At 45.6% G+C, this 70606-nt stretch overlaps 5 protein-coding genes across 6 annotated transcripts in view; 4 read left to right on the top strand and 1 right to left on the bottom strand.

Annotated features, from left to right (window-relative positions):
- The window catches only part of bop1 (BOP1 ribosomal biogenesis factor), a 60303-nt gene extending 58038 nt beyond the window's left edge, over window positions 1-2265 (top strand). The window contains exons 15-16 of the mRNA XM_062529967.1: window positions 1-54; window positions 1061-2265. The exon at window positions 1-54 is cut by the window's left edge and continues 54 nt beyond it. Of these exons, the coding sequence (XP_062385951.1) occupies window positions 1-54; window positions 1061-1214 (208 nt within the window). The 3' untranslated portion in view covers window positions 1215-2265. The remainder of the gene's footprint in view (window positions 55-1060) is intronic.
- Window positions 2266-18166: 15901 nt separating this feature from the next.
- Window positions 18167-27679, top strand: LOC134073031 (testis-specific serine/threonine-protein kinase 5-like). 2 transcript variants are annotated; one of them, XM_062529963.1, is made up of 8 exons: window positions 18167-18499; window positions 18637-18744; window positions 19288-19490; window positions 20034-20089; window positions 20278-20410; window positions 21028-21143; window positions 26681-26863; window positions 27053-27679. In XM_062529963.1, exons 1-8 carry the CDS (start codon window positions 18299-18301, stop codon window positions 27538-27540), a joined length of 1488 nt encoding a protein of 495 aa, XP_062385947.1. In that variant the 5' UTR covers window positions 18167-18298; the 3' UTR covers window positions 27541-27679. The 2 variants fall into 2 exon arrangements, with proteins under 2 accessions (XP_062385947.1, XP_062385949.1); XM_062529965.1 differs by having other exon boundaries at window positions 18411-18499; window positions 18702-18744; window positions 27053-27677.
- On the bottom strand, window positions 27609-33451 carry hgh1 (HGH1 homolog (S. cerevisiae)). Its single transcript, XM_062529966.1, has 7 exons — window positions 33381-33451; window positions 31646-32245; window positions 31080-31180; window positions 30572-30670; window positions 29403-29494; window positions 29037-29159; window positions 27609-28012 (listed from the first exon to the last, which is right to left on the bottom strand). The coding sequence occupies exons 1-7, from the start codon at window positions 33428-33430 to the stop codon at window positions 27842-27844; spliced, it is 1236 nt and encodes a 411-aa protein (XP_062385950.1). The 5' UTR covers window positions 33431-33451; the 3' UTR covers window positions 27609-27841.
- Window positions 33452-33829: 378 nt separating this feature from the next.
- recql4 (RecQ helicase-like 4) lies at window positions 33830-48562 on the top strand. Its single transcript, XM_062529823.1, has 24 exons — window positions 33830-34107; window positions 34311-34344; window positions 34470-34570; window positions 34704-34850; window positions 35175-36508; window positions 36860-36959; window positions 37212-37377; window positions 37868-37993; window positions 39453-39614; window positions 39934-40026; window positions 40351-40487; window positions 40961-41044; window positions 41331-41519; window positions 42291-42473; window positions 43129-43324; window positions 43782-44059; window positions 44485-44622; window positions 45034-45424; window positions 45707-45836; window positions 46241-46401; window positions 47096-47285; window positions 47619-47787; window positions 48100-48208; window positions 48356-48562. The coding sequence occupies exons 1-24, from the start codon at window positions 34021-34023 to the stop codon at window positions 48475-48477; spliced, it is 4827 nt and encodes a 1608-aa protein (XP_062385807.1). The 5' UTR covers window positions 33830-34020; the 3' UTR covers window positions 48478-48562.
- Window positions 48563-59667: 11105 nt separating this feature from the next.
- Window positions 59668-70606, top strand: part of si:ch211-57n23.4 (immunoglobulin superfamily DCC subclass member 3) — a 32543-nt gene continuing 21604 nt past the window's right edge. Inside the window, exon 1 of the mRNA XM_062530174.1 lies at window positions 59668-60028. Coding sequence (XP_062386158.1) covers window positions 59668-60028 — 361 coding nt within the window. The remainder of the gene's footprint in view (window positions 60029-70606) is intronic.

The raw sequence follows: 70606 nt of genomic DNA, 5'->3' as shown, positions 1-70606 counted from the left end.
CGCATCGGCCTCGGACGACGGGAGCGTCATCGTCTGCCACGGCATGGTGTACAAGTGAGTACTTACGCCCTCACACCCTCCCTCCCTTCCTCCCTTCCTCCCTCCCTTCCTCCCTTCCTCGCCACCTTCTGTCGCATCTCTCTCCCTCTCCCTCGCTCACTCACTCTCTGTAATGTTATTGCTCCTTCCTACCGTGTCTTATCACATTTCCTCTGTAATAGTCTCTCTCTCTTTCTTTCTTTCTTTCTTCCCCCTCTCTCATTCTCTCTCTCTCTCGCTCTCTCTCCTTTCTCGTTCTCTCTCTCTCCTTCCCTCTTGCTCTCTCGCTCTCTCTCTCTCTGTATTGTGACTCACTGTAGTATTCACTTGTTTTCCCTCTTAATCGCGTTGTCGGGCATGTCTCCCTCCTCATTCAGCTCTCTCATTCTTCGCTCTTCCAAACTCTTTGCTTGCTTGCCTTGTGTTTTCTCTCTCTCTCTCTCTCTCTCTCTCTCTCTCTCGCTCTCTCTCTCTCTCTCTCTCTCTCTCTCTCCCTCTCTCTCTCTCTCGCTCTCTCTTTCTCTGTCCAACCCTCCAATTTTCAGTGTGTTTTGGGCAGCCGTCCAGTGCATATCCACAGGACAGACTATCATTCAGGCGGTCTGGTCAGGAATGCTCTTTGAGCATCGGTAATGATCCGTGCGTGGTCAAGAGCAACACAAATCTGGATCGAACCCCCCTCATCAGCTGGCCTTAATAGATCTCTTTATATTCAAACCGAGGATGTAATGTTATTTTTCCACTGCTCGCTTCTTTTTTTTTTCTTCTTCTCTCTGCCCAACTTTAACTGTTGATACTGCAAACCATATTTCCAACATTCTACGTTTTATTTCATCTATAACCTACGCGAAGCTGCGCAGTAAAAAAAGGGCTAAATAAAGCTGAAACCGCGTTGTTTTCAGGAAGTCGGAGCTTTCACTTTTTCGCTCACCACTCATGTTTTCTCTCTCTCTCTCCTTCTCTCTCTCTCTCGCTCTCTGTCACTCTCTCCGTGCGTTGTGTCTGTGTTTTTGTTCTACAGTGATCTGCTGCAGAACCCTCTCATCGTCCCGGTGAAGGTTCTGAAGGGGCACGCCATCACGCACGACCTGGGCGCCCTGGACGTGGCCTTCCACCCCACGCAGCCGTGGGTGTTCTCCTCGGGGGCCGACGGCACCGTCCGCCTCTTCACCTGAGCGTCTCCGTTCGGCGAGATCCCTCGCTGACCTGCAGTGACCTCTAGACGCCATCGCAACCCCCCCACCCCCCTTATGTCATCATGCCCGTGACCTGATCTCACCCAGCGCCGGACACCTCTCGGCCAATCGTGACTCGGGACCAGAAGCGCAGGAGGGAAATCATCGAGTCTATCACAGACTTACAGACACACACACACACACACACACACACACACACACACACACTTAACATCCACACTTACATCCACACCCACACAATATATTTTCCCAAGACATGAGACAGCTCCAAGCACAACCCGCTCAGTCATGCACGCGTTCGTTTTCTCTCTCTCTCTCTCTCTCTCTCTCTCTGTCTCTCTCTCTCTCTCCCTCTCTCCCTCCCTCTCTCGGCCTCACACACTGCAGGCTCTCTTCTGCCGAAACTGACACTGTAAAATAAACAGGTTGGATTTCAAACGCCAGGCCAGATCTGGAGCCGCCGGGAGCAGGGGAAAAAGAGCTCCACTTCCGCCCCCACCGCGCACCTCACAGCTGCCTCACGGGCCAATCAAGATCCACCGCTAATCCTCCGACAGCCAGACAGTTTGTTCAAAAACATCATGTGTTACACACACACACACACACACACACACACACAGACACACACACACACACATACACACTCACACACACACAGGCACGCACACACACGCACACACACATACACGCTCACTCACACACACTCATATTGCCAGACCATGCCAAAGTCAACAACATTTGAGAAGAAAGCGATTGTGAGCTTCACCAGACTGCTGTCCAGCAAAGTAAACCAGACATTTATGTTTCATGTCCCCTCTTGATGTTGAATGACACACACACACACACACGTACAGTACACACACACACACACGTTCACTCACTCTCTTAATTCCTTGGCGCTACTGGTATTCGTGACAAATCACACCAGGGCGACGTTATGTTTTTGTGTATGTAACCCCGTCAGAATTTGGAACCTCTACGTGCTATCTTTTGATGATGATTTTTTAATTAAATATGGTGTTTCATGAAATGTGTCTAGTTTGCTTTTTGTGTGCAGTACGCACCCCCGCCCCCCCCAACCACACACACACACACACACACACACACACACACATTCATTCACACATGCCAAATCCTCCCTCTTTCGCTCCTCCGCACCTTCTCTTGTGTTCTTACTAGGTCACCGAGGGTGATTTCAAAACTCGTGAAATATATGCAGCGAAGGGGAGGGGGGTGGTTTGGCGGCGGCTTGGGAATAGGTTTCCCTTTCCTCCGCCACGGCCGGGGCCCAGACGTGAGCGATCAGAAGCCCGTGTGTGTGCGCGGGGGATCGGGTTTCGCCCAAGGCCGTCCACCTGCGGCTCCCTCCCTTGCTCCCTCGCCTCTCTCCACTGCTCCGCTATGGCAGCGCCGGACTGACCGACCGATCGACCGACGGGCGGGCTGGCGGGTGGGTGGACGTGCGGAGGATCAGGAGCTCAGAGGCTCTCTTGAAAGACTGCAGAGTTTATTTGGGCCATTTTCAAGGCCCCTCGTAAGGCCTCTAGAGTGGATTTATAATCTGTCATGTGTTTTTTTTAAAGCAAAACAAAAAACAAAAGTCTGCATACTGACTGTCCACTGGAAATAAGTGTTTGACAGTCAGTGTGTGTGTGTGTGTGTGTTTGACTGTGTCTTTGTCTGTATCTGTGTGTGTATGTGTTTGTCTGTGTCTCTGTGTTAGTCTGTGTGTGTGTGTGTGTGTGAGAAAGAGCGAGAGACTGAGGGGAGGGAGTTGAGCAGTGGTTTTGATTGCATCACTGGGTTTGTGCATTTGCGTTAAAAGGTGTACTTAAACCTTCACAAACCTTGCCACAGCCATTAAGCTCTTAATCCCCCATACTCAGCCTTGCCATTTAAATCACTTTCATTTGCGTGTGCAGTTCGCCACAGCGTTTAAACCAAATTTATTGGCTTATCATCGGCTACGGAGTCCAATTTCTCGTGGCGTGCCCACATTGAACAGTATAGAACTCTGGTTACCAGTGCAATGCAGTGCTGTGCAGTCACGGCCATACTTTACCAGGGGTGCCTCTCAACTTCTCTCCTCGATCCTCCAGGCTCGTTCCCACTGATCTATAATTAACACTGGATCGACTATCCCATTGTTGCCGCCCCATCATTCTTTATGTAGATCAGTGAGGACAAAGACCGGGGAAGGAAGGGAGGATGTATAAAGGACTAAATGAGAGGCACCCCGGGAGAATGGTTAAGAGTGCTGGACAGCAGGGAGACAGCAGAACAGGAGTATGTGAGATACCTTGCAGATCAGTTATTTACATCATCTGATTATTTATACTGGGTGATTGATTTGAATCTGATCAGCAATCCCAATCTCCTGAAACATGATTGTTGTTCCTCAACTGCAAGTAACTTTTGGTAAAAGCATCTCCAAAATAAATAACTGCGAAATCAAATGCACAAAATGTATCAGGAAGGTTATTTTGATTTTTTTTAATCATTCAAACAAATATAAAAGCCAAAAGTCAATTTTCTAAATTATATGATCTTTTTCTAGTGTTCGTTCAGAGGAAGTTGTATTTCTTTTTCTGTAGTGAACCTCTTGCTGCTGTAATGGACAACTGGAACACTGGCAGCAGTAAAAGTGTTCTGAAGGCAGTCGTTTCCCCCCTGAAGATCAAATTTACTTGATGGGGACCAAAACATTAAACGCTACATTGACGGCGTCCTAATAAGTTGGGAAGTGCTTTGATATCGCATACATGCACAAGAGCGTTGAGAAAGCCACGGCCCATAAAGTATATAGCACTGTCTCCCTCTCTCCCTCCATGTCTAATCGCTTTCCTCTCCTGACGTTCCTCTAAAATGGAAACTTTTTTTGAAAAGAAATAATAAAGAGTCGGTTCGTTTTACCACATTTATCAATTAACACCGGCAGTAGTGAGGGAAACCGCTCAATCGATCGCAGCTGTCCAGCTGAGTCTTGATGTCCTGTAACCCCCCGCCACCCCCCCCCCCCCCCCCCCACCCCCAGACTTTCACTTCATGGCTTCTGACCATAGAGGAAATGGGTGTGCGTAAAAATTATTTTAATCAGTGGAAGTAGATAGGTCCCTTCAGATGATGTAAATGGCACCGCACACTTCCACCGGAAAAAAAAAAAACCTCACAGATTGGCAGAGGCGATGAGGCTATTTTTGGCACGCCAACAGAGCAGACCGAGGCGTGTGCCCATGTGGCTGGCTGGCTGGCTGGCTGGCTGGCTGGCAGGCTGGCAGGCGGGCGGGCGGACGGCGGTGGTGGTGGTGACGGTTGGCAGTGGCCGGTGGCGTGAAACCCGGTAAGAGGCAGACGGAGCGGAGAGAGAGAGGGCCCCCAGACGTGCTCGCCACGCTCCTGTTCGAAAAACCCGAAAATGGCACAGTCGAAATTCCGAAAAAGGCTCCCCGGCCCCCGCTCTGGCTTTTTCAGGGGGGTAGGTAGATGACATCATGGAGGCTGTGGGAGACTCGCTGACCTCCTAATGACTTCCTCCTTTCGGCTCCTCTGGACGGCGAGCCGTTGCGGCAGCAGGCAGACTTCGCCAGGGGCAGCGTCTGGTGAGGCCTTCACAGATCAGCGACCCTACTGTAGAATAAATACAGCTTTATGCAGCCGCTTAGACACGGGAAGATGGGTATAGAATGTGGCTTTCTTTGTGTGTGTGTGTGTGTGTATGTGTGTGAGACTACCTATGGCCAGTAAAGGCCTTCAGTCTGTGGCAGTGAGTGCCTATAGTAGGCTTTGGATGTCTTTCAAGCCCTGTGTGAGTGTGTGTATGTGTGTGTGTGAGAGAGAGAGAGAGAGTCTGTGAGTGAGTTAGTGAGTGAGTGAGAGGCTCAGTGTGTACCTGTGGTTTTCCTGTCAGTGAAACCCAGTAACACTCCCATTGCATCACTCTGAATAGTTTTAGAAGAAATGGATGCAGTCCTGGCAGACGTCGAGTGTTTCCATTGCTTTTTCTAACCCTTTTTCCTCCTCTCTCTCTCTCTTTCTTTCTTTCACTCGCACTCTTTCGCTCTCTCTTCCCGCAGGGAGAACGGTCAAAACAAACAGCAAATATGCGGTGCGGAGAAACTGGGCACTGGGACGACCACATTCCACAATAAGTGGAAAAAATTAGAGCCCCATTTCTCCCCGTGCGCTGTGCTCCAGAAAGCTCCCCGAGTCCTCGCTTCCATAAGCTAATTTGGGACTGCCGCTCGGAGGCAGGGGGTTTCATTTGGGCTAATGCTCTTATTGTCAGCAGGTCTGTTGTCGGGATACCCGCCGCCACCCCCGGAGTCGTAAGGCAAGCCTTACCCACAAGGCCGAGGGAAGAGAGGGCCACCGCTAGGCATCCCAGCCTCATCCTGATTGGCAGCCGCCGGAGTCATTCGTACGTCTCGACGACGACAAAGAATACGTTTATTTTTGAGCATCTGTGTAATGACGGTCAGGGTCGATCGCTTTTATATTTTTAGAGTCGACGGCATCCAGACATTGCTCAGGGGGACGTGCTATGTGACCGGGGAGAATTACGAGCGCCGAGGAGAAAGGGAGACGCTTCGGGTCCAAGGGCTTTTATTGCCAAAAGACGGATGGGATTTTTTTTTTTTTTACATTGAGTCATTCCAAACAGTAGCAGCCAAACACATTATTGACATTGTGAGGGCACATTAATATTTTCCTTGCAACTCATGTTTGAGCAAGTCTTTTTTTTTTTTTTCTTCAAGTTTATCTACTTAATCAAGACCACAGTTTGCAGATGAGGTTTTCTGTTTGGAATCTGAAAGATTGTAATTCCAAGGCCATTATGGTTTCGAATGATTTTAGCTCTGAGGCCGAAATAAAAGCAGGGTTTATTGAGGTATTAGACAGTTATGCGTTAAGTGCAAATGTTTAGCAAACCTAACGGCAGTCTCAGTGAAAAAATATTCCCTCGTCACAAGCCACAAACTGCCTTTGCTTTTTTTCGACTCTCAGGATATCCTAGTTTGGACACTACCAAGCGAATCCCTCATCCGTAGGCTTCTGTTGCTGGAGGTTTCAGTGGGAGGCTGTACGGAGGCTGAAGGAGCACTTTGATCTCCGTTGACAGTCCAACTCCAGAGTCTGTCGTTTGTCCTCGGCTCGACTCTCCTGCTCCTGTGTACTATCCCATCTCCGTGTCTGTTTTTCTAAGGTGGGAACCGAACACACCAAGGGCCCTCACACACACACACACACACATACACACACACATACAGAGAGAGAGAGAGAGAGAGAGAAGACACTGAACACAACAAACTGACTCTGTTCCTAGAGTTCTCTTGGAGGACGGTAGTCAGTAGAGGGCAGAACGCAGCGTAGGCCAGAAGCGCTTTCTCTCACACAGATGCTCAATCTTATTTTGTCTGTCTGTCCTTTCCCCCTGTTGACAATGGAGCCCTTCTTCAGCTTTGAAGACTTTGGCAGATGTAGCGTGAAAAACATTCCTTCACTGTTTTTTCTCTCTTTTTTTTCTTTCGTTTTTTTTTCCTGAAGGCGATACCAAAAACTGAGGAACTACAGTCTCCTCGCCCACTGGTGAAACAGAGTATCTTTCAGTGGGAGAGAGGGCCAGATTTGATACTCCTTGACCCCAATTTGCAACACCTGCAAAATTCTCAACCCTTTTTTTTTCTGCCCCCTCTTTCATTTGGTGGAGTAGAGTTTACAGTCTTTTAATTGGAAGGAAAACAGCACTGTGAACCCTTGGCAGCCGCCTTAATTCAGATCTGTTACAAATTACCCCTAAATAGGGGAACCTTTTTTTTAACTCCTCCCTTCTTCTCCCTCTCTAGTCTATTTTCCCCCGCACATGTGCTTACAACCCCGCGATGACATCATCGCGCGGCAGCAGCCCCGTGCAGACGCCGGCGGTGGAAGCAAACCACAGTGAAATTGAGTTGCCTAGGCTAATTTAGAGAAAAGTAAAAGGCTGCTCTCTGGTTACTTTAAGCACCACATTTGATATGGAAGGGCTGGCTTTTTTTTTTTTTTTTTGAAGGCGAGGCCAGTCGAGGCAAGAGAAAAAGGGCCCCCGTCTACCGTGCCCTCGGCGTGCGAGTAACAAGGCCTGGCGGCACCCGGCAGCAGTCTTTTATTATCTGGACACCGAGGGACCTCTTCCAGGATGTGAGGGGAAAGGATCTGGCAGTGGGTGGAGGTGGTTGGAGGGTGGGAGGGTGTGCGGGGTGACGAAAACGAAAACGGGGAAAGCAAAAGCAGCTTGAAGATATTCACACCTACACTGGCAATCTGTCCGGTTGGTTTCCTGTGTGTGTAAATACCGGGGTCGGCTTTTTTTTTTGTTTTTATGTGATTTCTTCTGGTAGCGTAATAGTTTTCCGCCGCCGATTTGGCAGGCAGACTTGCTGCTTACCTGCTGCGGCCGGCCCACGTTCCGTGGCTCTGGCTGCTTCGAGAGTTTCAGCCGACCAAAACGAGCCTGGGATCCATGTCCCTGGGCTAAGCAAACATCCCGATCCCGCAATATCAGAGCAAAAAGCATGAATATCAAATACCAAAATGTTTGCTTTTGTTGTTACCATAGATATATCTCTGGTCCGAAGCTGGGGCCTGTCACTGTGAATTCAGCATGAACCTCGCCTAAGGCTTTTCCATTAGACCACTCCACACATTTAGCACCAAGCTTTTCGAAGGGACTGATGTATCCAGGGACTTATCCCCAGTTTTGGAAGAACGAACTTGAGGTTACAGATTAAAAACTTTCCTCATTTTTGTAAAAACGAAAAAAAAAAACCGTTTCTTTCTTCCTCTGTCAAGCGTACCTTGAACGCACACGGTGGTGGAGGTGGTGGTGGTGGCGGTGGTGCTCCTGCCGTCTGACATGTGGGTTTGTTGAGGATATGCTGGGGCATTAGCCAGCAGGCGATAAAAATGCCTCTGTGCCCGCTACTGGGCACGCGCCCACCGTTACGTTTCGTTCCACCGCTGCTGCCGGCGGCACCGCCGAGGGCTCAGTGTGAGTTGACATCGGCATCTCTCTGAAAACAGGATGTGGGGAAGGCGCGCAGGCAGGCAGGCAGGCAGGCAGGCAGGCAGGCAGGGAGATGACCGGGCCTCGCCAACGACCAGGCCTGTTTCCAGTCAAGTCGACCTGCTTTCCGTATTAGACCACTCTCCTGGTTCTTCTCCACCCGCAAGCAGACTGCATGTGTGTGTGTGTGTGTGTGTGTGTGTGTGTGTGTGTGTGTGTGCGTGCGTGCGTGCACGCGCTCGCAGAGGCAGTTAACTGTCCGGCACAGCAGTCATCACATGCGTGTGTGTGTGTATGTGTGTTTGAGAGAGACAGAGAGTTAAGTCTCCAACACACAACCCTAGTCATAGGCTGTGTGTGTGTGTGTGTGTGTGTCAGTGTGTGTGTGATGTCCCTCAGGTCCAATGCCACAGTCGTAATCTGTGGTCTGAGACACCATGACCTTGACTATTTGAGGACACATTTTGAGACAGTGCAAGAATGATGACCAACCAACGTGATGTCATTTCCCATTCAGCTTCAGTTACGGGCCAAAAGAGATTTGCCATATTTAGAAACACACAAAGCCCAACGGCACGGACTGACAAAACATGAGCCCAAGATGCCAAGTCAGGTGGTAAAATTAAGTGAGTGACTTTGTAGCTAAATACAGCTGTGTGAAACAGTTCCTCCTTGTTCTCCTGAACAGATGTGCACAAAAATAAACTGATATAGTAGTTTGTGATGTTGACTCATCCCCACCATTTCCTAGACGTCTGATCCCCAGCAAAACTACTGATGTTTCTTTTCTTCTCCACTCATCTCTCTCTTTCTTCTCCTCTCATCACTCTTTGTCCTGTCCCTTCCTCGTGCTATCACTTCTCTCTCTCTCTCTATTCCTTTCCACCATCCCTCTGTTCTCCCTCCCTCTCTCTCTCTTTCTCTCTCTCTCTCTCCCTCTTTTTTAGACCCCCTGATTTATTTGCCCCCCAAACCTTCCTGCTCAGGCCCTCTGTTAATCCTCACCCCAGCTGTGGGGTCCCCCCTGAGTCGTAAATCTGAGCCCCTAAATCCTTACCTGGACAGCGTTCAGAAAGTACACTCCCTCCAGGAAGCCGAGGGGGCGAGCGGGGAAACGGGGTCTGAGGAGGGAGGGGAGAGGGAGGGGGAGGGGGGAGGTTTAGGTGGAGGTGGGGGAGAGAGAGATGGGAGAAGGGGGCAATGTGATCCCTAAGCTAGCCTTTAAGTGGATCGCACCGGCAGAAATCCCGGTATTTCTTAAACACACAGAGCATCACTCATCTCCAGACAGCTGAGAGGTTACACCTTCCACCTATCTCTCTCTCTCTCTCTCTCTCTCTCTCTCTCTCTCTCTCTCTCTCTCTCTCTCCCCATCTCCCCTTTCACTCTTTCGTTGACCTCTCTCTTTCCCCTCTTTTACTCTCTTCCTACCTCCCCGCTTTCATTCTTTCTGTGATCTCTGTCTCTTCTCACTCACTCTGTCTGACTCATCCCTCTCTTTCTCCCTTTCTCCCCTCTTCCACTCTGTCTATTACCTCTCTCTCTCTTTCACTGACTCTCTCTCTGTCAGTCTCTCACACACACAGAGAGAGACTCTCTTCCCTCTCTTCTCGCCTTGGCTCTGCTTGTTGTTGTAGGTGATGATGCTAAAAGCCCTGCATTCTGTGGCCAGGCCCCCTGAAGAGCGAGTGAGCTCCCCGAAGCTCGCCGCTCCGTGATTCTCAATGTTCTATGTGGAGGGGCTCCGCTCCGAGGACAGGAAACAGTTTTACGATGCCACTGTTTCTGTTTGTTTGTTTTTCTCTCCCGCTCTCTCTCTCTCTCTCTCTCTCTGCTTCACTCCATCGCTGCGGCGGCTGCTCGACCCGTCCAGTCCTGAACCCCCCCCCTTTCCCCGTGCAGCCCCCCGGGTTCCGCAGCAGACAACCTGGAGCGGGCGGACCTCGTGTCAATCAAGGGCTGTGGCCCCGGGGGCGCAGCGTGCGGATCACTGAAAATGAACCATGTGTTTGTTGGACCATGGCTCTCTCGCCGGTAAGAAAACAAGTTAATGGACGCTCTGAGCAGATCGCTCTCCCCGTCTAACCGGCAACCTGTTCCATCCCCTCCCGCCTCACCCCCACCACTCCCAAACACACGTCCCAAAATACACCCCTCCAACCCCCCACCCTTACACCCCTCCACCCCCAAACACACGTCCCAAAATACACCCCTCCACCTCCCCAGCCCATCACATCACTCGCTCCACCCTGGTGTTGGATGGCCCGGTCTGGGAAGGGACCGGTCGCGTTTCGGTGGGCTCTCCCCCACGGCCCGAGCACGTTCGCAGGCCCCGGCGCAGCTCATCTGTTGTGCATTAGGCCCTCACCAGAGGCGAGCGAGCGAGCATGAGTGCGCAAGAGAGCCCGAGCGCTGATTTGAGACAGAGCTTGTAATTACAGGGCCGGCTGAGAACGGGGGGGACTCGTTTCGCTCCGTCATCGCCGAGGGGTCGCCGTTCGCCGCGCCGTGCCGCACCGCGCCGGAATAAAAAGGGCTGAGGACAGGAAGTGGGCTGGGACCGCTCTGATGTCACGACGGGGTCTCCCGCCTCACCTCATTGTCATCGGGCACCACAGTGTTTTAACAGCCTCTGGAAACGGTGGGTAGGTGGGTGGATGAGAAATGAGAAAAGAAAGGAATAAAGGAGGGGGGGGGAGGTGGGAGGAAGAGAGTGACCCAGACGAGATGGGGACATTCCTCTCCGCGGCGGTCCGCCACATCTGTGCGCTCCTGTCATGACCTCACACAGCCTCCGCAAAGCTCCCATGTTCATCCCCCTCATGACTCGGGAGTTAGCGAGGTAATGACAGGCTCGCCCCCGAAACATCCCAGCAACCCCTCATTTCTTCATTAGCCTCGCTGGCGCTTTCCAATTATTTCCTCATCAGTGGTTTCTTAATTAACACAAGCAAGCCTTTTTTCATCCATCATTCATCGCAGTCAGATGCAAGGATTTTAAATACCGATAAGCCTACCAGAGGCATGTAAATAGCTACTCAGGATAATGAGACATTAAATGACGACGGCTGATGTCGGATGAGTGCTTGTTAACTGGTGATGAATTGTATGTGTAAATAACTAAGCACCAGCCATAAATAATTCCCACCCACCCTGTCTCTTGAATGATGCTGCTTTAATAGAGACTTGGGAGACTGGCTCTCATAGACTGCATTACAGTAGGTTTGCATTTCTTGCTGTGTCTCCTTATGCACTGTGACTAGGTTAATCGCAGGTGAAAAAGTGTCGGTTGCATTGTCCCACGCTCGCTCACTGACTTAATCATTTCCCTGAGCGAAAAAGAAAAAAAGAACGAAAAAATGAGAATACCTATAAATCATCCCTGGATCTACTCGAAAACAAAGGCAAAACCTCAACAATTATATAAATTTATGGCAGTCATAAAGGGTTTTTTTATATTTTGAGGAGGGGGGAAGGGGAAATCTAACACCCAATGTATGGCTGAACGAAATACAGTTCATATCAAATGCAATCAATCCGGCCACCTTAAGAGAGAAGCGAGACTCTGCTGAAACCGGCCCAGCTTGGGTCTCCTCGGGAGAACACTTAAAGAGAGTATCACACTTGAGGTGGTCCAGTTCAAGGCTATACTCACTAAATGGGAGGCAGATGGTTTTAGAACACAACCCCACCCCCCTAATGCACACACACACACACACACACACACACACACACACACACACACACACACACATACATACACTATGCACACACTCAAGCACACACATGGACACACGATGCAAAGTCTCCTGGTTCTCAGGCACACACACACAGTCACACACACCGTTTAAAAGTGTCATTGTCCTTAACGTTGCAGATCCATCAAGGTGTGTTAGCTCACTCCACCCCCAGGGGGTAATGGTGAAAGCATGAGTGTGTGTGTGTGTGTGTGTGTGTGTGTGTGTGTGTGTGTGTGTGTGTGTGTGTGTGTGTGTGTGTGTGTGTGTGTGCGCGCGCGCGCTGCGTCTGCGTCTAGGGGCACGCGTGGCCTCTCCTCTCCTCTCAGCACCCCCTAAAATCGGGGTCAGGGGATCAGACGTCACCTTGGCCAGACCAAACCAGACGAGACGAGACCGGAGGAGGATCTGCAGGCTCGGTCAGACTTGGTCGCCGATCAAGCCAGTGAGATCAGTGAGGGGGCTTGTTTTTTGCGCCGTCTCGGGAACCTCGGTCTTGTCTGGTCTGGACTGTTTTGATTTCGTGGGGGTGAAAAGGGATATGCGGCCGGCAGTCTCTCTCACTCTCTCTCTCTCGCTCTCCCCTCAACTCCCCCGTTCGGTTCGACCTACCCCCCACCTCAATCCCCCCCACCCCCCCGCTCACGGATCGGATGCTGTTTAAAGAGCGGAAGACGAAAAAGCCGCAGAGTCCAGACTAGCGTTCAACGTGACACGCGGGGGAGCACGGCCGCGACCGCTCTACGGCCCTTCAGGGCGCAATAACGCAAATTACTCAGTGTTTGCCCTCGCCTTGACCCCCCCAGACTCCGCTTAGCACCTTCTATCCATCTCTATCAACCTCTGAGGCCCTCGTGCACTTGTTGACCTGACAGGGTTAAAAAAGTCACGCCACCACCACCAACGCCACCCTCTCTGCCAAGCGTAGTCAGGTAGCCTTGCGTGAGCTACGTCACTGGTGTTTACACTAAAGCCGATGCCAGCGAGAACAGGCAGTTCCCTTCAAACCAATGTGACACAGGAGTTAGACGTATGCAAATACAAATACACATGTGGTTTTTATTCCACGGATTCTGCCTGCTCCGTCTCCACACAACCCCCCCCCCCCCCCCCCCCGCCGTCCCACCACCACCATCTTACTTCTGCAGAGGAGGCCAACCTGCAATATAAATAAATAAACTGCCTGTCTGTCTGACAGGATGCAACCCGCAGTAGCCTCTTGTAAAATATCTGGTGTTTGCCATGAATGTAAAACAATGAAATCGAACTCCATCCCTGTCAGGTCTGTCTCTTTCTTTACTCACGGGTCGAGACAAAGGTTTCCGCAATGCTACATACTTTGGACCTGAAGTAACCAATATTTAAGTCATTGAAAAAAAAAAACAACCAACAGTTCTCCTTTCTCCTTTCCTCGGGAGAGAGAATGACTTAGTGCTTTTGGCTATCTAACTGACAATTAAGTGCACTGTAATGAAAATATTAGTTCACATTGTCTGAGCGCACAGTCTGTGTGAGATGAAGGGGGTCTGAACCGAACGAGAAGGGGTCAATGCCACTGACTACCAGCTGCCGGAGCCATCGCTTATGACGCAGCATAAAACTTTTTAGGATCAACTCCACTGATTTACAAACTGGCAAGAGTCTCACTGACATTACTGCGGAGGAGAGGGTGGCCATTGGAGGGGGGAGGGTGGATCGAGCCCCTTTTCATTTTTTTTTTCGAGTGTTGACTACACTCCAGAGATGTCGAATTGTAGTTAACAGCTGTTAAAACAGGCATATTTCGCTTTGGTCAATAAGAGAAAGCCCAATTAGGCAGTAAAACGGTGCAGTAAAGTGAGGCATCTAAAAAGTCGAGGCGGTGGTGCACCCAGCCCCGTTTGGCCAGAGGTAGCTAGCCGAGCCATTTGGCAAGGGCCGTGCGCCGACTCAGGGAGAAACAGGAGCTCCCATCTCAAGGCCCAAACACTGGTGTTACCCTGATTTATGGACGCGGGGGTTTATGATATGAAACGTGTCAGATTTAGGTCAGAAACTCATGAGAAGGTGAATGAGAATTCAGAAGTATATCACCCGTTACAGTGCTCAGCGCTACTCCTACCATCAGGGGTGCTCAATTTGGAAATCCATTTTTCCAAGAATAAAAAAGAAGAAGGGTTGAAGGGGAAAGGAAAGGAAAGGAAAGAAATGGTGCTCGGAGGGTTCATTTAAAATAAACTTGGAGAAACTCTGCAGCCTGGAGAGAATTCTGGATAGTATTATTGTAACCATCATCATCATCATCATAGTGCATAGCATCATGTCTCCAGTCTGAGAACCTTTGGGTCTATTTTTGGATGATAACAAGTGTAAATTCTCATTGGGGACCAAAGCTACGGTAATCGGTGCAGATTTGAGTAAAATTGATTGTTTTCTCAGTCGGTGCATTACCTTCCTATTATTCCGTTCACCACCATCTTGTGAGAAGAAAGTCTGTGCAAGTCAGTGCCAAAATATCCTCCTTTTGTCCACTGTCAGTAGCTTGTAAAACAACTATCTTGGTGACTACTGGCTTCGAACTATGCCGACTATGGACTTATCCTTGCAAGATGGTAGCGACCAGAACAATAGTAAGGTTACACAATAAGGTAAAAATATTTCAGCTTGTCTTTTTTTTTTTTTTTTTTTTTAGAGAAGTGGCTTTATGTGGCTAATGGCTTGAAAGAGTGATTTGGTGTAGCAATGCTGCCCCCAAAGCTATGCAATATGCTGTTTAGTTGTAAATGCATATTTCAGTCTTACTCAATTGATCCACAACTGAAGTTTACACTTGTTATCGTCCAAAAATAGACCCAGGGTTGTAGGCCACAGTTGTCCTTTAAGGCCACCTTTTTGGACGCTGGGGCAGCTACTGGGTTGCCTGTTTCAGTTTCTATTTATCTTTCCCTAAGTAAATATTTGGAAAGTTGTTCTGGAGGAGCAAATTGGGTCACCACTCTGGGGATTGCCGCCGGTCCCTCCTGTTGTAGGCAGGGCGCAGCCTGTGGAACCACTAACCATGCCAGAGCACCAGTATTTTTAGTTGCCTGCGTGTGTGTGTGTGTGTGTGTGTGTGTGTGTGTGTGGTTGACCTCCCAGTGACTTCTGTACCTCTGAGGTTTGGCTATGTAAAACCTGACCTTTGATGAGCAGTTTTGCGGGGGTTGTTTCCTATCAAATGAAATCAGAGATATCGCCGTGATCCCTGTAGCACTTTCCTCATTAGTCCAGTGGTTCGAAGAAAGCAATTGCTCTATTTGTGTAAGTAAGGTGCAAGTAACGCAACTTCCCTTTTTTCCAGGTAATTTGTTATTCTTCCTCGTTTGCGCTGTCCTGCTGCACGGAGTGCAGGAGATTGTTTGCAGTGGCGTGTGTCCATCTGGTTTCCGACTGCTTCCTGGTTAATACTCTTACCACCTGTTCAGACTTGAGCCTCTCTCTTTCTCTCTTTATTTCTCTCTCTCGCTCTCTCTCTCCCCCTCAGCTTCATCCTCCACACCGGAGGCATTAATGAAAGCTGAGGCTCTGCCGTCAAATTTGCCAATGAGTCAATGTAGACGTGTCAGAAGAATTCATACTGCCCAATGGCAGCTGCGACTAAATTGGTTTGAGCTTAATGGTTGACATTTGCGGGACCTTGTAGTCTTCAGATTGAAGCTTTGGCACTAAGCCCCCCCCACCCCCCCAAAAAAGAAAATATAATATATTTCAAGATACAGCCTTGAATGAAATAAAACTGTTAACAACCTGTCAATACCTTGTCTAACAAGGACATAACATATTCATATTCATTGTGACTGAATGTCATTTAGCACAGTCATATCAATTAGTTTAATTGTCTACTCTGTTGCTCATCTCTTTTACACATACTGTAGAAACTAGTGCTTTAAGGATTGTTGGGCTGGTCTGTAAGGTAAATAATGAAAAGTTCCTTTTACAGCCAACAAATCCTTGAAGGCGGCGACCATACCTTTCTCCTGATTTCCCGGCAGCTATATCAGTAAGAGGTACATGGCCTGATGACAACCCACAGTCTCTGGCTCAGACTGACCACCCAATTAGTCTGTTAATCAACTGTCTTGGCCAAGATAGTATGATTACATGTGTCTTGGGAGGGACTTTGAAACAAGAAACAAAGAAAGAGGTGTTTTCCTCTGAGTGTTGAGTTTTAAAGCAAACCTCTGCCAAAGTGGCCAATCAATATGAATTCTTGATGGCACCTTTAAAACCTCTAGAAGTCCTTCATCTGTGGGGTTAGAAGTGGAGGAACACTTTTGAGTTCTGTGTTACTCTCTCTTTCTAAAAGTCTGGTGTTGTTGACAGGTTATGACTTTGGGAAGAGAGAGAGAGAGAGAGCAAGCTCTCACTCCCCTATGATGATAGTCAGATTTGAGCTGCCAAATCTTGCTTTTTAAACCCAAGCCCCATAACTCTCAAGTGAGAATAAAATGGAGACTTCAATTCACATCATTAATGTTTCCCCAACTGTTTTCTTTAGATTGTTGGTGCGGCCAGACAGTGGTGCGTGCTGTGCGCCCCGAGTTGTGATCCCAGTGACGCCCTTGTTTTCTTCCTCTCATTACCGACAGCCATCAGCCCGTGACCTTGGATGTGCTAGTGGAATTCGCTTTACATGAACGAAAAGAGACGTAACAATTTTTCCCCCTTCTTCTCCTGTCTGGACACTACCCTGTCTGGCTGCAGTAGTGATGTCTAGATCATCTGGACTATAGAGGGGAGAGCCATGGCCTCTTCAGTCAATTTGCTTTAGTGGTCATTCTTGAGAACTTCAGAATAATGGGGTCTGACGACAGGCCGCCTCTCTGTTATAATCTGCTCTGGTCTCTTTTTTCACTTTCTAAGGGGTGAGATGTTTGGAGCAAGCAAGAGAGAGAGAGACTCGACGAATAGACGTGAAGGGCCAACGAAAGCAGCCCAATCTCTCATCCACAGGAAGGGCTCTAATTGCTTTTGGAGTGAGAGGTGGAGACGCAGCACTGACATGGGACTGGAGTGGGAATATACCTTCCTCCATAACATGCACGGAGCCTCCGGTGCGCTGAGCCTGATAGCGGCCCTAAGGTAAACTCAGAATCACTTTAAATCATAAAATTCCACAGAGAACCACATGCGACCCTAGAGAACTCAACACCACCCCCTCACCTCCGTCTTCGCCACAGCTGTTCGATAATTGGCGTTGTACAGTTCCAGACCACTTTTATTCAAATGAAATAATCAAAACAAAATAGTTTCACCAGCCACTGGTTCAACATCTCGACCAGGTAACTGTGGCCATGCTCTGATCATGGAAAATGTGATCCCCAGGGATCACTGCTTTAGTTGAGGCTTCTAAGATTAAGTATACCTGTCAGTTTCCCGTTTAAGTGCTCCAACGTTGACGCTGACCGCCATACACTAACAGAAATGGCCATTTTCGCCCCCGTGTCTAGGCCAAGGAAAATAGGAGGCAGAGAGAGTGATGGCATGCTGCGAACTCCTACCTTCTCCTCGCCGCCCACGCTTCCCTTTTGTACTCAGAATTACATCTCGCCGCAAACCACGGCTCGCTGTTTTCTTATCACGCAAAAGTCTGGTCTGAGTGCCACATGATTGTTTTTACTATGATATTCTGTAACCACACACGGAAGCTCTGCCTTATACATCATATAGATTTGAGATCTAATGGGGAAATTTAATCTGTACTGGGACGTTAGCAGATGTAATTAAATCTAATAACCTCCATATATCACAACCGGTCAATTTCCTTTCCATAAGAACAGCCTGGCTCTGGAAATATGAAATTATGAACTTTTCCAGCCATCGTCCAGTAGGAGGTGACAGAGCACGTGTATATTTCACCGTATTCTGTTGAGGCAGTGTCATGGTTTACATCATTTAGACAGATTATCGGTAGGCTATACTTCTGTCATAACCATAACCTGCAATTTCATTTGACGGCCTAATCGACAGAAAAATTGCAAGATATTTTACGCGCCGCGTTCTATTCTCTTCCATTCTACTTGATCAGGTTCTGATTATGAACGCCCAACAGAACCCTACGTCACGAAATCAAGGGCCTACATTCTAAAAATAAAATATTGTTTTAGTGCGCTTGTTGATTCTTTGGAGAGCAGCCTTAAAAATACAACGTTGAAAACTTTGATCAATGGCTCCATGATATGTAAAGAGAAACGGACGTTGGCTTATTCAGTATAGGCCTGCTATGCGTAAATATTAAGCAGTGATGTGCGGAATAATTTAAAGATATGCGGAGTACAAAGGTGAGGGAAACAAGACCGTCCTTGCAGGAGAAAGCCTACGAGTGCAGACAGAATGGTTATCTGCTCTCCTCAAAGAGAATCGGGACGGGTGCCTTCTCCAAAGTTTACTTGGGATATGCAACTCCAGGCAAGATCTGTCAAAACTATAAGCTCTCCAATGACCTCAGGATCAAAAACCACAACATGGTAAAAGCACATGAGACTGTTGTAGGCCTATTTTGTATCCTTTCATGTTGATATGTATTTGTTTACTCTCAGGGTTAAAAGTAATGCGTATATGTTTATCTGTAAGATGACAAACATTTATTTAATTATTCTTCAAGGTGGCTATCAAGATAATCTCCATAAACCATGCACTGCCTGAGTACTCAAAAAAGTTTCTTCACAGAGAAATCCACGCATTGAATGCTACATACCGACACCCCAGTGTGGTAAGTCACTGAGTGACACTCATGAAGTTTGATGGCTGATGATGATGTTGTTTGTGGCTGTTCTGTCCACAGTCGTCACATTATGAATCACTTTAGCAAAGATTTAAAATACTCTGGGGCTTTTCAGCAGCCTGCCATTCCACTTGCCTTTTCTGCCACATGCAAATGTGTCTTGTCAGCGAAAAACTCAGCTGCGTGCCATGTGTTGTGTCACTGTAGGCTATGCTGTCCCTCTGTTGTGGGACCAGATAGCTGGTTCTGCTTCTTGTCCTTGATCTGAGCCAGTTGTTCTATCAGTTTATACAGATGTGTGGGTATGATCGCCACTGACTTGAATGTGTAAAGCAGAGGGACAAGCTGTTCTCTCATCTGAACTGAAAACTTGACAGCGTACACACCACAGCATCCAGCCTTGTCCGACACATTGTGGTTGAACAGTAAACACCGACTGCATCCAGCTGCATTCCATTTCTACTTTCTACTCCCCCCCCCCCTCCCCCTCCCCCCTCCCTCCCCCTCCCCCCTCCCTCTGTGTCCTTTCAGATCCAGCTGTATGACATGTTCCACACACTGAAGCGCGTGTATCTGGTGCTGGAGCTGGCTCTGCGCGGAGACCTGCTGGAGCACATCAACGCCGTGTCCCACAGCAAGGGCACCCCAGGCCTGTCGGAGGAGGAGGCCCGCGGCATCTTCCAGCAGATAGTCGGCGCCGTCAAGCACTGCCACAGTAACCACATCGTGCACAGGTACCGTCCCATGCTGTGGGATGATGACTACATGATGACTACATCTCTACATCTATTTTTTATTTATTTATTTATTCATCTAGTTGAATGGACACGTGAGCACAAGGCATTTCATTACTTATTATTAATGCTTTTCATAAGTACATGACAATGAACTTTGAACTTGAACTGGAACTTCACCTTGACCTGACATTATCTGTCCAGCTTTTACAGAAATTAGCCTACTACTGATACTAGGACCATTCTATTAATGGTGTTTGTGAATTTGAATCAAGCTGGTGCAAAATTCAGAATTTTAGAATTGGCCTTCATTCAGTGTATGAATTGGAAATTGAATTGAATTGGCTCTGCCCCACAGGAAGTTGAATTTGAGTTTGAATTTGAATTACAGGAAGTGGAATTAAATTCATGGCAATTCAAATAAATTCCAACAGAAAGAATGTGTCGAATCTCACATACATTCAGTGTTTGGAGAACTTTGCATAACCCTGATTTTAATAGACTTTTTTTTACTTTTAATGAAATCTCCTTTATCCCCTGCAGAGACCTGAAATGTGAAAATATCCTTCTGGATGCGGGAGGCTTTGTCAAGCTGACAGGTACAGTACATCTATTTATCTTGCTCTATGCTTTGCATTTGTTTAGGAAGAAGTTTGATGCTAAGTGTTGAGGGTCTGGTACAGTTGTAATCCTGTTAATAAATTATTAATAAACGAAATGACCGAACAAAACTCTTAGCCAGCAACACATTTCAAACCATGCATCTGTTTGCCACGTGTCTTGGCAGATTTTGGCTTTGCAAACAGCTACAGAGACAAGCACGTGTTGATGAGCACATTCTGTGGCTCCGTGGCCTACACTGCTCCAGAGATCCTGATGTCCCACAAGTACATTGGAGAGATGGCTGACCTGTGGAGCTTGTGAGTGAATAGAATAGAATAGAATAGAATATATACTTTTTTTGATCCCGTGAGGGAAATTCGTTTCTCTGCATTTAACCCAATTTAACCGAATTAGTGAACACATACAGCACACACACAGTGAGGTGAATCACACACTAACCCAGAGCAGTGAGCTGCCTGCCCAACCAGCGGCGCTCGGGGAGCAGTGAGGGGTTAGGTGCCTTGCTCAAGGGCACTTCAGCCGTGGTGGACTGGTCGGGGATCGAACCGGCAACCCTCCGGTTACAAGCCTGAAGCCCTAACCAGTACACAGTGGACTAAGTTTTAAGTGAATTTCACTCTGACTTTGAATGCAGATTCGTCCATTTACATTTAATGGTTTGATCTCTTTTTATACATCAACTTTATTAAGAGGCCTTCAATTGTTGTCCATTGTATATAATAGTGTAGTCAGTAAGTTGATGTTGTTATGAGTTCAGAACTCTAACTTACAACTTGTCATGACATTGTAATTAGTACCTTATATTATCTAGACATTAATGACATGCACTTGTGTCCATATTCTGAAGCAAACGGTTTGATTCAGTGTATGGTTTCATCCCGTTCTTTTTTGCCGCCAATGTGTTCACCTTCAGAGGAGTGATTCTGTATGCAATGGTAACCGGGAAGCTACCATACCAAGAGAAGAACCCCAGGAAACTGGTTCAGCTGTTCAGGAAGGAGTTGCCTTTCCACACACCTGTCTCCTCAGGTAACTTCTCACTGATGAGACACCTAACTGTTGTGTTCATGTAATACAGTATACATACATACTTTTACAGTTCTAATTATATTACTTAGGATGCCTGTTTTACGTTGCACTTTTGACACTGTAAGGCCACCGTAGGTGCGCGCTAATTGTGTGAGGTTTGAGAAAATAAACAAGTGCGTTGCTGCATCCATGAAGTGGAGACTAGTCGTTATTTTAGCAACATAACATTGGCGACAAGGATGGCTGATACCCCGGCTTTCTCTCTTCCACCTCCCGACTATTTTCTTCCCCTCCCTGGCGAACCTGTCGTTCCATGGACGCAGTGGAGAACGTCTTTTGAACTGTATCTTTTAGCCATTGGATTGGATAATGCCGCTAGCGCGAGGAAGCGTGCTATCCTACTGCACTTGCTAGGAGCGGAGGGGAACAGGATCTTCAACACGCTCGACGGTACTCTGGACACTTACAATGCTGTTATTACAGCTTTGACTGGACACTTTGTAAAGTCACAGAACATTCTCTATCGGCGGCTGGAGTTCAGACAAAGATGTCAGCGACCTGGTGAGTCTGCTAGGCAGTTTGTAGCAGATTTAAAAGCTTTAGCACATCGTTGTAATTTCGGCGCCATGAGAGATGAACTCATTCGAGACCAGCTCATTGAAAAAACGTCTAATCCCAGAGTGCAGGAGGAGTTGTTACTTAAAGATGCTACACTGTCACTTGATGATGCATTAACACTCGCCTTAAAAGTGGAGGCGGCAACTCAGTGTGCTGCTAAAATAGCAGAAAATAAGCATCATACTGCCGTTATGGAACAGCCCGTGCAACAGCTATCAAGCTCAGATAACCTGGCTGACCCTGCTGCCATACAGGTCGCGCGCTTCCAGAAAACACACCAACAGAGACGCTGTGGGAATTGTGGCTCCACTCGTCATGCCACAAGGGCTCAGGACTGCCCTGCTAGGGGCCAAACATGCAGACGCTGTCAGAAACCTAACCACTTTGCTAAATGGTGCCGGTCTGCTCCAGCTGACTACCCTGAACAGTCACATGACCCGGCGGTGTCAGTGCGCACCATAGGCCCTCACCCAGGGACATTCTCCAGGTGCCCAGTATACCTGGATGGCTGCTGTGTCCCTCTTCTCCTCGACACTGGGGCCAAGGTGTCGCTGCTGAATGTTGACACTTGTAACCTACTTTTCCCAAATAGACAGCTACAGCCCCCGTCCACTGCTCTCTGTGGCTACGGCCGCAGCAAAATTGACGTTGTCGGCCTACTCTACCTCCCAGTTCGCTACACCTCTACAACTGTGGACCGTTTTCCATTCCACATTACGCGCCGTGGTGAGAACATCATGGGCCTTGACCTTTTTCTCAGCTTGGGCTTTACTCTACAGGACAACAACGGAACACGAATACTACAAGTGAGTTCCTCCTGGCAACAAAGGCGGCCTGAACTGTTCAGTGGCCTTGGGTGCCTCACCTCATTTACACACAAACCGCTCCTGGACCACAGCGTGCCTCCCGTGGTCCAGCCACTTCGCCGTGTTCCCCTGGCTCTGCGCGATGGCGTCACACAAGAGCTCCAACGCCTCCGGGCCGATGGCATCATAGAACCCATTGATGCCTCTCCATGGGTGTCCAACCTCGTCATCGCCAGAAAGAAGTCAGGGGGACTGAGAGTCTGCATCGATCTTCGCCAGGTCAACAAGGCAGTGGTGCCTGACAAGTACCCTCTCCCAACGACAGAAGAACTCACAACCCACTTCTACGGCTCCCGGGTCTTTTCTAAGCTGGACTTACGTCAGGGCTACCTACAAGTCCCTCTGCACCCGGAGAGTCGGAACCTGACAGCTTTTATCACCCATACTGGCCTGTACCGCTATACAAGGATGCCGTTCGGACTAAGTTCAGCCCCCAGCTGTTTCCAAAAGATCATGTCCACCATCCTCGCCAGCTGTCCCGGTACTGTGGCCTATTTGGACGACATCGTGGTTCACGGGCCAGATGTTGACACACACAACGCCCGCCTGGAACAGGTTTTTGACTCCCTCAGTCGCCACCATGTCACCCTGAACACTGAGAAGTGTATGTTCTCCGCACCGGCCATTGACTTTGTCGGGTTCCGTGTATCTGCAGACGGTATCTCCCCTCTCCAGTCGAATGTGGAAGCCATCAGCGCAGTCCCCACCCCCACGACAGCCTCGCAGCTGGCTTCGTTCTTGGGGATGACCGCCTACTACATGCGTTTCCTGCCTCAGTACTCCTCTGTCACGGCCCCGCTGAGGATGCTGCTCAAGCAGGATGCTCCCTGGGCCTGGACTCCTGACTGTCAGGCAGGCTTTAACGAACTGAAGCGTCTCCTCACCACGTCTCTGATCCTAGCCCACTTCCAGCTGGACTGCCCCACATACGTGACCTGTGATGCGTCTGCTGTGGCTCTGGGCGCTGTTCTGTCACAGCTCCATGACGGCGTGGAGAGGCCCGTAGCCTTCGCCTCCCGGGCACTCAGCCCCACTGAGCAGAAATACTCAGTGGGCGAGAGAGAGGCCCTTGCATGCATTTGGGCATGCGAGAGGTGGCATTTGTACTTGTATGGACGATCTTTTACCCTACGGACGGACCACCAGGCTCTGACAGCCCTGATGTCCACCTCGGGCGGAGGATTCAGGCCCCTTCGCCTCCACAGATGGTCAGACCGCCTGCAGCAGTATGACTTTAAGCTACAATTCATGCCTGGAAAGACTAATGTTGTAGCAGACTTTCTATCCCGCCCTGCCGCCACCCAGTGCTCTGCTGCCTCTCCAGAGGATGAGGAGGACGTAGTACACCTGGTCCACTCACCACTGAAGGACACAGTCTCTCTCCGTGATCTGGAGTCCGCCTCAGCAGCCGAGCCGGTCTTCAGCACGCTTTGTGATTACATCAGACATGGTTGGCCTGCCCGCGTAACACCAGAATTGGAGCCATACTATCGAGTGAGGCATGAACTGTCATGCTGGGGTGAGTCCTGCATTGCCCGTGGCCTCTGTGCTGTCATTCCCGTGGCCCTCAGAGGGTGTGTCTTGCAAATGGCACATCAGGGACACCTTGGCATCGTCAAAGCCAAGCAAAGGTGCCGTGACACCGTGTGGTGGCCCGCCATGGACCGTGACCTAGAGGGACTCATCCGCTCCTGTGCAGCGTGCCTCACCAGTGGGAAGACTGGGCCACCCGCTTCAACTCCACTACAGCCAGTAGACTGGCCGTCTGTGCCATGGGACCACTTGCAGCTTGATATCTGTGGGGAGCTGTACAATGTGCCACACCACCAGAGGTTCCTCGTGGTGGTCTACGACCTGCACTCCAAGTGGCCTGAAGTGGCTCCCATGGGTACGGTTACCTCTGCTGCTGTGGTCAACTTCCTCGACCAGCTGTTTTCCCGCTGGGGCTTGCCTCGTGCAATTACCACAGACAATGGCCCTCAGTTCCTATCCTTGGAGTTCACCACCTTCCTCGCCAACAAGGGTGTTACCCATATCCGGACCTCTGTCTATCACCCCCAAGCCAACGGGGGGGTGGAACGATTCAATCAATCATTGAAAAATGGACTGCGTGCTCACATGTCTGAGGGATACTCCCTGATGGCCGCACTCTCACAGACCCTCCTCCACTACAGAGCAACTGCCCACTCTACCACTGGGGTCTCCCCTGCCGCACTCATGCTGAAAAGGGAGCTTGTGCTTCCACTGACAAGACTCCGTCCACCAATGGCCGCCGGCCCACGACCATGTTCAGCGGCAGTCAAGTCTCACGTCAAGAGACAACAAAGTTCCATGAAGCGGAGGTTTGATGAGAAGCACAAGGCTAAGTGGCCTGCTATCAGTGTGTCAGACTGGGTCAGAGCCCGTCGGCCCCACAGAGCTAACAAGCTGTCTTCATTCTGGTCAGCACCATACCAGGTCAGTCGGCAGCTCGGCCCAGCTTCATTCCAGCTGACTGATGGTTCGCGTTGGCACGCCAGTTGCCTGCGCAGAGTGCCCTCCCCTCTTCACCACCCCCACCTGGCAGGGGTGGAGCAGAGCAACCCAGCAACTGGACCGGTGGAGCAGAGCCACCCAGCACCTGGGCCGCCCCCTCATGTGCCGGACCCCATCGTGGCACCTCCTGCCCAAGCTGTACCTGCTGCTCAGTGCCCCACTCCGGCCTCAGACCCATTGCCGGCTTCCCTTGTTCCCGAGCCCCGCCCTGTCAGGGTCCGTGCGCGCCCTGGGCACTTGGAAGACTTTGTTGCTACCTTTCACGTCTGAACATTCGGAGGGGGGGGGAAATGTTGTGTTCATGTAATACAGTATACATACATACTTTTACAGTTCTAATTATATTACTTAGGATGCCTGTTTTACGTTGCACTTTTGACACTGTAAGGCCACCGTAGGTGCGCGCTAATTGTGTGAGGTTTGAGAAAATAAACAAGTGCGTTGCTGCATCCATGAAGTGGAGACTAGTCGTTATTTTAGCAACATAACACTAACCATTAGTCATCATCAAACAGACATGTGCAAAGCAAGTGAGTTAAGTGTTTTTTAGAGTTTGAGGAAGTATTCTACCACATCATATGCACAGTACATGATAAGGCTAACATGATGTTTTATTAACTGATTTGCTGTTGATGGCTTTGTGCCATAAGAGCAAATGTGAATCGCTACTGTTACTAATAACTACTTTGATGTCAGAGACAGTGGTTGTCTCCCTTCTGTTTGATTAGGTCTTAATGTCTTCCAACCATATTATTACCGCGCATTAAGCCTGTTTCTCCTCTTAGTCCTAATTCCTTCGGAGTCTTTACTGGGCCATGGTGCGCTATATCTTTCCCCAAATGCTGTGTATACGGTCTGTAGGATAAGTAATAGGATCCCCATCTCTTTCCTTGGGGGAGAGCGTATAGAGCCCTACTCCACTATTGGCAGACACGGTCAAGAATCTGACATTGTAGAATGCTGCTGTGTTATGATCATCAAATGTTTGGCTCTGAAATGGAAACTGCAGCTTTTCTTTTTGTAAACCCCCGATGCTGCACTGAGCCAATGCATTCTTTGCCGACCTCACCCCTTGTCAATATTTTCAACTTGTGGCTTCACGGAATTTGCCCAAGATGTTCATATTCAAACTAGAGCATCAAAGTTGGACCCATTTTGAAACCAAAGGAGTAGGAGTGTGTAACTCATCCAACACCTGTCACACGCAGTTGTATGTCGTTATGCAACATTACAAGTTTTAAGCGATGTGTATCGCATAACTAACTGCTGTTTGTGGTCGCTCAGGTGACCTTCGTGATTGACCTTATTTTTTTCTGCTCACCGCTAACTACAATTGCTTTACCATGACATCTTGCATAAGAAACAAGTTTGTGTAGTGAATTGTGTACACCGTTGTCTTCTTTTAGTAGAAGAAAAACTGAATCACCACCACATGCACACCTTGAATATGACAACAAAGGTTGCAGTCTTTGAACTCTGATCTTTAACCTCTGATCTTTGACCTCATCCTCTCTGCAGCCTGTCAGGACCTGATCGTGAGACTGCTGCAGTGGCAGCCCTCAGCCCGGCTGCCTCTTGACCAGGTCAGCCGGCACCCGTGGATGTCTCCCCCTTCCACGACTGACCTTCCCTGCAAGCTGCGTGCCACAAAGAGTGACATCACGGACAGGAACAAGACTCCGGAGAACAAGTTCCGGAATGGTGAGGTCTTAGGGGCTTTTTCCCTCCTTTAGCGCTCCAAAAAAATATAGCGTGCTAGGCTGCATTAGACACCTCATATCCCTCTTTCAGAGCTGTCACAAGTAATGTGAGGCAAGAAACAATACCGTGATGACAAGTGCTTTGCCTGAGTCTGCCAAACTGCATGGAAAATTGTGTTTCTTTTCCCAGCGTCTCCCGCAGCCAAGGCAGGCAGCACTTGCCGGTCGGGACCTGGCACACCGATCCCCGGGACCACGCCTTTCACGCGGAGCAACACCGCCCTCGCCGAGGGGCCCCGGAGGGTCCCGGGCGGCCGCCGTCTGGGGGCCAGCAGCGCAGACGGCCGTCGGCCCCTGCCGAAGAGAGAGGACCGGGGAGAGGAGCCGGCGGCGGTGGCGGCGGCGGCGGCCAGCGGCACGGAAAGCCCCTACCGTCTCCTGCTGAGGCCCACGGTGGACCAGGTCAGCAACCCCAACCAGCTCTTCTTCACCCGGCCGCCGCCGAGGCCGCCCATGGTGGCCAAGCCCTTCCACAATCTGCCCAACTTCCGCAAGCCCGGCCACATGCCTCCCCACGAGCTCGGCAATCACAAGCAGCTGTACAAGCCCTCGGAGAAGCTGCCTCAGAGCAAGAGGCCGCCCCGAACTCCCATGAAAATCCCCACTATGGGATTCTAGGGCCTGCCCTCGAAACGGACATGCTTTTGTGACTGTAGAGTGAGCAGAGACATGGAGAGGACTCCAGGTACAAGGAGACAGTTTGTATTTAGAAAATACATTATTTTACTTAACCTCTGGTTTCTGGTCTGCTGTTACATACCATTAAAATTGTCCATGATGCGTCATCTCTAGACAAACGGAATATTCCGCAGTTCATCGAAACAACTGATATCATAGTTTGTCATACTTTGTCATACAACTGATTCTTGATGCAATATTTCGTCTAAATTCGAATCATGTCTGCAGTCCTTCCGAAGCCTCACTTTTGGGCTTGTTCTTTTTCTGCCTCTGCTTTGAGCTCCTGTTGCTCTTTTTCAATCTGCTCTTGTTCCTTGACATCCAGTTCCTCGAGTTTCTTCTGCACGTCTTCAGGGATCTCCACCTCCATTAGGTTCTCCATCCCACTCTCTGGTTCATCGCCAATAAGCCCCTATTAAATATAACAAAAAATAAGCAAACATTACACTAACATTACACTAACATTACACTAACATACACAAAAGGTAAAATGCTGGCTGATCCAGATTCAAGGGGAAAAAAAAAAAACAATACCCAAAATTTAATTGGACGTAATTTAGGATTTGAGACAGAGGATTAACTTACAGTATATTGCTTATAATGAAGCCACTGTACTTTGATGATATTCCAGTCAATATTATAGCAAGCAGAACGGGTGGAACTTTTTCTTTCAAGACGACCAAATTACAAAACTCGGCAACATGGAAAAGTAAGTAAGTATTCCAGTAATATAATGGAGGTTATGGGCTTGTTATTCACAATATTTCAGCATATTAAAAATCCTATTAGTCCTAGATAAATATTAAGATTCAAATTTGAGCTTGCAGATTTACAGTTTTATGGCCCTGATTTAAACGGCTGGGTGAGGTTTGTCGAGTGAGGCTCTGCCGTTGGACCATGGTTCAAAAGGGATCTCCCAGATGTTATGGAGGAGATCGGAGTTTAATGTGGGACACTGTCACATCTTTTCCACTGAGTCGCTCTCCCCCCTCATACACCCCTTGCTCCCCCCCTTACACGACTGCCACCACACCACAGGGAAAGGACCAGACTTTTTCCACAAATTTAGAGCATCCCATTTCTTTTTTGTTTTGCTTTTTCTTTTCTTTCGTTCTTTCTTTTTTTTTTAAAACCGAGACCGTAAATCTGTGTATGGTGTTTCTGGAATTCATTTGCCTGGTGTCTGGTGTCTTACCAAGCACAACAGCTGACATGAAAACTCACATGGTTAGGCGTTTCCCTTGATGCATTGAGGTGGGATAATGATACTGGGAGCGTGCAACAAAAAAAAATGTTAATAGCGGCAAATTGTGTTGAAATGAATAGGGCTGCTCCGTCCATAAAAATTTATTTGAATTTTACGTTTTAATGCGAACGGGTGAAACTGCCTACCTACAGAGGGGGGACTATTCATTTGAATGTGGATTCATTAGTACCTGGATGAGTTTCTCGCAGGTTGCGTCATTCTGAGGTTCCTTTTCCCACTTGTGGTACTCCCTCATGATGGGGTAGACGTTCTTGTTCTTAAGAATCTGCCTCCCCCCCTTTGTTGCAGTCAGCTGGAACCAAAGGGGAAAAAAACAAACACAGCATGCAGTCATTTTAGTGTGTGACATTGCAGACACACCTACAACCTCAGATATTTTTATGAGGTCAGTGGGTTATGTAAGGTGATGCCTTTGGTATTGAACTGACATAAACGGAGGGAGATGTTTTTATGTTGTATGTAATGACAGCAAGTGTGCTGCCAAGTGTAGAATGGCTTTTAGTGTTTTATTATGTATGGCAGTGAGTGGACTCACAAGCATCAGGGTTTCGACGAGCATCTTCCGAATGTCTGGATCCTCTTCTCTCCTCTTGTCCTCTGGCAGGTACTGCAAGTCCATTGGCAACCCTGCAGATACACAGACGTCATGGTTTGTGTGAATGATAGGATTTTGGACATTACGGTTTGCTCCCTCTCTTTATATGTGGTGTGTGTGTGTGTGTGTGTGTGTGTGTGTGTGTGTGTGTGTGTGTGTGTGTGTGTGTGTGTGTGTGTGTATCAGTCCTCATAATTCGTAACTTTTGGGGGTCTGCACCAGTCTTGCGACAGTTTCAAGCGAGTGCGGACTGGTATTAAGGAGGCCCCGTGAGACCTACCATCTCTTTATTAGATTGGTCTCCCTCCAGACACTCAAGCTGCTAATTATAAAGTGTGGTTACTGTAGGCATGTTCCACACGGCCATAAAACCCAACACGAATGAGGAATTTCAAACTAGTTTATAAGACCGCAGCCTTTGAGCACTGTCCCAAAGCTGGACACGGCACAAATTCACGACTTCCAGCCTTGATGACGTCCTCGACTCTTTCCATTCAGCTGCAGAAATTCTGATATTACTCCCATTTTGAGTCTTGTTTTGCAACACTCCGTGTGGTGGAACACACTCAGAGTCACTTACCACTAGAGCTCCAATTTGCCTGCAGTGACAAAAACAAACACTGCCCCCTACTGCGCATTAAACGCTACTCCCCGTCATTCATCATCAAACTGTCAGTTGCACACCTACATATTACTGCCTCCTGATTTAAGGTGGAAATAATGAGACTCTCATATAAAAACATGTCTGCCATTGAGAACATTGGTTGGCTTATTCAACTGAAATTCGTTAGGATACATTGTCCTATGACATATGAGTCAGAAATCTATTTATTTTACTCTTTCACAGTATAGTTTGCTTTACAACAGCAAACTGTATCTAGTAAGAAAGGTTTTCTTTTGTGTTCATCAAAATATGTGTCACCATTTTTATTTGTGGATGGTGAAAAAAATACAAAATTTCTTCTGAAGGCCAACCAACAGATTTAACAAACAGCATGAAGGTATAGGTATAAAATATAGGCTAACATACTGCTGTTTGACATCTGATGCAATCTCGCTCATCAGTCTGATGATGTCTTAACCAAATCATACTCATTATGTTGCTGTACCTTCGTTCTCTTCCTCAGACAGCTCTTCGGGCCCAGCCAATGGCAGCAGCAGAAAGGGCAGTATGTCCACTTCGTCGCTGAGTAACCACTCATGGTGTACTGTAGATAAATCAACAGAAGGGATGTGAATAGTGTTATTGTTACTATCAACAGTCAAATAACAGACTTGAGCACATCCAATTCCAATAAAACTAAACAACTGTTAACAACTAGGCCTACGCTAAATAAGTAATCAACTCACATTAAGCAAGGCTACTTCTGTTTTTTTTAAGTGTATTTTTGCCTTTTATTATTACAGGACAGTGAAGAAGTAGACAGGAAACAAGTGGGAGAGAGAGATGGGGTGGGATCGGGACATGACTGCAGGCCGGATTCGAACCTGGGTCCCCGTGGGCACTCAGACCCGTACAGTATATGGTACGAGCGCTGTAACCTGCTGCGTCACAGCGCACCCAAGCAAGGCTACTTCTAAGAAAAGCGCAGCGAGATTAGGAGAAATGTATCTTACTGTAATCAAAGCAACAGTTTCTCAGTGTGCCCACGACTCCACCCCGCCGAACTGTTGACTCTTCATACTGGGTGTAGGGAAGCAGCCTCTGGACCACACATCTGAGTCAAACAAAGCCGACATTTCCATTAGGCCTTTGATATGCTTACTGTATTATCCATCCTAATAAGGTCTTTATCAAATGTGTGCTGACATCAATACCTCCAGGGTCACTTTGATCTGTGAACAATTCCACTTTAAAATCATCATAAAAGAACTGCACTGTGTTGCTTAAACAAAACAACGCCTCAGATATGTGAACCCCTTCAACCCTTGCGCCATTCTACAGCAACAAATTCCACAATCAAGCATCTTCTACAACAACAAACGTCTGTCATACAAATTAGCTTAAATACACATTTAAAAGTTATTTTGATATTTTTATGAGTATGAATTCATCTGTAAGGTTTACAGACTTCCAAGCAGCACTGTATTTATCAGAGTTTAGAGAGGATGTTGCACCTCATCCGATCAACTCGAATGTATCAAAGAAGGACACCACTTCACCACGTCTCAGGTCAACATACCTTTCCTTGTCCAGGATGAACTGCCTGGTTTCAGGCAGCTGAGTCAGGTTAGACAGGAGGGGGCCCAGATAATGCAGAGAGGCCGACTTGTTGAACCCCTCTGTGCAGAAGATCTCCACTATTTTGGCCAGGCTGATGTCATGCTCCTGCATACACTGGAACATCTGTTTACACGTCTTCTCGTGTCGGGAGAGGTTGGTGAGGATGGTACAGATGCGGTCCGAGAGCATGTATTCTGGATTCAGCAGGTTTTGGAAAAGCGTGGGTAAAACATCTGCCTCTTTCACCAATGGCTCATGCAGTGTCTCGTCAGCGGAAAGGTTGATAAGAGCATGGTAGCAGTCCTTGACTATGGCCAATGACTTGTCCTTTGTCAATGCGAGGAGCGCTTTGAGAAAGTCTGGTTTGGTGCCGAGATAGCGGCAGCCATCCCTGTTTGCTGTGAGGCCCAAGATGTATCCTGTGGCCTGACCTTTAACGTCAGGTCTTGTCTCCAACGTCAAAAACGCCAGGAGTTCCTTGGCCTCGCCGTCATTCAGCATCTTGGGCCACAAGTTAGGCGAGTTCTCACAAGGCACAAACTTCACACAAGATTTCCCTCTGCAGAGGAAAACAAATAATATATAACAAATAAGCACTTCCTGATTATGATGAGTCTATGATACAAGCAATATCGGCCAATAGGGCCAATGCGACAGGGTGCAACTGCTGCGACAAGGACAACTCAACAGTTCAGGTGAGACAGCTGTTGGCACAGCTGTAAACATTCTACTCCGCATCAGTGGAGTAAAGAATGCCGATAAACACAGAGAATACTGTATAAAATAAAGTACAATTCCTGTTCACACTGCTTATTTGGGTTGTACAGGAGAGAGGCATACGCATGATGCACAAGGCACTTTAGAATATGCATCAGACTTGACAATTGGTCAAGAGTTTAACCCTCCTGTTGTGTTTGTTTCATGTTTACTAGTTTTGTGTTCCCAGTCAAAAATGACCATTAGCCTACATTATAACTTGTTATAAACTGAACTTCCATTTGCTGTCTATGGCTTGCAGGCCTCATTGACCTGAGCGTGTGTGTGCGTGTGTGTGTGTGTGTGTGTGTGTGTGTGTGTGTGTGTGTGTGTGTGTGTGTGTGTGTGTGTAGTCCATCTGATCAAGGTATGTGCCTGGAATTGTATACACTGACCATTTTCTCACCCAAATTTGTTTTGTGTGTTCAGATGCCCTGTGTTTACACAGTAATTGAAGCCTCATGATAGTCAGAATAAATGAACAATATGTTTGAAAAATGTGTAGATCGTAACACAACAAGAGGGTTAAATAGGCCTACACAACAGATCATGGCAGATAATCATACAGTGACAGTGGCAGAGTCAGGAGACTGATATCAAACCAGGCGCCTTATCATGTTTGTTAACACAGTACAGATAGCCTATCATACAGGAAGGATCATGAAGTAGGAGCATACTTTAGTATTAAAGTAACCTACTAATGACAAATGTAGAACATTAAACCACATATTGGGAAAATGGACACAATCCACTTTCTCTAAACACCAAGTTAGCTAGCTCCCATCAGCTGAGTAGACTGGGACATGCTAGCTAGATCCTATGTCTGAAGCATAATAATGTTAGTCACAAACAAGTAATTACAAAAACGTATATCACTTTACACTCGGTTAAACTCAAAAGTTATGAATCTAGGTAAAACATTAAGACAAGCCGCTTACCTTGCTGTTCTCCGATCCACGCTGTGAAGAGAGCATGGGAAATGTATCATTACGCAGTTCCGTGTTTTTGGAGTGACATGCGTGTTGACCAATTGAATTACACTAGCTGGAGCAATTTCCGCGTTGTCCCTGCTGTTTTCAGACGGTAAGAAAACCCGGAAGAATGTGTATGTTTATCATATTGCTGCATTCTCCCTGAAATGCTGATATAGAACAAATAGTTGCGAATATGTACTGAAAAAATCAGAGTTCATGCGACCGGGGAACGAAAAGTAAATGGGTGGGCTCCATAGCGTGGTAGTTCATTGGACATGGTTTTCATATCTCATCTACGATTGGTTAGTTGTGTAATGACACTTCCTGCGCGCTAAAGTTGTAAAAGATTCACGCCTCATGAAATAACAGCCGCAACAACACAAGCTAGAATGAGACTTTAGCATTGTAGGATTGTGCTTAAAGTATCTAAAATGAATCCGTGTTATCGGGAATCTTTCATATCTGGGTGAAATTTTCCGAAGGAGGACAGCTGTCTAATATGCAGCATTCAAGCAGCCTCTTCGCAACAGAACACCACTGACTCTGGTAGCAAGGTTAACTTTGGATTGTCAAATTATTCCGATAACTTAAGTTCGGTTTAAAAATGTCAGACAGATACAATGATGTCAAAATTCTTCTGAAAGACTGGGAGCGCGCATTTCTACAGGAACAAAAGCGAAAACCCAACAAGGTAAGGCATGCCTGTATACACAATTTAGCCAACCAGCTAGCCATACTGTTACAGCTTGTAACGTTACTGTTCTTTCTACAGTAGGCCATGGCAGAGCCCGTATATTTTCTGGCTATATGCACAGGCATTGATGTTAGCATTAACGTTTCCTTTGAGATTTTCTTGAATGAGTTTTTATTATTATTATTGTTTGTTTGTTTTAGGATGACATTGACAAAGCACCCGAGGAGACTAAAAGTAAGTTGTCTTATTATGGATATGGTTATTTTGCTTAGCAGAAAACTGAACTTGTGTTGTTTAAATATGTCATGATAGGGTCACAAGCCTGTAATTTAGCTTACCTTGTGTCATTTGCCCACCAGAGCTCTACAAAGAATATCGTACATTGAAAGAAGCTAAAGAGAACAATACTAGTAAACATGAGGTACCAACGCAAACCCCAGAGACCAACATCACAACCAAGGTGAGTTCCACAATATTTCACACTTGTACCCCCACCACAGGATATTGTGGTATCTGTTATGTATTATTTTAATATATTAAGTTGTCTTTGTGTTGTTGTGAAGGAGTTTGGGATTTTTCATCTGTCTGTGCAGGAACCAGACTGCTGGGGATCCCACCTGAGCCGCAAGAATATGCCTGTTGCTCCTCCGAAGCTCACCCCAAAAGAGAAGGAGTCTATGCAGGCCTCTGCACAGTACTTTGGCATGAAGCTGAAATTAAATATTGGGTCTTTGACCAAGGTAAAAATACATTGCTTCCATATAAACAAAAAGGTCGGTTTCTTCGTTAAAGTCTTATTGTACCATATTGTGTGGCACTGCACCATATCAATATATTCAGGATGTCAGTTTTATGTATAGAATCATTATTGAATATATTATTTTTATTAGCTTGCATAGGTAAAAAATATAAACATAAAGGCCATTTGAAATTAAATGAAGTGTGTTAAGATTCTGAACTGATTGATTTTGAGTTAATCAAGGATATTGTGTAGTAGTATGCCATTTAAAAAAATACTTGGGGAACTAGGATTCATATACTTGTGTCAATCTGATATTTTCCAGGACAGACCAGTGACTCTGAAAAAGTCCCTCACTCCCCGACGAACACCACTGAAAACGTGGAAAGATAGCCAGGAGGAGTCGGGTCCCCCAGCAGTAATTGCTAATGTTGAGCTGCCTCTTCCAAAACCAGCCAACACGTGCCCAGACCCCAGTGCCACGCCTGTGCAAACAGCCAGCACACACTTGGACGAGGAGCCATTTGAGCCTTTCATGTCTTCACCAGCCTTCACCCCGTCCAAAGCACGGTGCCCTACTACGACGCCTGGTTCCTCAGCCAGCCTGGCAAAGAGAGCACAGCAGCTGCGCCATTCCGTGAGCAATCGTCTGTCGTCCGTGGACCACGGCTGGCTGCAGCGCTGTCAGGTGTTTGACGAAATGGACGGCGGTGAGCGCCCGGTCGTAGGCAACGTGGAGAAGAAGAAGAAAGAGGAGGAGGAGGAGAAGGAGGATTCTGGCCAGTCGAGCAGTGGCCGCGCTCCATCGCCTCGTGCGGCCGCCGCGGCCGAGTTGACGCCGGCCCGTGCCAGCCCGAATAAACCGGCTCCCGCGGGAGACGCGGCGGCCAGGAACGCCCCGGCCCGTCCGCGGCCTCCAGACGACAGGCCACAGATGGGTGGCGTAACGTCTCCGGTCGGAGCTGCCTGTCTCTGGGCCGAGGGCCACGGCTCCTCATTAGGGCCCAATGATGGAGGAGGAGAAGGAGGAGGAGGAGGAGGAGAAGGAGACGGGGATGGAGAAACCAGACCTGGTCTCGGAGGAGCAGCAGGAGCGGAGCGGGTCAGAGTCGAGCGGGCCAGTGGCACCGGCGCCGCCAAGAGGCCCCGGGCGCGAGCCAGGAAAAGACGGGAGGAGGAAGAGGAGCAGCAGAAGGAGGAGGAAGAGCCCGGGCAGGCGAGGGAGCAAGGTAAGGAACCGAGGCCGAAGAAGGGGCCGCAAAGAAAGGGCCGAAAGAGGCCGAGGGACGACAAAGACGACGGCGACGGAGGAGAGGAGGAAGAGGGAAAAGGAGACGGGGAACAGAAACCAGGAGACGAAGGAGACGAAAAGAGGGGCACAGCCAAGAAGAGGAGGAGGACGACCAAGAAGGGAGAGACGACGAGCGCTTCAGACAGCCCCAAAAAAGCCAGGGCTCCACGTGGGCGGAAACAGAAGGCCAGAGGAAGCGGAGGAGACGGCAACGACCCCGAGGAGCAGGAGGAGGAGGAGGAGGAGAAGAAAGCGTTAAAGCAGAAGGCCGCGAGGCCCCCCCAGGAGAACCTGCTGGGGGAGGTGGACGAGGAGGACGCTCGGGCCGCCTCCTCCTCCTCCAGAGTGAGGAACACCATGAGGCCAAGGTGTGTGTGTGTGTGTGTGGGGGTTGGGGGGTTGAGGGGTTGAACGTTCAAGTGTTTTGTCTCACTCAGTAACTGACACTCCGTGTGATCCTTGCGATCACGGATCTTGGAACGGCTCCACAGTGACAGCCAGGTGAAGAATGCTGTGGGAGTGTGATGAGTTTCAGTCACGGATGGCTCAATTTGCCATGCCTGTTAGGCCCTCAGACATCTCCAGCACTTAGTCATTTTATTTAGTACCCCTTTATTCATTCTGAGTGATGACCTCCCCCATTTCCACCAGGCACCGTAAGCAGGCCACTTTTCCTATTTATAAACTGTATTTCCTGTGTTCTTTCTCCGTACTACCAGTGGACCCAAAAATACAGATGCCAACTTTGTGAAAATCAACTTGAAGAAAAAGTCTCATGTCAAAGGATATGCCTTAAGAGGGGCTGGACTCCGCAAACAGGTGAACAAAACATTTAGAATTTGTATTTATATACTCTGTGTATATGTGTGTGTATATATATTATTATATATATATATATATATATATATATATATATATATATATACTGTATATATTTAGTTAGTAAGTAGTTATCCTTGATCCTGTTTCAAGAGTGACACCTCTGTGTATTTTGGTGTCTATGATGTATGACATGAGTCAAAGGCGATATGGAGAGAGTGGTGGTGGCTGATGAGAATGATGTCATTTCAGATATACATGCAGAAGTTCCAGCTGAAGGGCGAGCGCTTTGGAGGGTTCGGAGGTCGAGGTCGAGGAGGCCGAGGCCGCGGAGGCTTTAGCAATTTCAATCGCCAAGGAGACACGTGCTTCAAGTGTGGCGGCACAGGCCACTGGGCGATGAACTGCATGGGCAAAGGTAAGGACCGGCCTACGACCATATGACCGCAGGGAATCCGTCTCTTGTGCCGCCCTGGTAAAGTAGTCCTGGTTTTTGACCCAGGAGCCCAGTGTTTCCAGATACCATACGGCTTTCACATCAATCACATGACCGATGCTGAGCTTGCAGAAAGCATCTGTGTCTTGAGCCCCCACGTCTTGGATTTAATGCTCAGCAAATCTATTCACTCATTAAATGTATGCTCTCGCACAGCCAGACATCACTTTGCTTACATGCACATGGCCGTCGCCAATGTTTTTAAGCAACCCAGACAATTCTGTCCGTTCTTGGCCGCAGAATCAATTCCAATGCCTCCCCTAACTAGTGAATTAATGCTCTGCTCTCCCGTAAGTGTATTGCCATGTTGTACGGCAGGACAGGACAGGAGGAATGCCTGCGCCTTTGCTGTTATTATTACCCTTGACCCCGTTCTCGCCTCCGTGAATTCCCCCTCTCTCTCTCTTCCCAGCTCCGGCTCCTGCGGTGGACAGTGGCGCCGCTGACGGTGCGACTCCCGAGGAAGACGAGCCGTTCGAGCTGCCCACCCTGGAGGAGGTTGCCCGGGCGACCGGGACTCTGCGCTCGGAGCCCATAGGTGAGTCAGCGACCGACCGTGACGAAATCTCGTCGTCACGTGCTGCTGTTGCCGTGAGAGAGCGAGTGTGCTCTCTCTCTGCACGTCCTCTGGGTGGAGCGTCCCTACTGCGGTGTGGTTGAGCGCGGTCTTGACCCCTTTCCTCACACACACGCACACCCTTTAAATCGTTTTCTGTCACCGTTTTGCTCGGATAATACGATCCCCATCAGGCCTGAGGCCTTTGTTGACGTGCTGACCCTCCTGGTTTTCTGCTGTCGCATAGGGTACTTCTCCCCTTTGGCAGCGCGAGCCGTTGATCCATTGGCAGGGGTTTATCGCCGGAAAGTTTATATGTCTGACTCGAAAATAATGGATTTCAATGGTGACTTGCGCCGCAGCATAGCCAAGCCGACTGGAAACGTCAAAGCCCCTTCATTCCACGAGAGGAAAGGGGGAGAGAGAGAGAGAGAGAAAAAAAAAATGGAAGAATGAAAGAAAGAGAAAAGTCTGCGAATGACGCGCGAGGACCTGATCAGCGCAAGATCAAACCACATAAGTCCGACCAGCTCTTTAGCCCTCTCTGGATACTTAAGGTCTCGCTGAACCGCAAGTGGCGTCTCGCATGAATTGAAGTACGAGTCGGGGAGGGTGCCGCGGCGGTAAGGGTGGGGGTGGGGGGGGGGGGTGGGGGGTGGGGTGCGTAGGGGGGTTGAGGGAGGAGGAGGAGGAGCAGCGGCGGCCGACGGCCCGTCGTTCGCTCGCTTGCTGCTCCCGCTCCTGCCGCCGCATTCAGCCGCCCCAAGTCCCGAGGGCGCGCTCCACCGGGCTCATTTTCGCAGCGTTTTTTTGGAGATCTCGCCCCACACGCGGACGATGTCCAGCGCAGAAGCGATTCCGCAGAAGCGGGCCAAAGCCAAGACCGCATTAGGGCCTGTGGTCGGGGGACTAGATGAGCTTACCAGCTCCCCCGACTGTCTGGCCATGATGTCATGGGCTCGCCCCTCGTGCCAGAAGGTCAAAGTGCTCATGCTATCCCTCCCCCCCTCTCCATCACCGCACACACTCCGCACGGCCATTGATACTGCACAGAAGGCCCTGATCGAAATAACTTTTCGCGCCGATGTCGCAACATGCAAATACAAAATCCGTATAGAATTTCAAGTTAATGCGTGTCCGCACTAGGCATAGCTCATAATGTCTTGAAGGAATACTGTGGTTTGGAATGCGACTTTTATGAACTACGTGGTGCGGAGACGGTGCATATTTCTTCAGGCCAGCCATTTGAAATGCGCATTGTACTTTTACATGTCGAGTAGACGAGATCTTGAAAATAAAATCTTTTGCGCATTGATTTTCTCACACCAAAAAGAGGGCAAATGAATGAGCAAAGGGCTCAAGTGTTCAAGGGATGAAATCTGTCTGTCTCACGACTGTCGAAGGCCACGTCTTTACGTTATTTTTGTTTCCTCATATACAGTGGTAGCACCACCACTGCCGAGTGTAGGGGATGATGCCGACGACCAGGAGGACAAGCAGGAAGAGGTCCTTCTGAACGTGATCAGACCGGACTATGAGCGGCCTCCCCCACCGCCTCCGATGGAGCCCCTCTACGGCCTCAACGAGGATGGCAAAGTCCGAGGTATTCCACATGTTTATCACACACAGGTCCTGATCCAAGTCACAATCATGGATCAGTGGTACAGGATACAGCTTTGCAGACACACATTTATTTTGTCTCTTTTTTTGTTTTCTCATTTAACACTGTGCAGCGAAATGAATTCAGTTTGGATGAACTAATGCTGTATTACTCAAATGGTTTAGTTTCCTTAGAATCAATTCATTCAAACCGGCCAATCAATCAACAGGCCAACCCACACACCCACAAATGTAGATTTTGTTTGTGTCTCTGTGGCATGAGTGTGTATATTGAGGACGTATATACATCCACCTCTTCACAGCTGCTCCAGAGGAAGTCTTGGAGGCCCTCAGGGACTTTGGATACAAATCCTTCAGGCCCGGACAGGAGGTGGCCATAATGCGAATCCTATCTGGTAAATATATTAACTCTCTCAGGTTACTTTCTGATCGCTACTCTTTTCCTTTAATAGTGCGCAGAGCTTTTCATAGGGCCTCTCTCAACATCCCTCCTCGATCCTTGATGCTCGGTCCTCCAGACTCGTTCCCACTGATCTGTAACTAGCACTGGATAGACTATCCCATTGTTGCCGCCCCATCATTCTTCATCTAGATCAGTGAGAACGAGGACCGAGGAAGGAAGGGAGGATATATAAAAGACGAATGAGAGGCACCCATAGTGTAAGGACTGTGGAGTCATGCTGCATCAGTCATATGATTCATCTGTGCTAATGTTTCAGGCCTGTCTACGCTTGTGGTGTTGTCTACCGGGATGGGGAAATCTTTGTGCTACCAGCTCCCAGCGTATCTCTATGCCCAGAGGTCCAACTGCATCACGCTTGTGGTCTCTCCTCTGGTCTCCCTGATGGATGATCAGGTATTGACTCAACCTTTGTCTTTTTCACTGGAAATTCACTGATAGCCCTCATTTTCAAGGATGCCATGATGACCGTCAGAAAAAAAAGAAATCTAAAAATATGCTTGGTAAAAAAAGATATAAATAGATAATTATTATTAAACATAAATATATTTTAACGTGTGTGTGTGTGTGTGTGAGAGAGATACATTTTTAAAAAGTTACAAATTAATGTAGGAAGGTTTGAGGTGAGAGATTTCATTTGTCCATAGGAAAGTCGGAATAGATTTGTACAGTTTGTTGAAGACTATTCCTTGAAGGTGGGGTTGGTGGTTTGATTAAGATGAATTTTGAGGCTTACAGTAGGTTGGGACCAAGCTTTCTCGGAATCCCAGTACTGCTGTGCTTGAGGATGCTGCAGGGACATATATTTATTTATTTTTAGTATATGTTTAAATATATATAAATACATTTTTTTTCCTGTCCTCTTCAAGTTGTCAGGGTTGCCTCCCAATCTCAAGGCCGCTGCCATTCATTCTAACATGTCAAGGAAACAGAGGGAAACTGCCATAGAAAAGGTAGGTAAACTGTCCTTCTTTAATAAAATTAGTAAAAAAAAGTTCTGCCAAAATATCAGGAAGGTCAGAGTTAACCACTGTAAAAATGGATGATGCAAAATGATTAGTTATATTGATAATGTAGTTTTTGTAATGTTAGAAAGCTTACAGCTTTCAGCGGATGAAGTACAGGTACACATCTTGCTGTGCATGCTGTACTGTCCTACCCTAAAAAGCTTCATATTAGCTCAAGCAAATGAGTGCATTGAACCGTGCTCTCCAAATGAAGACGTAAACTGCCCCACAGGTGAAGGCAGGCCAGGTGCACGTGCTGCTGCTCTCCCCGGAGGCGTTGGTGGGTGGGGGCCACTCGGGCGCAGGCTGCTTGCCCCCAGCTGACCAGCTCCCCCCAGTGGCGTTCGCCTGCATTGACGAGGCCCACTGCGTGTCTGAGTGGTCCCACAACTTCAGGCCCTGCTACCTCCGACTGTGCAAGGTAAAGAGAACAACACTAGGCTGAGGTCAGTGTCTGTAAAGCAGAAATAGAGTGTTAAACTATAACCCTGTCCGGCCAGCTTCCCCTCATTTAAAGGTATACTATGCAACGTTTTTCAGTTAATCAATTCGTTCCATACTGTTAAATATGATTAAATGAGTCATTACCGGTCGAACAGTGTTTTTTTTGGCCGCTCTAGTGGTCTGTAGCGGTAGAACCACGCTTGCAACTTCAGGAGACACCGGGCACGCACCCATGCTCTACTCCAGGAAGTGTCATATGTAAAGTCTCATGAAAAGGCACGGCAGACTGACCGATTGAGGAATTTTGTCAAATATACACGCTAAAGCTGTAGGGGAAGCTCTGCAGAGAAATATGCAAGCATAAAACGAGCGAAAATGAAAGCGAAACCGGCGATGAAATCGCCAATCCTGCATAGTATACCTTTAAAGGTAGATAGACAAGTTCAGTGATGGTAACAAAGACATTTTAACCTATCAAAGCTTTCCTATTTACAACTACTACCTCCATATACTTGCTACAGTGTAACAGTGTACATGTAGTAGCATTTGTTAAATTTTACATTATGAAGATAAATACATGAATTATTCATACTATTATTATTAAGATATTATTATTATTAGTTGTAGTTGTAGTTGTAGTAGTAGTAGTAGTAGTAGTAGTAGTAGTAGTAGTAATGTTGTTGTTTTTATTATTATTATTAGGATAAATAATTCCCTGCCCACTCTCTGCCATCTCTGTGGTCTGTAGGTGCTGAGAGATCGTCTGGGCGTTCGCTGTCTGCTGGGTCTGACGGCTACGGCCACTCTCTCCACGGCGCTGGACATCGCCCAGCATCTGGACATCACTGACCAGGACGGCATCGCCGTGCGCTCCGCTGCCGTGCCACACAACCTGCGGCTGTCCGTCTCCATGGACCGAGATAAGGACCAGGTGCGTCCCACAGTGCTTATATACCGTAATTTCCTGACTATTAGCCGTGGCTTATACACTGATTTTGCAAAATTTCTTCGGCTATGAGGTTAATACAGGAGGGCAGTTAATATGGTGTTAATATGGTTTTGTTTCTTTTAACTTGCATAAAACACTGTCCTGTGGCTTATACACAATGCGGCTTATATGCGGGAAATTACTGTAGTCTCATTACATTTTTACTCATGGAGAGAGAATATTTACTATAACTTCAAATGTTTGCACTGGTCACATATTTAATCATCAAGACAGTGTAGTGAGGTGTAGTGAATGGAGTGAACTATCACTCCACCTGGCTTTTAATCCATACCTCTGGGGGAGAGTACCACTGCACTGGACCGGGTGCTCCTTTATAGATGGACGAGAAGGTTTTGCACTGTATAAAATCAACGATGCCTTACAACTGGCCATAACATTTGGATATGTAACCTTTATTTATTCTCGGAGTGTCATTGAGGGTAGCCCTCATTTTCAATGGTATATTTTATTTTATATTTTTATGGATATATTTTAGGGGTATTTATAAAAATCGATATGCTGGTTTACCTCCCAAGCCTGATCACCACCTGCCTGCATGACTCATGGCTGTGGCGTTCTCTCCCCCCCCCCCCCCCAGGCCCTGGTGACTCTGCTGAAGGGTGAGCGCTTCGGGGCGCTGGAGTCCATCATCGTCTACTGCACCAGGCGGGAGGAGACCACGCGCATCTCTGCACTTCTGCGCACCTGCCTGCAGGGGGTGACGGTCAAGGAGCCCGCCGTCCCCCGCAAACAGGAGGAGGACAACCCCGTGGGCAGGAAGAAGAAAGCTTTGGGTACGTGTCGGTCCACCACACGATATGGATTGTATTATTTATTGTCAATAATCAACAAGTGTTTATTAGTTATTGTTAATCAATACGTGTAATAAGTAGAATGAGGAAGATGGGTCTAATTTACAGGGAGTCCAGATAATACCGAGATGTACTATGTTCATGAATGATCTAAATCATTTTATCGAATGACAGAGATGATCATATAATTTTGTTTGTAAATCATTTTACTGAACAGTTATGTGAACTTATGTTACTTTTAAAGGAATTTAGAAATGTGAGCTCATCCTCTGCAAATGTATTGATTTATGGATGCGTGGATATATAATATCTATATATTTGCAATTATTGCTGTAATGGGTCAGTGTACTGTACCGATAACCAAGAGTGAAATGTGAGGAAATGAACTTTCATGCTTCATCTTTGTGTCCCCTTTGTCCTCCCTTGTGTGCCTCTACAGCCAGGAAGAAGATCCGCAAGCCGCTGAAGTGGATCGCCGAGTCCTACCACGCGGGCATGTCCGCTTCGGAGAGACGCCGCGTCCAGAACAACTTCATGTGCGGCGAGCTGCGGGTGGTGGTGGCCACCGTGGCCTTCGGCATGGGCCTGGACAAGTCGGACGTGCGCGGCATCATCCACTACAACATGCCCAAGAGCTTCGAGAGCTACGTGCAGGAGATCGGCCGCGCCGGGCGAGACAGCGAGCCGGCCCACTGTCACCTCTTCCTCGACCCCGAGGTCAGACCTCAGCTGAGGAGTGTAGAATTGAAGTCTGCGCTGAGAATCGCTTGTTTTAATTTTTGCCAGTGTATTGTTAAAATACTGAATGCCAGAGGTGGAAAACTCCAGCTTCAGAAAGTAAAAGTCCAATCATGTTTTGGTTCTACCTGTGCACTTAACGCAGGTGATCTCATCAATTAGCTGCTCTCCCTGGCTGAAGAGTTGTGCTAATCACAGTAGAATCAGCTGATTTAAATGCATGGTTGGCACAGATACATGGTAGGACTTTTACTTTCTGAAGCTGGACTTTTCCACCTTTGCTGAATGCTCCTTCAACAATGTGAAACCAAGGAAATTCCATGTGTTTGCTGCTGAAGTGCTTTGCTTCAGTGTCAGAACTGATTGCTGTGGTACTAGAGTGTTGACCTCTGCTCCTTGTTTAGGGTGGGGACCTGCACGAGCTGCGGAGGCACATCTACTCAGACACTGTGGACTACATCACGGTGAAGAAGCTCGTACAGAAGGTGTTCCCATCGTGCAAGTGCAGACAGATTCATCAGAGGCATCAGGAAATGGCTAAGGTCTCCTTGTCCCTTATTGCTTTGTGTTCACTTTCTACTCCCTGTTCATTTCATGTTCATGTTCATCAGAATTCACCTTATCGCTGTACCTGTAATCTAAAGTGAATAAGACCTCACAGCTAATCCTTTGTCACTCAAATTAAATCTGTGTTTTCAAGCTAACCACCCGAAGGTAATAAAGGTCGCACACAAAAACAAACATGATAACATTTGTTCAACATTTTGAAATGTTACCATGTTAGTTTTTGACTGGAGATGAGTCCAGTTCTAGACTGTGCGTGTGTAACTTTATTACCTTTGGGGTATCATTGGAATCTTATGTACTTTAGGTTCAGAACCTCAAACAAAGACTGGGAAGGCACTTCCTTTCAAACAAATAGCTAAATCTGTGTGTTTTTTTTTTTCCGGAAGGCCATGGAAGTGGACGATGACGAGATGCTTGAAATGATGGACGCTTGTGAGGAGACCCAAGATGGCCAAGGGCAACCGAGAGAGACCGAGGCACCTGAAGATGTGCCCATGGAGGAGACACCTGACCAGACCACCGGCAGAGAGGAGCAGAGTCTCCCGCCAAGCACCGCAACAACAGCCCCACCACAGAGTCAGACCATCTCTCACACTGACCACAAGGAGGACATCGCACAGATGCCTGAAGAGGAGCGCAAGGAGGAGTCTGGAGATGGCGAGTCTGAGACGACTGAGGGAGAGAAGGGACTGACCGTCACAGAACGAGTTTGTCACACCCACGAGAGGGCCATCCCAATGCAGGACACAGTAGAGGCCCTGGACATCACAGAGGAAGGTGAGTTTACAGTCACTGCAAGGGGTCCCAGTGCTTAGACACTTTCAGAGCAAACTCGTATCTAAATATTTTCAAACATAATTTGCTCTGCTCGCTATCGTTCTGCTCCAATGCTGAAACTGACCAAAATTAGAGGCAAATCTTACCATACATTAAGGTTGGAGGTACATACACCCGGTGCCAAAATTACCTGATTCTAGGCAAAGTTTCCTGTTTTAGCCTTTCTTACATATCTCTGCTCTCAAGTTGTAAGCCTGCGGTCGACCCCATTTGTGTGTCCAGGTCTGGAGACGCTGCTGTGCTACCTGGAGCTGCACGCCCAGCGCTGGGTGGAGCTGCTCCACCCGACCCTCTCCAACTGCAGCCTGCAGTGCTACGGAGGTTCCCAGCAGCTGCGCAAACTCGCCAGAATGTACAGAACTGCAGTGCCCATTTGTGTGGTTATGTGTGCGTGTGGTTGTATGTGTGTATGTGGTTGTATGTCTGTTTGGATACCTTGTTGTGTGTCAGGAAAGTTCAGAAACAGTGACCTCTTCTGTCTACTATTGTCTACTATCACTTATTTTTTTTTATCTTTTTAATAAAAAATGAAGTTGAATTAATTAGTAGATCATCACAAAGACAGCATTAGCAACATTCACATTGTACTTGTAAAGCACACACCACTCTAGCATTGTGTGTGTGTGTGTGTGTGTGTGTGTGTGTGTGTGTGTGTGTGTGTGTGTGTGTGTGTGTGTGTGTGTGTGTGTGTGAGTGAGAGAGCTTGTGTGGTTATCTGCCCCTGTGTAACTCTGGCCCGTGCTGTGTTGCTGCTAGCTGTCCCCCCATCGCGGTGGCCCTGGCGCGGATGAGGATGGCAGGGGAGCGCGTGGAGAACTGCAGCTCGCTGGACTTCGACGTGGTGGAGCTGGCCGACACCATGGGCTGGCAGTTGTACCTGGTCAAGAAAGGACTGAGGCAGCTTCAGTGGGGCTCTGGTCAGTCAGTCAGTCAGTCCGCCCATGTACAGTCATTTCCTGTGTATTAGCCGCATTGTGTATGAGCCGCAGGGTAGTGTTTTTTGCAAGTTAAAGGAATCAAAACCATATTAATACCATATTAAATGCCGCCGTGTGTTAACTAGCTGAAGAAATTTTGCAAAATCAATGTATAAGCCGTGGCTAATAGTTTGGAAATTACAGTATTACTGTGTGTATGTGCACATGAGATGGAGAAGGCATATCCAGTGTTTCCCACAGAATTTAATTCTATTTGTGGTGGTAGTGTGTTTGTGCTTATGATGCTAACTGGATTTAATTGCGATTTAGCCAGTCGTCTTCCATGCCAACAACAATCCTTGCTGGATTTGTTTTAATGTATTCTTAACGTGCATGCATGTTTGTTGAGGGACAGAGAGGCTGCACAAAGATGTGCATAGCTCTACAATGAAAGGATTTCATCCAGTTTAAGTAGTACAACATAAAATCATTGTGTGGTGGTCAGTGTCGATATTGTGGTGGGCCGTCACAAATAAGTCAATGTATGGGAAACACTGATATCTATTCATATCATCACTGGGTGTGAGCATTAGTTATTGATACAATATTGGTTTCATTACATGTTAATACGACATTAGCTTCATTAGTTAGTTGTCCACACTATCGCTTTTAAACGGGTCTCTTTCTGCCTCAGGGTCGTTTGGTGGCACGGGGAGGACTGGCATCCACGTGGAGTTCAGCAGCCTGTCCTTCTACTTCCGTTCCTACGGCGACCTGAGCCCGGACGAGATGGACCAGGTGTGTGCGTTCCTGCACGGGCGTGTGGTGGCCCAGGAGAGGACCCAGCTCTACCAACTCACTGCCTGTTTCAAAGCCTTCCGCAGGTCAGCTCGCCACTGCTTAAAGGCTCTGAATGGGGATTTTGGCTGTAAATGGAACAGTATTGATGCTGTACTATTACACTGATAGTAGTAATGCTGTGATTGTTTACTGATGGTAGTACTACAGGGTTCTATGAAAGCTAATGTGCGTGTATGGTTAACGTATTGTTACTTTGGAGTTATTGTCTAGAATTTGTAATTAAGCTTATGCCAACAATTACATAATTGAGATCAGTTTTCTAGGGAACTTCTCCTACTGTAAATGTAAAATACTGAGTGAAAAAATATTTTGTGTTTATCTTTTATTCACATAACGCCTTACATTTGTCCTTCCAGTGTTGCCTTCCGAAACTGCAGCTTCTGCATGGATGAGCTGGACGAGGAGAGGAGCCTGAAACTCAAAGAGCTGCTGAGCGAGTACTTCGACAAGAGGAGAGATCTGGACCTGAGCAAAGAGTTCCAGCAGGACCAGGACGAGGAGGACGACTCGCTTAACAAATTCAAGGTACTGTGTGTGTGTGTGTTGTGTGTGTGTGTGTGTGTGTGTGTGTGTGTGTGTGTGTGTGTGTGTGTGCGCGTGTGCGTGTGTACGTGTGTGCGTTTGAGTAAGTGAATGAGTACAGTGACGTAAACTTGGCTAAAGCTTGTCATTTGGCCAAGGAGCCTTGAAACTATTAAACTATAAAACTGCTAAACTAATAATGAAATGTAGAAAGGACAAGGTGCCAGAGAAAACACTGTAAATAGTATTTGTTGTCTCGTAGTTTATGTGTTTTTAATTTATTTGTGTCTCTTTCATTTGTCGGTCCTTCATCAGATGAAAGATTGGGAGGGTCAAATTCGTGCCGACATCCGTGGTTTCCTGGCCCTTCGCAGCGATGAGAAGTTCTCTGGACGGGCAGTGGCAAGGATATTCCATGGAATTGGTAGGCTATGGAAGACTGGAAATGTTGATATATGTCTATTCTCGGTGCTTTTCCGTCCTTGACTGCCATGTGCCATATTGCTGGAGACTGAGCGTCTCCATTTTGATGGTATCTAATCTAATTGCTTTCTTATTTTATATGTCTCAGGGAGCCCATGCTATCCTGCCCAGATTTTTGGCAGGGACCGCCGGTACTGGAGGAAGTACATTCAGTTTGATTTCAATGAAATCATCCGCTTTGCCACACAAGAAATAATAGGGAGAAAATGATGATGATGAACTTGTTCTTGAGTTGCTTTTCTGAGTCACCATTTTATAGTGAACTTGACAGTTCTGCTCTCTGTATATATGTATCTGTTAGTGTATAATGTTTATTAAGTATTTTCATATGAATAAAATCTGGATTTTGTATTAAATGTGTTTTGTGTTTATTTATACAGCAGATACATAGGTTTTGCTCAATTTCAAAGCATCACAATAAACGAAACAAACACATTTTTTGTGTTTGGCAGTATCTTGTATTGATTATATTTAAGTCAAATGAAGTCTAGGCTATCTAAACTTATTTTTTCTGTGACCAGTCTATGCTACTGAGTTTCTCCTTGTCCTCTCAGGTGAGGGTTGGTTACGATCTTGTAAGTTCAAGTCAGCCAGGCGAACGATCTGCGCGGCCATCTCCTGCATAACATCCTCCTGGGCTCGCCTCCGGGCGTCGCCAAAGATCTTGAATTTGTTCAGTCTGGAGTTTTCTGTCACATGTATCGTCTAGGCGCAAATGGTATGGCATTGAGATCCTTCATGTTTTTTGCATTTCGATTGATTCGTTTAGAGTTCTAAATACTTAGAAATAATTAATTCTTTAACTTTGGAGTACCTTTAATTGAGTGTTATAACTTGATTATCTCTCAACCATAACCATAACCATAACTTACCCGACGGCGTCTGGTTCTGGAGCGACCTCTCTCGCGTTTCGCGCAAGTAGGCCCAGTTGTTCCGCCCTTTTATTGGAAAAAGAGAGTGAAAGAGTTTTTGTACAGTCAAAAATGTACACAGCAGGATAGGTTGTCATGTCACGGCGTGACGACTTGCCTCGCGTCTCCATCTGCAGCTGGATGGGCTCCGCACTCTTCCATATCGACCACTCATCATGAAACAACTTGTTTTGTGTTATTTTGTTTCTCGCTATGCAGAATCTCTGAAAATCCTTCTGGAATTCTGCAATAGCTTCATTGTTGCGTAGGCCCATCTGCAATCCACACCTGCCACCAATATTCTTGATTGCTTTTGGTAGTAGATTTACACGAGTATCACACACTGTAGCCTATAAAACTAAGTAGGATTCACACACAGCAACTGCAAACAGTCGACCTTCTTTTTGGGTCGTTATAGGTGTTATGTTCCGACACCTCATGCAATTGCAAGCCGACTTTAGCATCACTTTATTCAAAGATGGCCTACACAAATTATAACTTCATATCTAGAGCTATGCAATAAATACTGAGGAAATAATACATAGGCCTATACAAAAATATGTCTATTATTATGACCGCCGCTAGCATAGCGAAGCGGTCATATAGTTGTTGTCAAAGTTTTTTTTTTTTTTTTTTTTTTTCCGTCATCGGTTCTGAATTTTGGTCAACGATTCCCAGGACACCGTAACACCGGGGCACATGAAACTTGGTGGGCATGTAGCCCCAGTAGACTTGTACGGAAACATTTCGTTTCGTCCCCGGGGGTCACTCCCCCCCCGCGCGGCCCCCGCCCGAAGCCCAAAAATTGCAGTTTTTCCTACATAACTGCCTGAACCGTGGCACCGAGGATGACAAATTTTTTATGGTATGTTGGTCTTAAGAGCTCGCATCAACTTAGCTTATAACCAGTCATTTGTGATTTGCACCCCCATGGTAAAAATTGAAAATGTAATGTAATATTGCTTTAATTGCCCCTATCTTCAGATGAGATGCTATGAACTGCACCAACTTTCATGTGTGTGATTAACCTGACACCCTCTGGGAGTATGCCAAGTTTTGTGGAATTTCATCCATGGGGGGCTATAATAAATGTATTTATGTGTGCATTTAGTGAATGGTCCCTCAAGGGGCTGTTCTACACTGAAGCCTTGGATGGCCCGTGCCCCATGTAGCTGTGTCACTGGCCACCCCAGTGGCTACCCTGTGGTTACCAAATAAAACAATTATGTATTTATTACGATTTTATACGAGAACGTCAAAAGCAGAACTAATGCAACAACGTTAAAACACTGCAGCCTGCTGCCACTGGTGTGTGGCGCTGGCGCTGCTGAGTGAATGATAGATCAGATCAGATAGAAGAAGACAAACGAAGAAGATGGAGTTGTGATTTCTCAGTTCCGAATGGCGGCCATATTGGAATTTTCGTTACTGTCGCTAGTTTCACACTACTTGATTTCTCATGTTGCAGTAAGCTAAACGATTTCATCTCTTACGTGACTTGTTGTTCTTGCACGTAACTGTGTAACCGTCAGACTTATAAAGAAGTTGGTAAATGTCTTTACGTTTAGAAACGTAATCAAGCAAAGCCTACAATGTCAGTAGGCCTACTCAAACCACCAGTCGCAGGCTTAGGACTAGGTAAGTAAAACATCCCTTCTCTATATCTCTACTATTTTCATTTTAAAAACTGTATTTAAAGCGAACGCCTGTTTCCAAAATGTATTTATAGAGTCTGTACATGTGGTCCCTAGCTTGGTTTGCCCGAAAATTAAGTGGAAATATCCTTTAGAAGTGTTTACTTTAGGCGCTAGTTAGCATGTAACAGCATCTGAATTAATGAACTGGCATGGTGCATTTATACCTGACGATCTCTTTCAAGTAATTTAAATAAAAACCGGACCTCATGGTTAGTATTTATAGAGTCTGTACATGTGGTCCCTAGCTTGGTTTGTCTGAAAATTAAGTGGAAATATCCTTTAGTAGTGTTTGTACTCTAGGCACCAGTTAGCGTAACAGCATGTGAATGAATGAACTAGCCACTAGCATGGTGCATTTATACCTGACGATCTCTTTCAAGTTATTTGAATAAAAAACTGACATCATGGTTAGTATTTATAGAGTCTGTACATGTGGTCCCTAGCCTGGTTTGTCTGAGAATTAAGTAGAAATATCCTTTGGAAGTGTTTGTACTCTAGGCGCTAGTTAGCATGTAACAGCATCTGAATGAATTAACTGGCCACTACTGTATGGTGCATTTATTACCTGACGATCTCTTTCAAGTCATTTAAATAAAAAAAATGATATCATGGTTAATATTTGTAGAGTCTGTACATGTGGTCCATTGCTTGGTTTGTCTGAAAATTAAGTGGAAATATCCTTTAGAAGTGTTTGTACTTTAGGCGCTAGTTAGCATGTGCCAGGTGTCATACCATTGCAGTAATCATCTCACTAAACCAATCTGTTCAACAGAGTTTGCCAGTCAGACCACTACACCTTTGCCAGCACCACCACCCAGCAAGCTTCATCAACTCCAGCCATGCCGGTAAATACAGTGCCTATTGACAGCCTACACACCCCTGTTCAAATGCCAGTAGCTTTGTTCATTGTTAAATCCTGTTGTTCTGTGTTATTGTGTTTTGGAAAGGTATTGCATTACATTACTCTTCACCTTTTGCTTTTGTAGGCTAGTAGAAAACATGTTGATGGTAGTGAAAAGGTAGTAAATTCAGCTCAATTTTGCTATTTTGGGAGGAAACACCACCAAAGATGCTGTTTAAGAGGATGCTGGGCCGGGCTTTGAGGAGGTCCCTGGCGCTCCAAATTAATTAGACTGGTGCAGCAGGAAAGGTGGCTTTTAAGTCCTTACATCTGAAGAGTGTGTTGCATAATATCATTATTAAAAATAATTTTAATAAATTGTTTAAGCATGTACAATAAATAAAGCATGTAAATGAGCATGTAAAATAAATAAACAAAAGCATGTAAAATAAATAAATAAACAAAATGTATTGAACCTAATACTATGTGTGGTGAGTCTGTGTGATAGTTGCTGAGGATACATGTTTTTATATTGGATTATTAAATTACAGAATACATTTATAGGTTTCTCATCAGCAGGCACTGTCTTCACCTTAGTAAATTTGGTAACTTTGGTAAGCCCTGTAAATAATTGTAAATTGTTCTGATTGAGGGCAAATGGAAAGTGTTATAATGTATTATTGCTATTTTAGTACATCATTTTCATTATTATGGCCATAAATAAGGCCAATTAGAAGCTGGTGGGTAGTAAGCGGCAAAAGGGTGGCCCTTTATCTGGAGCCACCTCTGAGCCGCCGGTGGACCGCCAGAGAACTGATGAGCAAAACTCCAGCGGGCCACTGGTGGGTACCCGCGTTGGACCGCCAACTCTGCCGCTGGTTTGTAACAGTAATTTTAGCATTGCCCATGGTGGATTAAATGATTGCAAAATATTTATTTAGGTGAGTTTTACAAGTGTAATTTCATTGGCATATAATTCAGGCCTAAAGTAGATGGCTAAATGGCTACAATAGAAGGATACACGAAAAGCCCAAACTACCAAAATCTTCATATTTTATTACCACAGTTTCTATCTATAGGCCTCTCTTATTTGGTATACTGACTAGACATTATTGAACAAACAGAGGCTATTCATCTGTATTTCAGTATCTCAGTATCTCAGTAGGTTAAAGTATTTTTAGATACCTCCCTGAAATTACTTTTTGCAGGTTGTGATGTCTTCTATATATTGTTGACGTTACTGTCAAAATGGCGTAACTGTTAAATTCCAATATAGTGAGTAGGCTATTGGCAAAACCGATTTCCATTTTTATGTTGAGCCGGCAGGGGGCTCAGTTTAAAAAGTAACCAAGTTCACACACACACATATCAACAGATTCACAAGCACAGATAAACACACTTCCACGGATTCCACACACACACACGCACACATGCACATTCACACACACTCAGACAGACACACACACATCTTTATACAAGCAAACTCACACATGCACACACTCATATACACATGAGCTGCAAGAGAAGGAGATATATACATACAGTATATTGCACAAATCGGAGATACAGGAAAGTTGACAAGCGTAATTCGTTTTGGAGAGAATGTGCAGAACTGAGCGGCGGTCATATTGTGTACCGCTATGCGGTGCATCTAGTTTAACTATATGACTGAGCACTCACTGCATGGATCATCCTGAGCGACTAAAACCTGTTCCTGCAAAGCTGAGACGTAGACTACCCAATAGAGGGAGCACTTCCACCTTTTTAGACGAAAGGATATAGGCTGCCTTTTAAAATTGACACAGCTAGCTTTCTCCCATAGGGTATTGTATTACCATTTCTGAGCAGCAGGCTCATAGGCTAGACCTCGCCATCATCATCTAAACCACAATCCAAAAACATACTAATTTTCCTTGTTAAGTTAGACCATAATGAAATGATTAGGACTCCGATTCACTATATCAAGTTGTCACAACAATATCAGAGACTGTTTATAAAGTAACTAGACAATCTTATGGCCTTTGGCCTAGCATCAATGTAGGATATGATCTGGATCATGCAGTCAAAAGCGAATGTAAACGGTAAAGCTGATTGCTCTGTGTAATGAGAAATCATTCCACAACCATGGATCCAGCCCTTATGTTTGCCATTAAAGAGACATTTTTATTTACTTACTTACTCACTTATTTTTTCATCCATTCATTCATTCTTCCATCCGTTTGGTGTATGAAGTATGCTGTGTCACTTGTAAACACACAGAATATACCTTTATTGTCATTTTGAAACTAACATGAAAGTAAATTACACTAAAGGTGTAGCCTACCCATTACGCTGAAAATGAACATCAAGTGGTGAATTCCAAGTTCTTACACCAGTGATGCTGTCAGTGTACACATGTTTTCCCATTTTATTCTTCTATTCTCAGGTCTGGAGCTGTCTGTAGTTTAAGGCCTCCAAGCAGGCAGTGGGGGAGTATTGATCTGTGGGGGTGAGATTCGTCCCTGTCAGTCCTGTCAATGTAAGTGTGCCCCTCTTTTGTCTCCTGGGGATGCGTGAGGCGCGCGAGACTGGGCAGGATTATGGGAGCTGACCTCTCACAGGGTTGTTATATCATGCCTGTGTTTACAAAACAAGATACTGATCATATTGTTTGCATGTAGAATACAAATGTGAAATTATGTTTTGGGTATGAAAACAGGCATGAGAGGGCATGCATGTATGAAAGTATGTATGAATGCATGTAGGAATTCCTGAGAAATCTCCAAACACTTGTCACAAGTAGTCCTATGTCATACGATAACAGTATATATATATTTTTAGATCATCCCCCTCTGATGAAGCATAGCCTGTAGGGGCCTATGTGAGAAGTGGAGTTGTGTCTGATCCAAGGATGTGGTGTTGGCTAAATTCAAGTAAATACATGGCATCCACCTGAAATGACATTTCAGAAATAGAGTTGTATCACCTACAGTATAGAGTTTATTCACCAATTGCAACTTTTCACATAAAAAAAAACACACTGTATTAGCCAGATTCACAATATGTACAATCAACACTTCAGGGGCCATTTAATACCACTGGTATTGTTATAAACATTGGACAAAAACCTCCACCATCACCAAACATGTTCCGAATGCCTATTTAAAAAAACAAAAACAAAAAAACTGAAACAGTCACAGTCCATCTCACCCTAATCACAGAATTTTTTCCCATCTTATTTTACCACTACATCCCTGGTTTGATCTAAAGAAAGTATCTATTTCACTGCTGGTCATGGGTCTCTATTCTCTTAATTTTTAACATGATAAATCATGAATAAAGTACATTTCTAACAATAAGGATAACGATAGGTAGACAGGTTCATAAGTAATGGATGATTACTATTGAAATGGTACTTGGTTCACAAGTTCACGTTACAAATTTGCAAAAAGAAAAGCAAGCAAAAGCGTGTTTGGCCAGGTTGGAGACCTGACCAGGGGGATGAAGTGCTGTGTGGGGATGGTGCAAGAGTCTACTGTGCAGGCAGAAGTCAAGTAGGATCCATGTGTACACCCCTATGCTATTCCAAACGAAGGAAGATAGGAGCTGTGAGAGGAGGTGGTGTGTTGAAAGTGAGCAACCACACTACATGCCGCAGTTCAAACAGGTAGGCTGGGAATACATTACTCAATAAGAGTCTGATGCTGTAGAAGTGACACATTTCATCATGCCCCTCCTGAACTTCTGTTTAGAACACCAATTAATTTGATGAATCTATACAATACAAGTATCAAGTAAAGTTGAACAAAGCTAAAATGATAGCGTAGTCTGTTAAGTAGTAGGCCTGCCTTTCTAGTACAGAAAGATTTACTGGTATATTGAACTGGGAAAACTCATCACATGGTGAAATTTCCCCATCTTCATATTCTGAGACCACCATAGCAATATCCAGGATATTGCTAGGATGGGTATCATAATCTGAAATTGGTGAAATTTCACCAAAGAGGGTTAAAACAGAGCAGTGATCTAGGATGTTTTATTTCACCATGTGATGAGGTTTCCCAGATCACATCACATATACTGTAGATGCTGACAGAGGAACAAGTTGAACACTCCCAGTTCACAGTGAAATCTGATTGGGCATATCATATAACCATGTGTTGTGTCAGTTAATGTTGAACACGGTGTAACATGTAATGTATCTGCACTTAGACTGTGTCAAGTATTCCACACTTTCTCCATAACAAATCAGGAGCAGAGATGTTCGTGCTGTGAAATGAGAATGAGGTTATGAGAAAAAAGCTACATTTGACCAAAAAGTGTAAGCTTTGCTTTGGCACTGCATTATAATGGGAGGCCTATCTTTTGAAAATCTGTGTGTGCTATTTTTCCATCACATTTCTCTCTCAACTGCCAAGCCAGTGAACTACTTGTACTTGGCTTCACAAACTTCACTTGAAGTCCAGATCTGACCTTGATCGTGAGCTCTTGAACTGCTATCTTGGCCGTGCTTGCTGAGATACTCCCAGCTGGACTGAAATGCTCAATTACAATTCTTCTGTTTTCCTCTGTATAGCTGCCAACCTGCTGATTAAGAGAAATATGATGAGAACCATAGATAATAACAGGCTCTTCAGAAGCCCTACTGTTTGAGTTTTCATTGTAGTGTGGAACAAATTTTACTTGGAGATCTTGAGAGTGTGAGATTTGTCTTTCTTGTCAGTTTATTCATCTCTGCAGAGAGGTCTCATATGCATCAGGCAATCAGGATACAGAGACAAAGTCTGTGCACCAAAGAGACAATCACCAACCGACCGTGTTTCTCACACACACATTTATACCTCACATTGTATCATTGTATCATTACACCTCCTTGCACTGACACACACTTTCAGTCCAATGAGTTCGAACATTAGGAACTAAGAACATTTAAAACTAGGTTAAGAACATTATTGTCGTCACATAGCACATGATTTGTCATCTACACACAAGTTACAGAAACAGAAGTTCAAATAAGTGGAAAATGATGAAGAATTCATTCAAAAGGTTTAAGCAAAGATCTGCCACTTCAACCCCCTCTGGTTTAAGATCTTACAGAAACGCAGGTGTTTCCCCACAAGTGTTTCTTGGTTTTTGTTTGATTACTGATAATGAACATTAATTAGAGAAACAGCTTCTGTATGTTTTACACTATTTTTTCAATGTAAAGGAAAGATGCAAATTTCATGTGTCCAATGGGAATCAGTTCATTTCTGGTGCTACTAAACTAACTAAAGGAGTGCACTGTAGGCCTAGTTACTTTACATGAAGGTAAATCATGCTAACCTAAATTCAATTCAAAACTGTGTTAACTGACTCATGTTTATGTTATTAATGACCAATATAGGCCTATCTGTTATGTTTACAATTTCTGCAACTGTGAACATTTTCAAACTTCCCTTCCTGTTTTGCTCTCTCCATCATTCTGTCTTCACTGTCCCTCCATCTCTGGTGTCTCTTCCCTCTTTTTTCTGTCTTTGAATTCATAATAGAGTCAACAGCTTGTGAAAGCTATGGTGTGAAACATGGCGTGAGGGCCTGAATGCTAGCTTGGATTAGCCGTGTGATCGTTGCCACGGTTAACTGTGAGGCCATTGTGGAACTAATGGGATCAGAGAGCCCAGCTCGTAGGGTGACGACAGCCTCAGATCACTTAACATAGTCCTTCATGCTCCCAGTCCCTGGCACTGTTTAGGCCCGTTAAATGGTTCCATTGCGATGGGCACACTGCCAACATAAACTCGGAGGCAAAAGCCCATTTTCTGCCAGTTCCCAGCCTCTTCAGAACCCAAAACCCCGAGAAAAATCCGTGCCCCAGTGAATCTTTATTTTCTAAATGCTAAGCCTCCTTACACACACCCCGTTCACTCACAGACTCACAGGCCTTCAAAGCGGGCCTGCTACAGTGAGCTCCAATCCTAAATCTTCCCAGAGATTAGTGGCCTATAGAAACTTTTTTTCTAAAGATGTGTGGCATCATGGCAGAAAACATCTCAACAATTCCATCCCATTCAGAAACTTCAGAAATCTTTTTGGGAGGAAAGTATGCTCAAAACTTGGCAAGAACATCCCCCATTCATGTTCTAACAAACGCTAAAAACAGTCAGTTTTGTGAGAGAAGGGTGCATAAACCTAATATCCTACTTATAGTTCACATCATTCTATCACTTATTTATGAATGTTATATTATTCAAAGAATTAAGAATGTCTCTACAGGATGTGTTCATGACATTGTGCAAGTGTTGAACACAGACATAAAAGGAATAACTAAATAGCAGAGAGGGAGAGAGAGAGAGAGAGAGAGAGAGAGAGAGAGAGAGACTCCCAAAAAATGGACCAGGTGATGGGACTGAAGACTGGGGCACTTTATGTGGGTAGGTAAAAGCCATTCTTGCCTACAAAACCTTACAATAAACATTACTACAGAAGAAGTATTATTATTCACAGTTCTACAGCAAGTACAATTGACATACAGTGCATATAAAAAGTATTCACCCTCCTTATATTATAAGTGGATATTTCCACTTTTTACTGCTTTGGAATAACTGACAGAAATCCCCTCTTTAATGTCAAAGTGAAACAAATTTCTGTATGTTGAAACAAATTTCTATAAAGTAATGTTAATTAATGAAAAATATATAACGCAAAATAAGCGATTGCATAAATGCACCTCCGTCATGTCAGCATTGAGTAGACCTTTGGAGTAGAATTTCCCCTTGGGGATCAATAAAGTATCTATCTATCTATCTATCACAAATTAAAGCATGGAGTGGAGTTTGTGTAGATAGGTCTCAATAAGGCTTGTATGTCTGTCTGGATACTGCAATTTTACCCCATTTTTTCTTTGCAAAACTGCTCAAACTCTGCCAGGTTGGAAGGGGGTTGAGTGTGAACAGCCCTCTTTAAGTCCAGGGCAGCCGCATATGTTGGTATAGGATTGGATATAGGCTTTGACTCTGCCAGAATGTTCCCCTTGTTGTCTTTAAACCATTTCTGTGTAGTTTTCCCTTAGGCTTCGGCTCATTGTCACAGTAAATCTTCTCTGAAGTCGTCGTTCTCTTGCAGACTGAATCATATTATCCTCCAGAATTTCCATGTATTTTGCTGAATTCATTTTACTTTTACCTTTACAACCTTCCAGGACCTACTGTCGAATGTTTCCCTACAGCATGATGCTATATGATTTAAATTAGGGATGCTGCATTTTGGTAATGTGCAGTGTTTGGTGTCCACCAAAAATAGCATCTAGTCTGATGGCCAAAAAGCTCAATTTTGGTAACAACCCTTCTTTCATTAGAGCTTGGAGCCTCCCACATGTTGCTAGGTTACGGGGACGCTGGCGAGACTGACGCCACTCCAGCTGGCATGTTTTTATTTGACTTTTTTAAAAGTTTTATAATTTCATGTGAATATTTTTCCAATCGACTCATAGTAATATTTATCATACATATTTTTGTATTTAGTTCGCTATTTTTATTGACATTTTCCGCCAGGGTAATCGCTATATTCAGAAGTTTCCCGTAGTTTCGCCTAGTTGCGTTGGCTCTGCTACCACTGCTCGGTCATCAGCGAGGCAAGAAAGCTACTGCTGTGCCGCCTACCTGTCTGCCTGCCTGCCTCATCTGCCTGCCTGGTCTCTGTGGATCCTGCACGTCCTGTCCTTGAAGGAACACCGCTAACACCTGGCCTGGACTGAACAGCTAGGCCTACTCACTGCGAGTTGCGCTGCATTGGAGCTTGCGCGGTTTCGAAACTTTGGCTACACAGTGTCTCTCTCCCTCTCCATCCTGCCGGCGGATCGCTGAGATTGCCGTGTTAGTCGGTTGACTAGCTTGTCCTGGGAGATCGAGGCTTTGTGCTGTGTCTGCCTGCGTTGTTGCGCGCCCATATAGCTCACATCAACAGCTCACATAGTCTGTGTAGACTACTGTACATGGGTGGATTTCTTTACACCGCGGAGGAACTTCGACAGCACGCCTTCTCCATTGCCACCTCTATTGCCACCTCTTCCATCGATGCAGATGTGCTCCACCTTTGCAAGGCTTCAGGGATCCTTCGGAGGAAGCGCTACACGCACAGAGGGCCACGCCGCTCCTTTACCATCCATCGAGTGACGGAGGATGCCATCCCGACTCTGCAGTCTCGATGCGGCTCTCCTGGGCGACTCAATCCAGTTGGCAACTCTGCACTCCGAAAGAAAGTCCTCCACGAACATCTCATCTCCATACGGACTGTGCCTGCTGCTGCTTCTGTTGTTGCCACTGCTGTACCCGACGCTGCTACCACTGACTCCGGTGAGGAGGTCTCGCACAGCCGGGTAAACCTTCCTAGCTGTGGCTCATTGCAAGACCGTCATGAGCAGGACTCTTCTCTGGTTAGATTTGCTGTTTTAAATGCTCGCTCTATTTCAAACAAAGCATTTATTCTTAATGACCGTTTTACCTCCCACCATCTAGACTTTTTATTTATCACTGAGTCTTGGCTCTCTGGTGATGACATCATTGCACTTGGTGACCTTTGCCCTCCTCAGTGCAGCTTCTTAAACTCGCCTAGGCTCTGTGGTCGTGGTGGTGGGCTAATTACAGTGTTTAGGAACAGTTTCAAATGTAGATTTGTACCTACTGATGTGTTTTCTACTTTTGAACTACAGCTGTTTAAGATTAACGCATCTGTACTTTGTGCCTTAGTTTACCGTCCACCAAAAATTAATTGTAAATTCATTCAAGAATTTGCTGATCTTCTGTCTTATATGGCCTCTCATGCTGATAAGTTACTAATCTTGGGTGACTTTAACATCCACATATGCTGCCCATCTAAACCTTTGGTCAATGAGTTTTTAAGCCTTGTTGACTCTTTTAACCTTGTGCAGTCAGTTATGGCCCCTACACATCAGAAGGGTCACATACTAGACCTAGTATTGTCCTCTGGTTTCTCAGTTTCCAATGTTAATATCGTTGATACTGGTGTGTCTGATCATTTTATGATTTTATTTGAATCTGCTCTGTTTTGTCCCACCCCTCCCTCCCCTTCATCCTACTCCCTTGTCAGAGCTATTAATTCCACCACAGCCTCACATTTCTCTAATAGTTTCATGCTCTCTCTTTCACCTGCTGTCTTAGATTCGCTTTCCTCCTGCACAGACACTGAGGATCTACTTACTCTTTTTAATACTTCCTGTCTTGCCACTCTTGATTCTGTAGCTCCTTTAAAACAAAAGCGGTGTAAACCCAATAGGTCAACTACTCCTTGGCTTAATTCCACTACCCGTTCGCTCAGAAAGGCTTGCAGGAAAGCAGAGCGGAAATGGAAAAAAGATAAACTACAGGTTTCCTACAATATATTTAGAGATTCTCTTAAGGCTTATCAAAACACAGTCAAAGCAGCGAAGGCAGATTTCTATGCTAAGCTTATTAACAAAAATGCGCACAGACCTAAAGTGTTGTTTAACACAATTAATTCTATCATTAATCCTCCTTCCACCATATCCTCTCTGCCTGCTACAACAGAAACCTGTGAGATGTTTCTCAATTTCTTTATTGACAAAATTGACATCATAAAATCTCACATCTCACCCTCAATTTCTGATCCTGCTCTGTGCCAGTCTGTTATTAACCGCCTCCAACAGTTCCAACCAGTCTCCTCCTCACAGCTGTCTGATGTGGTCTCTCATATGAAGCCCTCTTCTTGCCACTCTGATATTCTTCCATCTCACCTTTTCAAGGAAGTTTTTGCAGCCATTTGCCCTTTTGTTTTGAGTACCATTAACAGCTCTCTGGCTAATGGAGTGGTACCCTCTGGCTTTAAACACGCTATTGTACAACCTCTCCTGAAAAAACCTAGCCTTGATCCTATTGATTTGAAAAATTATAGGCCCATATCTAAATTGCCCTTTCTATCAAAGATCTTAGAAAAAGTTGTTCTGTCTCAGGTCTCTTCCTACTTAAACACTTCTAATATCCTCGACAAGTTTCAATCTGGTTTTAGACCACTTCATAGTACAGAGTCTGCATTACTTAAGGTCCATAATGATTTAATGCTCTCTGTTGACTCTGGTTCCTGTGCCCTTCTGGTCCTATTAGATCTTAGTGCTGCTTTTGACACTATTGACCACAATATCCTTTTAAAACGCCTGGATGTTGAAGTCGGTCTGCAAGGCACTGTATTAACTTGGTTCAGATCCTATCTAACTGATAGATCTTTTTCAGTGCATTTAGGTAATGCTTTGTCATCATCTGCTCCCATTAAGTGTGGTGTCCCCCAGGGTTCTATTTTAGGGCCTCTGTTATTTTCTTTATATATGCTTCCCCTGGGGTCCATTTTTAACCGTCACAATATTCGTTACCACTGCTATGCGGATGATACCCAATTTTATATACCAGTGGCACCTGAAAATTCCTGTTCATTGACCAACCTTTTTCTTTGTCTCAGTGACATTAAGAATTGGATGGCTAACAATTTTTTACAGCTTAATGAAAATAAAACAGAAGTGATCATTTTTGGACCATCAAACTCTGTCAACACTCTTAGCAAGGCTCTTGGCCCTCTGTCTGTTAACCACCACAGTGTTGTTAAAAACCTAGGTGTTTTCCTAGACTCTGCTTTGACTTTTAACAAGCAAGTCAACAGCGTGGTCAAAGGGAGTTTCTTCCAGCTTCGATTAATAGCCAAACTTAAGTCCTGTCTTTCCAACAGTGATTTAGAAGTCCTTATACATGCCTTCATATCATCTAGACTTGATTACTGCAACTCATTGTATGTAGGTTTAACTAAGTCAACCCTGCACAGACTCCAGGTTGTCCAAAATGCTGCAGCAAGATTGCTAACTGGATCTAAGAAACGTGACCACATTACACCTGTGTTGGCTAAACTTCACTGGCTCCCTGTTGAACAAAGAATTAATTTTAAAATTCTGCTCTTTGTTTATAAAGCCTTACATGACTTAGCACCTCAATACATCTGTGATCTCTTAATTCCTTACTGTCCTCCTAGACCTCTTCGTTCTTCCTCACAATGTCTTCTTTCTATTCCCTCTGCTTCACTTAAATCCAAAGGTGACAGAGCTTTTTCTGTCTATGCCCCCCAACTCTGGAATAGCCTTCCTGATACTGTCAAATCTTGCCCCACTATTACTAGCTTTAAATCCAACTTAAAGACTTACCTCTTCTCCCTAGCTTTTAACACTCCCTGACCTCTCCACCTCTCCCTCAAATGTTTCCTATTTGTTTATCTCCACTGTTGTGTTAACTTCTTAATTTTTCTTTAATTTCTTATTTGTTTTTATTTTTAGTTTCTATGTTTCATTAATATTATCACAATGCCCATCCTTTTGCCTACTAATATTGTATTATTATTATTATTGTTATTATTATTGATGATTATTATTATTGTTATTTATTTGTTCTATGTAAAGCACTTTGGTGCAATGCTGTTGCTTTTAAATGTGCTATATAAATAAAATTTGACTTGACTTGACTTGACATGTCTTTGGGCAAACTTAAGTTGAGCTTTGCCATTCACCCATATGAGCTTGACTGAGACTGGTGAAGAACAAGGGGGTAGATACTTTTTATAGGCTCTGTATTTTATTTATTTGGATACAATGTTTATTAACATTTTGACACTCTCGTTGTGTGCATAAAATTCCTAGCTTCTAGCCGTTGGTTTAATAAAAGCTGTCCTGGATCTTATAGTCTGATTGACTCTGAAGACCAATGCCAAAATATGCACACCGGCATCAGTGGGTGTAGAGGTTTCATTAAGGCCTTATGAAAGAGTCTAGGTGAAATGGATCACTTCTGTTTAAATATGAATATGTGTTACCGCAATGGTTCTCAACTGGTGTGCTGAGGGACTTTTAGGAGCCCAAGGAAAATGCATCAGTGACAGCTTCTGAATTAAAATGGTTTTAGGAAGTCATAAAGTGGTTGTTATAAAGCCTAGTAGACTACAGATCTACTACGCCACTCAGCCAACATGTGAGCATATGCCCATCACTGTGGTCTCAGCTCATGAGCACTCTGTATAGAAAATTAACGTGGAACCATAAGTCAGTGTGTGCCTTGGCATTTTGATTTATAGCTCCAAAAAGGTTGAGAACCATTTTTGTTACTGTATCATATCTGAACTCCATCAGTATACCTCTCTTTGGTAGATGTTTCCACTTGACACCTATGAGGCTGCATCTCCGAAGTCGTATTCATCATTTATAGATATACAGCATTTTTAAAAAAAATGATAACACAATGTCCTTTTCGCCTCTTCACCAAAGAATGAGGTTTCACTCTGTACAGTCTGATGATGGTCATGATGAGTGGTGGTAAACTTGAACTTGTGCCATTATTATGTCTTCAGCCAAAACTTGTGTGCCTTGTGTTGTAAACACTGTGGCTTATCATTCAGACTCACATTGTGTGTTTTTGTAAGATAAATCCTGGTTCTTTAATTGTGTGAGGGCAACAGAAAGACCCCATTTGTTTGTCAGTCCGTGTCTCTTCTTTCTCAATACTTGCACATGCTTTTGAAACATAAATCTATACAAAGCATGAACACACCAGACTAAACTAAAACCAGAAAATGTAAAAAATATATGTGTATTACCAAAAAACAAATATAGCCTAAAGGTAAAGGCAGTTGGGCTTCTTCTCTGCCATTTACTCTCTCAATCCATTGAATTCTAGAAACCCTTTGCTTTATTTTGTGCACCCTGTGTAGATCTTGTTTGCCAGTTCCCTGACAAAACACCCTCTGAAACCTTTCTGACCGTTTGCGTGCGACTTTTCTATGCCCATTGAATAAGCAGCTTGTTGTTTTAGTTCTGTGCTTAACATAAATAGCCTTGTTTTTGTACACAGACCAAATGGGATTTCAGCCATATTGGTTCAAATGTGCCATGCCATTGCAGTCTTTTTTAAAGAGGCCTCTGAAACCACCAGCATCCCATTAGGCCTTTGTTGGCCCCTGATGCCGCTATGCATATGTTAATGTTTGCTAATTGAGGGAGTTTGATGTGTAAGAATGGTGTTTGGTTGTGGGAGGTCTATGCATACATTTCTGACCTCACAGGATGAAAGCACTTGATCTTGAACATCAAAGCCAGAGGGCAACTTATGAAATGGATTTTGTGTGTATGGGAGAAAATGAAATTATAGGTCCATCAAAAACAACCTTCTTGGAATTGATTGAATAGTCTTTGTAGACCAGTGTCCAGTATGTGGGCCTACTTTATACATTTTGTACATATATGTTCCACTGGTTCAACCATGGAAAGTGACTAAATCAATATAACCCAATGACAGGCATGACAGCATGTCAGAAAATATTGAAGTATCACAAAAGCTATGCTTGTGTGTAGTGTATTTCTGTCAGTCTGTCAAGATGGACACGACCAGGTGTCTAGAAGTGTAGTTTTCCTGAGAGATATACATGCATAGACAAGTTTCATAACTTGAAAGAGTGAGAAACTCCCCAAACAGATGCAGATATCTGTAATTTCACTGCACAGTTACAATACAATAGTTATAACATGAGTTGGAATTGGGCAGATTTGCAATATTTTATATGTGACTATACAGGCCTGCATGACTGATAATATCTGAAAATTAATTATTTGGGGCGTGTTGATCAACACGTTTGTAGCCTAGGCCTACTCTTCATTTGACTGTGGATTTAGAGTTTGTCCTCACCACAGTGAGTGCAGACGGTTTGAGACAGTTCTCCCGCGTTTGCCGCGGAACGACTGTACCCTGAAATGACATATGGTTTACTGACCACTCGCTACACTTCGGGGTGGCCGCAGCTGTCCAATGTGATTTTGTGTCATGCGTGTGAGTGACACCAAACCTCTGGGAGCGATGCGAAGCAGTGGTCCCGGTCTCCGCTCAAATGAATATCAATCATGCCTGGAAGGCAAGTCGCACCTCCCCTTGGGTGTCCGTGGACTTGTGATTGGTTCGTCAGGGACCAACCTGCGAGTGCCGGCGAAAGCTGTTGTATCAGTGTCCATTCACTGACCAAGGGTGTCAGCAGGGACAATACACGGCTGAATAACTAATGACCGCTATCCTTTCCGTGGGTCCTGAGTAGCCACGGTCAGTATTCTGAAAGTGGCCTTGGACGTGACAAGAAGCCTATCCTAGTAAAGGCTGGACAAGGAGTCCATAAGAAAAACAGTAGATATGTTTTCATAAGTTTATGGCGAGACATATTTTCGGAAAGAAGGGAACGCAGGAGAGTTTCGTAAATCGTTTGGAATAGTTTCCCTCCCGTAGCCTATTGTTTTTATTTTGTGTTGACGTGCACGAGCGCAAGGAGGACACCTGCAAAGTGAAGATTGTCATTTCCCTGGAAAAAAAGGAGCCAGTGCGTTAAAATGAAGCCTCGGATTCTAATTGTCGTTCTGCTATCCATCTGTTCCTGTAAGTGCTGTTCATTTTCACCGTTATTCTGTTAAATTAGGTTGTTGTTTGAAACTTGTAGTAGCCCATTGTAGTGAAGCAGCTCACATGCAGATGATGTTCAAGAAGCTTGATAGAAAGATGTCGGGGTCTATTAGGCTACCCTTTCGTTTTATAGCCTACTGTTGTATTATCATTTTTATCCTCAGCCAACTACACAATATGAAAAGTTTTTTTCAAATATATCTCCTTAATGGAACACAGGGACATATGGTCGTGATGTCTCTGTTTAGATAGCCTTTAATTTTAGGTCCGTGCATGTTGTTTTTTGTTCAAACAGAAGAATACTATCATATATTTACTATTTCATGGCCCCTAATATGAACTCACAATGTATCCATCCCATTCTAATATTGGCATGATGCCAAAGATAGTTACTGAAGAAGTACACTGATGTATTGTTAAAACAATCACGTGGAGAACGTATTACAGTTTAATAACGCGCGCCATAAAGTTTTACGCCATGGGAAAACTACAATTTACTGTGACACTGTAGAGACTTTGTGGGCTTACACTGTATGTCATTGCACTATTTAGCTGTTGTTAGGGGGCCTTAACATCGATGCTTTTAGGTAATGTTTTCTCTATAGCAAGGCCCCACAAGTAAAGGAATCGTTCATTTATTTTTTTAGCATGCCATATATTCTTCTGGAACAGCTTGGATGTTGTGCTTCTAACACGTTTTATTTCAGAACAAGGAGAACCAAAGAACACACCAGGACCACATTAATGGCACAGGCCTATGCTGGATTGCTGAGAGAAGCATCCTTCTTTTACATTCGCAACCCTTTAATTAGCACAAAACCAAATCTCATCAGGCTTAGCTAGTTTCTGTAGAGGTAGATCTAAATTAATCTAGAGGCAGGTGCATCGTCGAGAGACAGTCAGCATCCTTTTCTTATCGAAGCTGGCAATGATATGTATTAATCAGTAATTTAAAGTAAACTAATTGACTCAAAGTTGGAAAAACAAGGGCATGCTTCATATTATCGGACGGTAATTGTTTATTCCTGCTGTTGCGCACAGGAAACTTTAAGCCTGAGACCGAATTAATTCGGCTATTAGCATATGTATGCAAATTTGACATTGCACAAGGCCTTTCCTCGGGTGTCTCCTTACAGCAACCTTAGTGTTGCATATTTGCCATAGAATTTGCAGGTCCAATTATGAGGAATGCCAACATATTCAAGATCTTAAATATGACTACATCTGAGCATACCCCACTTACTCACTAATAAAACATACTGGCCTGACAAATACAATAGCTAAATGTAATTCAGGTTTCACACAGTTTCAAACAGTGATTCAATAGGTTAGCCTTCTGATCCAAAGTCATGTGTAGATCTTGCACTTTTGAAAAACAAGACTGATATCTTGATAACTTGAAATCTCAAAAGTATTTTAGGTTCATGTAATCCTTTAGGATTTAGGTAGGCTACACACCACCAACATAGAACTTTTAACTTTGTGCATGCTTCATAAAAAAAGGCATAGCACTTTTGAATTAGTTTGAATTCTCTATCACCCGGTCTATTAAACTAGCATAGTCTTAGTTTTTTGTTTTCGTAAACATTATCTTAACATTGGACTGCAAGCTGGCCCTGGGTGTACATATGGGCCTTGGCTCACAAATGAAATTCACATTCTCCCCTCCTCCAAAAAAATAAACAGGGTCGTGAAAGAGCGTAACAGAAGGGAGTGGGCCTGGCAGTGGCCTTCCCACCACAGCAGACCGGAGACGGCCTCTCAGACCAGGCGCTGGTGACCTTTAGGGGAATAAGGGGGGGCCACATTGACCTTGCAGGGCATTAACCCTTAGAGTCCCCCTCCTGCTCACCGCCACAGCAGTCCAAGGGAAGGGAAGGGAGGGGTCGAGAGGGACAGCACAACCCCAAAAAAATGAGTGCGGAGGAAACAATGGCCAGCAATGCAGCCCCTCCCTCTTTTACTGACCTGACCCTCACACCCTCATCTCCATAACACTGCCCGTGCCTTTCTGCTAGGCTGGCCAGATTGAAACCTTATTAAGGAGGCTGTGTGTGCGAGAGGGACACTGTGTGTGTGTGTGTGACCAAGTGTTTGTCAGGGGAACCCCACCCCCCCTCTGCAGCTGGTTGCCCATGACCGTGTCCACACACACACACACACACACACAAACTGCCCCCCCATATTTCCAGGTCCCGTCCCACCCTGTCCACACAGCGATAGGACACACCGCTAAGCCTGACAAGACACCCCTTGGACTTAATCTAACCCGGCACAAAAGGGCCCCAAGCCTGGCCGGTGCGTGATCAAGTAGAGATGGGTGGGCAATGTCTCTATTCCAGCCTGGCTTATGGGCCATGCACTGGGGAGTAGAGTGCCCCTGCTGAAAGTACAATTATAGGGCCAAAGCGATGGCCTGAGCACAGCATGATTCTGTTGGGCCTAATCCAGATGGAACAGTTTTGGTCGGCTTGGGGGAATCCTGGGGGAAATTTTACTCACTGGAGAGAGGATAAGGCTAGGTGTTACGATACAACTTTACCAAGCATTTCCTTGGTTACGGTTCTGAAGGCAGTAAGCATACAATCCCCTAATAGTGTCCAAACTGTAATTTTCACATGATGACTTACACTGATACACTCAGTGACGCACTATACATCCTAAGATGCGTCATGCATAGTGGATCTTACATTTTGGGGAAGGTCTGGGTTCCTCAGATAAGACCACTGAACAGTTCAGTTTAAGTTTCATAACTGCCAAGCACACATGCAGGTCCACCTCTCAGAGAACAATCTAGTGTGCAGATCCTCCATATCAGGGGACTCATTTGCCCACGCATACAGAATAGCGCCTTCCCACTGTCTTGAGGGAAGACGCTGTCGTTCAGATGTCAGTGACTGTGTCAGAGAGCTCATCGATTTTACAGTGTTAGTTTATTATTTATTAGCTAATATTCTTTATTAAACCAAGTGTTTTACAGGCCACAGAGACACCTGAGGGGATTGTTTATATAGCAGCAATAGTCTCATCTTGAGGCCCACCCAGTGGACTTTAACTTGTTATTATGGTTGTTCCATAGCAAATATAGAAATTATTGCCTCAGATCCATTCTATGCCTGATTCCCTTAAGATTCAGTTTGCTGAGAAGCAATAAAGCACATTCAGGGATTCACCATTCAGCAGGCATGAGAATGATACTCAGTCCAATGGCTACAGTGGACAGTGATGCACCGCGACATTCAAAGTCAGTGTGTATGTATCAAGCCCACCTGAAAAATCACAGTTTGTGTGGGTGTTTATCGATACCACCCAGGAGAGTGGGTGATTGATCGAGCAGAGCTGTTTACTCAATCCCAACTCGATGGGATTCCATGTCCGTCTGTGGCCCAAAGCATCCGTTATTTTAATTAAAACAAAAACATGTTCCCATGGTGATTAAACCTTTAAGGTAACCTTTATGGTAACAGAGTAATTAAAGATAACGGCCCTTTATGTCCTCACAGAGTACAAATCCTATAAGTGAGTAAATAATGGAAGCCCCAAAGATCACTAACAGTTGGTCATTTGCTGTTCTGCAGTCAGCAGAACAAATGTCCACCAGAGAGCTGGGCTTAGTTATTACAGTACAATCAGATATTGCCGCACACATTAGAAGTAATTTAGCTGATCTCTCCACACATAATGCAACAGCTATACTCATGCTATAGTACCTACAAGACTGAAAACTGGAACCCCATGTTACACACTGTGGCACACACTTTTAAATATTCCAAAGGTGCCTGTGATTGCTATATAAAGCAGAGACCTGATACTCTTCACTTCAGTTCAGAGTATTAGCCATTCAGTCTCAGTCTAATGAAAAGCTGGGGAGTTCTTTCTCGTTTTCATTATGCTTTTTGATTATCATCAAGATCCTTGTAATGTAAGAGAACTGCATCTTGTTGTCCACACTCTCAGCAGTCATAAAATGCTGGTTGGAAGTTTGATGGCATGACATGACTTATGTGATCCACATGGGATGTGGTGGCTCATTATGTGATTGCATTAATGGAATTCTGTGTCACCCCTTTTGGTCCTCATCCTTGTAATTAAAGACAGGAGTGGAAACCATGTGGTGTCCTACCCCCTGCAATTGGAGATTATTGGATATTGATCCGACCCCAGGTTTGGCATGCCCTATAAAACCTGGCTGTTTGACCATCAGAAACAATCTAATCAAATAATGCAGATGGTCACTTTTGCTAAGGACCAAGAGGTTTTTTTTTTATGGCTGATAGCAATCTTTCCAATAGTGGTCAATAGTTTAATTCCAAAAAGGCTAATATACATGGTACGATTAGATTAAATAAATAACCTAATAAACAACATCGTAAGGTTTATTGCTAGTAGTCAATTGCGCATTGAATTAGCAATTGCGTATTTAATTAGCATAGA

The sequence above is a fragment of the Sardina pilchardus genome, chromosome 24 (assembly GCF_963854185.1).
Source record: "Sardina pilchardus chromosome 24, fSarPil1.1, whole genome shotgun sequence".
Taxonomy (NCBI): Eukaryota; Metazoa; Chordata; class Actinopteri; order Clupeiformes; family Clupeidae; genus Sardina; species Sardina pilchardus.
Note: the sequence above shows the minus strand (reverse complement) of the source record. Positions and strands in the feature narration are given on the sequence as shown.

Excerpts from the sequence above, each read along its gene's own strand:
- LOC134073031 (XM_062529963.1), top strand. The coding sequence starts at position 18,299 with ATGCGGAGTACAAAGGTGAGGGAAACAAGACCGTCCTTGCAGGAGAAA. Across the intron at positions 20,411-21,027 it reads ATGGCTGACCTGTGGAGCTT|AGGAGTGATTCTGTATGCAA; the intron begins GTGAGTGAATAG and ends GTTCACCTTCAG. Across the intron at positions 26,864-27,052 it reads GGAGAACAAGTTCCGGAATG|CGTCTCCCGCAGCCAAGGCA; the intron begins GTGAGGTCTTAG and ends TTCTTTTCCCAG.
- hgh1 (XM_062529966.1), bottom strand. The coding sequence starts at position 33,430 with ATGATACATTTCCCATGCTCTCTTCACAGCGTGGATCGGAGAACAGCA. Across the intron at positions 29,160-29,402 it reads TCGTCGAAACCCTGATGCTT|CTGACTGCAACAAAGGGGGG; the intron begins GTGAGTCCACTC and ends CTTTGGTTCCAG. Across the intron at positions 28,013-29,036 it reads CCTGCGAGAAACTCATCCAG|GGGCTTATTGGCGATGAACC; the intron begins GTACTAATGAAT and ends TATATTTAATAG.
- recql4 (XM_062529823.1), top strand. The coding sequence starts at position 34,021 with ATGTCAGACAGATACAATGATGTCAAAATTCTTCTGAAAGACTGGGAG. Across the intron at positions 39,615-39,933 it reads CGAGGATGGCAAAGTCCGAG|CTGCTCCAGAGGAAGTCTTG; the intron begins GTATTCCACATG and ends ACCTCTTCACAG. Across the intron at positions 43,325-43,781 it reads CAGGAAGAAGAAAGCTTTGG|CCAGGAAGAAGATCCGCAAG; the intron begins GTACGTGTCGGT and ends GTGCCTCTACAG.